At 40.4% G+C, this 72089-nt stretch overlaps 1 protein-coding gene across 2 annotated transcripts; it reads left to right on the top strand.

The window, feature by feature from the left end:
- The first annotated feature begins 28964 nt into the window (after window positions 1-28964).
- On the top strand, window positions 28965-71562 carry Bbs5 (Bardet-Biedl syndrome 5). 2 transcript variants are annotated; one of them, XM_042694206.1, is made up of 17 exons: window positions 28965-29091; window positions 29803-29885; window positions 33447-33512; window positions 36159-36208; window positions 36317-36444; window positions 37522-37657; window positions 43032-43127; window positions 47241-47303; window positions 50254-50388; window positions 52264-52347; window positions 53567-53590; window positions 57445-58566; window positions 63091-63248; window positions 63350-63457; window positions 65743-65928; window positions 67471-67617; window positions 70366-71562. In XM_042694206.1, the coding sequence occupies exons 1-17, from the start codon at window positions 29033-29035 to the stop codon at window positions 70475-70477; spliced, it is 2757 nt and encodes a 918-aa protein (XP_042550140.1). In that variant the 5' UTR covers window positions 28965-29032; the 3' UTR covers window positions 70478-71562. The 2 variants fall into 2 exon arrangements, with proteins under 2 accessions (XP_042550140.1, XP_042550141.1); XM_042694207.1 differs by lacking the exons at window positions 57445-58566; window positions 63091-63248; window positions 63350-63457; ... (1 more) ...; window positions 67471-67617; window positions 70366-71562 and adding an exon at window positions 53741-54153.
- Window positions 71563-72089: the final 527 nt, after the last annotated feature.

The raw sequence follows: 72089 nt of genomic DNA, 5'->3' as shown, positions 1-72089 counted from the left end.
CTCTGGGCCTGGGCGCTATCCCGCAGCTTTTCAGCTCAAGGCAAGTGCTCTACCACTTGAGCCACAGCGCCACTTCCGGTTTTCTGGTGGCTTATTGGAGATAAGAGTCTTACAGAGTTTCCTGCCTGGGCTGACTTTGAACCATGATCCTCAAAGCTCAGCCTCCTGAGTAGCTAGGATTACAGCCACCAACGCCTGGCCATCAACCATGTTCTTGATTAACACAAATGCTATGCAACATTGACAGAAAACTGGAAGAAACAAAAATGGCTCCTGGCTGAAAGAAATGACTTCTGAATCTTGTAACACATGGAAAGTTTACATGTACAGGATAGCTAAAAGGTTAAAATCAAACAAGTTAAAAGACATAGTGAAAGAGCTTCCAAAAGTAGCTACACAGAGACTTAAAACCAACAGCTCAGGGTTCCACCCCAAAGAGAAAGGAATGCTCAAGATTCATCAGTTACTTCTTATTTTGGACAGTAGAGAACTGAACAAGCGAAAGAATACAAAATAAAGAAGGAAAAATCTGGGGGGGAAGTAGCAAAGGGAAATGGGGAGGAAGGGCACTCTTCAGGAAAGATAGGAAAACTTACAAAGAATTAACTTAAGAAGAGGAGGAGAAGTAGGAGGAGGAGGAAGAGGAGGAGGAGGAGGAAATTTTATGAAAAGAAGAAAAGAGAAGACAAGAAAAAATGAAAAAAGGAAGAGGTGCTATGGAAACAAGTATTCTAAGAATAAGAAAGAGTTCTGAAATCAAGATGCATGGCTCACTTGACAGAATATTTACCTAGCCACTGCAAGGACCTCAGTTCAAACCCCAGTGTCACATAAATACATATATACATACATACATACATGCACGCATGCATACATACACACATACATATCTTCTGGAAATGAAAGACTATACAATCAATGAGGCATGGTGGTTCATACATATAGTCCCAGCTATTTTGAGAAGCTGAGGTGGAAGAATCACTTGACACCAGCCCAGAAATTGGAGGCCAGTCTGGACTCTGTCAGATAAGCAGAACCAAACAAAGAAAATAAACACTTATTCAAATTTTTAATTAAATTGAAGAATGTGGTACATACAGTCTTCCCAGAGAGTGGGGGGGGGGGGGTAGAAAAAAAGAGAAAAGATGAAAAACAGATTAAAAATCATAGTATTCTGTTTATGGAACATGTCATACTAGAGTACCAAGAAAGGGAAAAATAGATTAAATAAAAGGCAAAAAGTGATCCTCTAAGATATAATTCAAGAAAAGTAGTGGGGCCAAAGGACACAACGCAGCTGGGAGGGTAGCTCAGTGATAGAGCATGTGGCTGACATGTGTGAGGTCCTGAGTCTGACCCCCAGCACCACAAAAAAATGTGGGAAAAACAGAAGACACAACTCTGTAGATTGAAAAGACTTCCCAAGTGGACAGAACAATTAATGTATAAAATCCCAAACAAAAAGCTGGGTGCCGGTGGATCACACCTGTAATCCTAGCTACTCAGGAGGCTGAGATATGAGGATGGAGGTTCAAAGCCAGCCCAGGCAGGAAAGGCCATGAGCCTCTTATCTCCAATAAAAACCACCAGAAAACCAGAAGTGGCTCTGTAGCTCAAGTGGTAGCGCGATAGCCTTGAGCTAAAGAATGCAGGGACAGCGCTCAGGGCCCAGAGTTCAAGCCCCACGACTGACAAAAAAAAAAAAACAATCCCAAACAACATCATACATCCCGCTGACTATTGAACATAACCAAAAATTCTCTAGGACTTCAGAAAAGAGAATCCAAGATCACATACAAATAAGATAAAAATGACCTTAAATGTTTCAATAATGACTCCAAATAAAGGAAGGAAAGGGTCATAACTCTTAAAACTTCTTTTTTGTCAGTCGTGGGGCCTGAACTCTGGGTGGGCACTGTCCCTCAGCTCTTCAGCTCAAGGCTAGCACTCTACCACTTGAGCCACAGTGCCACTTCTGGCTTTTTCTGCTTATGTGGTGCTCAGGAATCAAACCCAGGGCTTCATGCATGCAAGGCAAGCACTCTACCACTGAGCAACATTCAGAGCCCTCTTAAAACTTTTTTTTAAAGACAGCTGTCTTTAACAAATGATGCTGGAAAATTTAGTTATCTTTGTGCAGAAAACTGAAGCTAGATACTCACATATCACCCTACGCCAGAATCAACTCTAAATGGATCAAAGACCTCATTGTAAGATCAGATACCCTGAAACTATTACAGGGAAGAGTAGGGTAAACCCCAGGACTTCTAGGTATGGGTAGAAACTTCCTAAATAAAGATTCAGAATCACAACAAATCAAAGAAACACTGGATAAATGAGATTGTATCAAACTGAAGAGCTTCTGCATGTCAAAGGACATGGTTAGCAAGATAAATAGAAATCCCACAGAATAGGAGATCTTTACTGGCTTTGCATCAGACAAGGGCCTCAAAGCTAAAATATACTTAGAGCTCAAAAAAATTAAACCCCCAAAAAGTAAACCCTCAAAAACTCAACAACCCAATCAATAAATGGGCTAAAGACTTAAAGAGAGACTTCTCAGAGGAAAAAGTAAGAATGGACAATAGACACAAGAATAAGTGTTCTGGCCATAAAAGAAATGCAAATCAAAACAACATTGAGATTCTACTTCACTCCAGTTAGAATGGCCATTATTAGGAAAACTAACAATAAGTAAATATTGGCAAGCATATGGCCAAAAGGGAACTCTATTGCACTGTTGGTGGGAATGTAAACGTGCTCTGGAAAGCAGTGTGGAAGTTCCTTAAAAGACTAAAAATAGAGCCCCCCTATGACCCAGTAATCCCACTCCTGAGCTTTTATCCAATGGACCACAAACCAGGCCACACTGAAATCACCAGCACAAGCATGTTCATTGCAATATTATTTACCATGGCCCAGATATGGAATCAATCCAGATGTCCTTGAGTGGATGAATGGATCAAGAATATATGGAATTTGGGCTGGGAAGGTGGCTCAGTGGTAGAGCACTTGCCTTGCATGCATGAGGTCCTGGGTTCGATTCCTCAGCACCACATAAGCAAAAAGAAAAAAGCCAGAAGTGGCGCTGGGGCTCAAGTGGTAGAGCACTAGCCTTGAGCTGAAGAGCTGAGGGACAGCGCCCAGGCCCAGAGTTCAGGCCCCACGACCAGACCCTCCCCAAAAAAAAAAAAAAAGAAAATATGGAATTTTATTCATCCATCAGAAAGAATAATATTGTACCATTTGTAAGGAAATGGAAAGACTTTGGGGAAAATTATATTAAATGAAGTAAGCCAGAGCCAAAGAAACAGCCTGCATGGTTTCCCTCATTGTGGTAACTAGAATATGCCTATAAATCTACAAATAAACACACTGAATGATTGTATGTATATATGTAAGTATATGTATATATACATATACATATATGTGCATACACACTGGGACATGATCAATTATATAGGACCCTGGACCTTCACACACTGAGACCAAAGGAAGCTATGCATCGGAGTGGTTGACAAAGGCTCAATAGCTACGTGCCTATAATCATATAAAACAATATTCTATGAAATGAACTCCAAGAAAAGGAAACGAGAAACATTTTTAGTTGACATTGTTACTGTTTTTGCTTTCTTTTCCTTTTGCCTTGTTTAGTTTGTATTTGGGAGGGTAAGGGAGAGCACAGAAAAGGTGAAACAAGGATGAACAAATACAAAGGTGTACACACTAGACTCTGTGGAAAATGAACCGCACATCTGTGGGTAGTGACAGGAGGGAAAAACTGGAAGAGACTGAGAGAAGGGGCGACATGGTTCAAAAAGAATGGTACTCATTATGCATTACCTGATCCAGGTAACTATAAACTCCTCTGTATATCAACTCTACAATAACAATCTTTTAAAAAGACAGCTGAATATGGTAGTGCATGTCTATAATCCCAAGAAGGATTTAGGTAGTTGAGGTAGGAGGATTATAAATCCAAGGCCAGTTTGGTCTAAACAAAGTTATAGAGTCTGACTCAAAAATCCAGAAATAAAAATAAATAAAAATTATACATATTTACATATTATACAATATGAAGACAATGTTGAAACAACTCAGCATTTTGTACCCCATTAAGCTTTAGAGTAGACTTCAAGTGTCTTACAAATGCACAAATAAACTTCCTTCCTTTGCAAGCCAGTATGCATCCACAGATGAATCAAGAAAGGAGAACCACAAAAACCAGACTGATGAACTGCATTCAAAAATAGTTACAAGATGAGTGATAACCCAGAGAGCAGCTAATTCAGCTTGAGCTCACTGGGTACAAGAAAGTTCCCAGAAAAAAAAATGAATGAAGTTAATTGATGATCTGGCATGCTCTGAATTTGGGAAACTAGTGAAAATTGTTTGACAAATCTCCCAGAAAAAGTCCAGGGTAAAATAGAGGAAAGCAATTAAGTGAAATAAATGTTTCAATCACCAACTCCAGGAAAAAGAAGCACAAGAACAGCTGAAATAAAGAAATTAAATTATAAAACAATATTTGGCTCAAGAGTGAACAAAATTAAAATAGTATGATGTACAGGAAACCAAACATTGTTCTATGATCATGATGGAAAGTTGTTGCCTTCCTAATATTCCTTGTCTGCCTTCCCCCACCTACCTCCACCTAGATTTTACTCCTGAATTCACAATGTTCTGCCCACAGTTCACTTCAGGGAGAGTAATACAACCTCAGTACACACACACACACACACACACACACACACACACACACACACACACACACACACAAAACAGCTTGCTTGTACCCTGGAGGAATTTGACTTGTTGATTCCTTATTCTATCACTTCTGTAGAGCAAGAGGAAGGGTGGATGGGTGATTAGGTCCATGAAATAAAGGGCAAATGAACAAACTAATTTAGCCTGTGACAAGATTTGCCTCCTGCATATGTTTCTGTTGGCCAAGGAGCTCATCAGCTAAACTTCCATAGCTGCCCACTCCACCTGTTCTTTGTCTTGGGTCATGGGCAGAAAATTTTTCTTTTAACAATTAGTGGAGCTGGATGGTGGCTCGTGCCTGTAATCTTAGCTACTCAGGAGGCTGAGATCTGAGGATTGCAGTTAGAAGCCAGCCCAGGCAGTAAAGTCAGTGAGACGCTTAATTCCAGTGAATCCAGAAAATCAGAAGTAGAGCTGTGTCTCAAAGTGTTAGAGCACAAAAGCTCAGGGACAGTGCCCAGGCCCTGAATTTAAGCCCCACAACCAACATTAAAAAAAAAAATGACTGGAGAAAATACTTGCTCCTGTGTGCCTGTGTGCGTGTGTGCGTGTGTGCCTGTGTGTGTGTGTGTGTGTGTGTGTGTGTGTGTGTGTGTGTCCTGTGGCTTGAACTTAGGGACTGGGCACTGTCTCTACACTTTTTGCTCAAGGCTATACTTCTACCACTTGAGCCACACCACCACTTTCAACTTTTTGGGTAGTTAATTGGAGACAAGAGTCTCATAGACTCTTCTCCAGGCTGGCTTCAAACCACAGTCCTCAGATCTCAGCCTCCCGAGTAGCTAGGATTACAAGCATAAGCCACCAGCGCCCAGCAGCTGCTCTCTTTTTAATAAAGACTGTCCATTTTCTCTCTCAGAACTCATTGTGAGTATGAGCTGGCAGACAAGATTTTAAAAAAATTCCTGCACCTCTGTCTGACACTTTAAAAGTGAGAAATCAAATGTGCTCCAGGCAAGCCTTTGCTTTGATGTGCCCCTTGGTGACCCACATGGAAGACACACATGGTTGTGGGTTTCCATTGTTTGAATGAATGTGACCATTCTTACCCAATGGGATTGTGGTTTTGATCTATTGAAAGAACCCCGCAAACAGCCAGGGTTCAGCATAAAGGGTGAAAGGTGACCAATAAATATGCCAGTGCATTAATACAATTAGGTTTATAAAAAAGGCTCTGGAGCAAAATGGAACATCGGTGATTCACAAAAGCAGCTGACATGTTCTGTGTTTTAGAGATGGATTTATGGCTAATTAACTGTCGAAAACTATTCTAACTTCTGAACATAGGAAAACATGGGCTGAGACAAAGGGTGATTGATTTCAGTGGGAAAGTCCTATATTGTGAAATGAGAGAGAGAAGGAAGAGAGAGAAGGCAATTATTGGGAAGTATTGTGTTTGCACAGCTTAGATGTGGAATCAGGAGTTTGTAAAAGATATGCTTTAGTTACTGCTGCAGTTGTAGTTTTTATTGCTAATGTCTGGGTTGTTTTAAAGTATATGTGGTAAACTAGTTCTGTCATGGAAGGGCAGCGGGAACACAAGAATTCTCAGAACCTTTGAAGGTTACTAGCTCTGGAAGCCAAAGGGCAGCAATATTAATCAGCAATCATTGTACAGAGATTTACATGCAATTGTTACAAGAAAGAGAAAGGAATTTCCAAAATTCAATGAATTTGTTTCTTCCACAATCTGAGTTTCCCTATGATTGAAGGGGCAAACAAAATACTGTATAATAAGAACAAGCACTGTCATATTTTGAAAATGTGAGATTTCTCTTCAATTCTTTATGTATTCTGAAATAAATTAATTCTGCCAATAGCTACATGTATAGCCACTTTCATAGATTTGAAAGACATCAGCATATTGGCTCATGCATGTAATCCTAGCTACTCCAGAGGCTGAGATCTGAGGATCCCAGTTCAAAGCCAACCAAGACAGAAAAAAATCCAAGAGATTATTATTTTCAATTAACCAGCAAAAAGCCAGAATTTTAGGTATGGCTCAAGTGGGAGAGCATCAGCCATGAGCAAAAAACTCTTCACCTAACCTGTAACTATAACCCCTCTCTGCATCACGTTGATAATAAAAATAAAAAAATAATTAAGCCAGGCATGATGCCTCATGCCTATAATCCTAGGAGGCTGAGATCTGAGGATCACAGTTCAAAGCCAGTCCAGGCAGAAAAGGCCGTGAGACTCTTATCTCTAAAAAACCACTCAGAAAACTAGAAATGGCGCTGTGGCTCAAGTGGTAGAGCGCTAGCCTTGAGCTGAAGAGCTGAGGGACAGAGCCCAGGCCCAGAGTTCAAGCCCCATGACAGACAAAAAAAAAAAAAAAATGAGGAGAGTGAAGCTTGGCACACACACACACACACACACACACACACATGCACGCACGCACATGCACACACGCACATGTACACACACACACCATGCCACATCTTTCAGAATCCAGTGACAGGCATGAGCCACTTTGCTGAATCTAGGTTAGGTGATGGTGGAAAGAATTGGACAAAAAAAAAAAAGAATTGGACATATTTAGCCAGGAGAAGCAAGATTAAATGATGAATTACCTATTAATATATAAAACTTGCAAATAGTTTGCTGAGCCCTTTCCAGTATATTACTCCTGAAGAAACATCTGAGTGCCTTAGAGTTCAACCTCAAATCACTAAAGAAAAGCTCTGTAACCTTTCCATTGGGAATAAATAAAATGACCTACCTAGATAAGCAGTGAACTTCTCATCATTACAAACCATTGGCAGTGTTGGAGCAGATTTTACATCACCATACATCAAGCTTATTGCCAGAGAGATTACTTCACTAAGCCGAAGACTGATTTACTTAACCTCTAAGGTCTTGTCTAACTGTACCTCCTGTATTCTGTATTATAGATGAGGCTGTAAATCACTCACCCTGCGTGCACCTCTGACTCCCTGCAACCCATTATACTGTATGTTACATTCAGAAAGCTCACAAAAATCTCCATCCATTTCTCCTACTAGTGACTTCCAAAACAGACTTCCGGGCTGCATTAATGATACCCCACTAGCAACTGGGAAGAAGATGTGCAGAATTGAGAAAAAAATCTAAAAATAGTGCAGAATGGACAAAGATCATATAATGCATAAAGAGAATGATTCTATAATTTTTTAAATCTCACTCCTCATATTTTGCTCCCCAGTTTCCTCCATGTGAATTAGCTAACTTTCCCAAGTAGTCACTCGGGAAACCAGCCAAACTCAAAAACCTAAATATCGTATGTTCTTACTACATGTGGAAGCTAAACCTAGAAGACTACTTTGAAGGAGAAGGGGAAGGGAGAAGTGAAAAAGAAAGGTTATAGATGAATAATTTTGAAGCCGGGCGCTTGTGGCTCACGCCTGTAATCCTAGCTACTCAGGAGGCTGAGATCTGAGGATCGCGGTTCAAAGCCAGCCCGGGCAGGAGAGACCGTGAGACTCCTATCTCCAATAAACCACCAGAAAACCGGAAGTGGCGCTGTAGCTCAAGTGGTAGAGCGCTCGCCTTGGGCTGAAGAGCTGAAGGACAGCGCCCAGGCCCAGAGTTCAAGCCCCACCACCGACCAAAAAAAAAAAAAAAGATGAACAATTTTGAAATACACTGCAATTATATATGAAAGCAGCGTGATGATCCTCAATGAGAATAAATATTGATAAATAGGAGATGGGGAAAGAAATAGATTCTGTAAGAGGTAGTTTCTAGCATAGAGGAAGGTTAGCAAGGTTAACCTTCAAAACAGATTGTTTGCAGGGCTTGGTGGCTCATACCTATAACCCTGGCTACTCAAGAGGCTGAGATCTGAGGATCACAATTAGAAGCCAGCCTGGGCAGGATAGTCCATAAGACTGTTTTCTCTAAGTAAGCATTAAAAAAAAACAAAAACCTGAAAGTGGAGCTGTGGCTCAAGTGGTTGAGTATCAGCCTCGAGCAAAAGAAGTTTAGGGATAGCACCCAGGCCCTGAGTTCAAGCCCCAGGACTGGCAAAAAGAAAAAAGAAATCAAAGAAAACAGAAGGGTGAAACCTGTTGAAATTGTTAAGGGGAGGGAGAGTGATAGAATGAAGTTGGAATACCTTGTAAACATGTATGAACATGTAACAATGAAACACACACCTGTATCACTAATATAAGCTAGTTACAACTGATGTATGTATTTTGTGCTAGTTGTGGGGTTGAACACACGGTCTGGGCACTGTCCTCAGCTTTTTTGCTGAAGGCTGGCACTATACCACTTGAGTCACAGCTCCACTTCTATTCTTTTTGGTGGTTAAAGAGTCTCACAGACTTTCTTTCCTAGGCTGGCTTTGAACCATGATCCTTGGATCTCAGCCTCCAGAGTAGCTAGGTATTAGCCACTGGCACCCAACTAAAAAATCTTTTTTATCCAATAAATTTAATTTTTTTTAAATAGCCACTCTGCTACCAATAGAGAAGCACAAGTGACTAGTGACGGTCACAGTGGGCAGTATCAGGGCAGACCCCAGGCTAGGCAGACAGCAAGCCAAGCAGGATTGGGCCAGAGCTCTCTATGCCCAGGAGCTTTGTCTGGCAGGATCAGTCAAAGCAATGATGAGTACTGGGATATGTGATGTTAGAAGGGCAGCATGTAAAGCAGTAGACAACATATCTAGCAGAAATTGTGCAGCACCCAGTGATTCCAAGAGAAGAGAGTCACCTGCTCAAGTCCAAAGTTTTGGGGCTTTGGTTCTCTGTTCTGTTTTGTTATTGTTAGTGGGGCTTGAACTCTGGGCCTGGGCTCTGTCCCTGAACTCTTTTTTGCTCAAGGCTAGTGTTCTACCATTTTGAGCCACAACTCCACTTCTGATTTTTCTGGTGGTTAATTGGAGATAAGAATCTCATGGAGGGCTGGGAAGGTGGCTCAGTGGTAGAGCGCTTGCCTTGCATGCATGAGGCCCTGAGTTCGATTCCTCAGCACCACATAAGCAAAAAGAAAAGAGCCGGAAGTGGCACTGTGGCTCAAGTGGTAGAGCGCTAGCCTTGAGCTGAAGAGCTGAGGGACAGCACCCAGGCCCAGAGTTCAGGCCCCACGACCGGACCCAAAAAAAAAGAATCTCATGGACTTTTCTGCCTGGGGTGGCTTTGAACTGAGATCCTCGATCTCAGCTTCCTGAGTGGCTAGAATTATAGGTATGAGTCACCAGCACCCAGCTAAGTCTAAGAGTTTTTGTTGTTTGTTTTTTGTTGTTTTGTTTTGTTTTACCAGTCATGGAGCCTGAACTCTGGGCCTGGGCGCTGTCCCTCAGCTCTTCAGCTCAAAGCTAGCACTCTACTTAAACCACAGCGCCACTTCTGGCTTTTTCTGCTAATGTGCTGCTGAGGAATTGAACCCAGGGCCTCATGCATGCAAGGCAAGCACTCTACCACTGAGCTACCTTCCCAGCCCCTGTTTGTTTTTTGCCAGTCCTGGGGCTTGAACTCTGGGTCTGGGCACTGTCCCTGAGCTTCTTTTGCTCAAGGCTAGCACTCTACCACTTAAGCCACAGTGCTATTTCAGGCTTTTCCTCCTGGATGGAATGCTGATTGATCTCATTTGATTGACATCACACAAGACTCTGCTTAGGGTAGAGTTTTTGTACAGATAATACAGCTCCCTTGCCCAAGTCCACTGCTGGCTTTAAAAGTCTGACAGATCCCAGTGGTCTATTTCAGGAGGCATTCATTGGAAAGGAGGATAGTAGGTTTATGAGGTGCTAGTGAAGTTTCTCGATATAGGTGTGTTAGTTTGAAAAATCAGGAGTTCGTGTGATTCTTTTTGTTTTGTTTTGTTTTGTTTTGGGGTCTGGTCGTGGAGCCTGAACTCTGGGCCTGGGCGCTGTCCCTCAGCTCTTCAGCTCAAGGCTAGGCTCTACCACTTGAGCCACAGCGCCACTTCTAGCTTTTTTTTTTTCTTTTTGCTTATGTGGTGCTGAGGAATCGAACCCAGGGCCTCATGCATGCAAGGCGAGCGCTCTACCACTGAGCCACCTTCCCAGCCCCTCGTGTGATTCTTATAATTTTCTGAATTGATGTTCCAGGTCAGGAAAGATGAGCTAGTTGTATCAGATACAGAGGCGAAGAGTGGGGCAGAGGCTACTTGATGCCATTTGAGCTACTGGGAGCCAGCAATGTTGTCACTAGGCCTTAGCCCACTGATGGCGTGTTCTTGCCATCTCTCCCTTCCTCTCTTTCTCTCTCTTTCTCTTTTTTCTCTTTCTCATATCCCTTTGAAAGAACACAGAGAGGAACATATTTGTCTTTTATCCCCAACTGGGACCCCATGTGGCTCAGCACTTGATTACTGTCATTCCTATAGAACAGGATTTAATACTCCATCCCTCAGTGCTAGGGGCCTTGTGCATTGGAGTGGGAGAAACAGGTTAACATCAGTAAACTAAACTGTGTGTGTGTGTGTGTGTGTGTGTGTGTGTGTAGCAAAAAAGGAAAGAAATACATCAATGCATTAACAGCTGCTTCTGTGGTTTTTTTGCCACTGGTTTTCTCATTTCCCTTTATATTTTACATATGATTGTGCATTCTTTTCAGAAAAAAATACTCTCACTAAAAATGTTCTACTCATAAAGTATGCTATAAATTTTTTTGTCATTTGTGGGGCTTGAACTCGGGGCAGGGGTGCTGTCTCTGAGCCTTTTTGTGCTCAAGGCTCTACCATTTGAGCTCAGTGCCATTTCCAGTTTAATTGGAAATAAGAGTTTCATAGGGGGTTTCCTGCTCTGTCTGTCTCCTAACTGCAATCCTCAGATCTCAGCCCCTGAGTAGCTAGGATTACAGGCCAGAGCCACCAATGTCCTGCTACACTACTTTTTTTTCTTTTTTCTTTTTTTTTTTTTTTGGTCATGGGGCTTGACTCTGGTCCTGGGTGCTATCCCCAAGCTCTTCCGCTCAAGGAGAGCACTGGACTACTTGAGCCACAGCGCCACCTCCAGTTTTCTGGTGGTTAATTGGAGATAAGAGGCTCATGTATTTTTCTTCCCAGGCTGGCTTTGAACCATAATCCTCAGATCTCAGCCTCCTGAGTAGCTAGGATTACAGGCCTGAGCCACTGTCGCCAGGCCTACACTATCTTTTCTTTTGTTTTCTTTTCTTTTCTTTTCTTTTCTATTTTTTGCCGGTCGTGGGGCCTGAACTCTGGGCCTGAGTGCTGTCCTTCAGCGCTGTCCCTAGTGCTCTACCACTTGAGCCACTTCAGCTTTTTCTGCTTATGTGGTGCTGAGAAATCGAACCCAGAGCCTCATGCATGCAAGGCAAGCACTCTACCACTAAGCCACCTTCCCAGCCCCTATGCTATCATTCTTTTCTTTTTTTTTGACCGTTGTGGGGCTTGAACTCTGGGCCTGGGCACTGTCCCTCAGCTCTTCAGCTCAAGGCTAGCACTCTATACTTGAGCCACAGTGCCACTTCCAGCCTTTTCTGTTTATATGGTGCTGAGGAATGGTACCCAGGCCCTCAGGCATGAGAGGCAAGGACTCTATTGCTGAGTCACCTTCCCAGCCCCAAGATGAGTTTGAAGATGGTTCTCCTTCGGTCTGGGGCTTGTCTTCTCATTCTTTTAACAGCAGGTTTTCTAGAACAGTAGTTTTTTTTTTAATTTAATAAAGTTTAGCTTACCAACTTCTTTCTTTCAGACTATTCTGTTCCTGATGCTCCTAAAAACTCATTACCACCTATTGAATCTCTGATATTATCCTGTTTATATAAGAGAAATAATTCTCTGATGTTAGTTATCTCCGATTTGAAAATGAGGAAATCAAGACCCAAAGATTACCTTGGCTAGGCTCAAACAGGCAACAAGTACTGTTAGGGATCTGGAATTGATCTACATTCCAGTGTTCTATCTAATACATAATGTTGCATTGCTTACTAACCTTATTATTCTAGCATTTGTTTTCTTATTCTTTATTTCTTTTTATTTATTTTTAGCTAGTTACTAGAAGTTGAACTCCAGTCTTGTGCTTGCTAGCATAGGTATTCTACTACTTGAGCTCTGCCCCCAGGCCTTTGCTGTAATTATTTTTCTGATAGAGTTTTGAATTTTTGCTACAGCAGACCTAGACTACAATCCTATGTCCAGTTCCCATACAATGACAAGTGTGTGCCATTATGCCTGTCTTATTTGTTGAGATGAGGTTTCACTAACCTTTTACCTCCAGAGTAGTCTGGCTTCTTTTGTCCTGTAAAGATGTTATTATAACCTACATGCACCTGGCTTTCTAAAAGAAGTGGCACCTGGGGTGGGAGGAAATAAGGGGTGGAGGAGGAGGAAATAAAGCTTATAATTTAGCCCAAAGTCTATCACAATTATACTGTCTGAAACATGCTGTCAGAGGACAATGTCAAGATTTGGGGGACTTTTAGACCCCATGAGGAATATGTCATGAAAGCAAGGGCCAGCCAATCATCAGTGGCTCTCACCTGTAATTCTAGCTGCAATCGGTGAATCAAACTCCAAACCAGCCTGGGCAAGAAAGTCCATGAGACTTTTTTTTTATTTTTTTGTTGGTCATGGGGCCTGAACTCTGGGCCTGCTGTCCCTCAGCTCAGCTCAAGGCTAGAGCTCTACCACTGAGCCACTTCTAGCTTTTTCTGCTTATGTGGTGCTAAGGAATCCAACCCAGGGCCTCATGCATGCAAGGCAAGCACTCTACCACTTAAGCCACCTTCCCAGCTCCTTGAGACTCTTGTCTCTGATTACCCACCAAAAAGCCTGAAGTGGAGCTTTGTCTCAAGTGGTACAATGCTAGCCTTGAGAAAAAAAAGCTCAGGGACAGCTCCTAAGCCCTGAGTTCAAGCCTTAGGACTGGCACAAAAAAAAGATGTAAGCTGGGCACTGGTGGCTCACGCCTGTAATCCTAGCTATTCAGGAGGCTGAGATCTGAGAATCGCGGTTCAAAGCCAGCGCGGGCAGGAAAGGCCATGAGACTCTTATCTCCAATAAACCATTAGAAAACCACAAGTGGCGCTGTGGCTCAAGCGGTAGAGCACTCGCCTTGAGCTGAAGAGCTGAGGGACAGCACCCAAGCCCAGAGTTCAAGCCCCACGACCGACAAAAAAAAAAAGGTGCAAGGACCTATTTCCCTAACAATACACTTACACACAACATTTTACATACTACTGTTAGACTGCCCTGCAACATGAATGTATACAAAATTTGTTCAGCATCTGATCATCTGATAAAAAGTAAGATAATACAAGAAAAATATCTATGAAAGCAGCAGCATAGCTCCTGCCCACAGTAAGCACTTAATAAATTCTCTGAATTTGATATAAAGTCTAATTAATGAGGTCAATGGTGATTTTTACCTGCAAGTAGGGAAATCCACACACTCTGAACAATAACGTCTATTCTAAGGATTTGCCACACGATGTCACTATTGTTCCAGGAGAAAATGAGCAGATCACTTCCAATCTTCTCTTTCCTTTTATTCCCCCCCCCCCCCCCATTTGTTTTAAGTCAATTTTAAACAAACTAAGTACATTGGTGAAGAAGGGTGTAGGGAAGGGCATTATGCCTTTATCCTTAGAGGATTGGTAGGTTTTTTTCAATAAACATATTATTATCATAATTCAAAGTCAGGCACAGTGGTAGATACTTGTATTCCCAGGAGCTAAGGCAAGAGGATCACGTCAGCCCAGAATTTCCAAGGTAGCCTGGGTAGCATAGTAAGGGCCTACCTCAAAAACAATAAAATAATTGAACAGCTGGGCATCAGTGGCTCATGCCTATAATCCTAGCTACTCAGAAGCCTGAGATCTGAGAATTGTGGTTCAAAGCAAACCTGGGCAGGAAAGTTTGTGAGAGTCTTCTCTCCAACTTAACCATCAAAAGTGGCACTGTGGCTCAAAGCAGTAGAGTGCTAGCCTTGAGCTGAAAAAGCTGAAGGACTACAGCTAGGCCCTGAGTTCAAGCCCCATGATCAACAAAAAAAAAGCAATATGATTAATTATATATAAATGTTTTATGAAAAATATCGTATCAATATGCTTCAGAATTGTTCTTGATATTAAAAAAGAAAACTTATAAAGCACTCTGGGTATAGAGACTTATTCTAACCCAGAAGATATTTGGGAGTCTCAACCATTCATTTCTCCATTAATATCTGCACTATGCAAATCACATTCCACTTGGAGATCTGGGACCAATCTGGTCCCAGTCCCAATAACTCTGGGAATTAGGTCTGAACTTACAGATAGCAAGAGCATAGAATTTGACTCAGATCCCTCCAGAGAACCTGGTCCCTCAAACAGCCTCTTGTAGTTACTCAGTGTGAAAATTGCTGCCTGCACCACTCATCAGCCTCATCATGACTTCTTTCTCTGTCCTAAAGGAAGAGAAAAGAGAAAAACCAACACCAATCATAGAAACAGTGAATGTGTAACAGTGTTTTTAACAAATAACACACATGCCATAAAATGTTTTTCTTTCTTGTTTTTACTTTCCTTTTTACTATTGTGGATCAAATCCAGGGCTCCCAATCCTAACAGCATTTTTGAGAGCACCCATTTCTTCCTACCATCAGCAGCAAAAATATTACCAAACTTGTTCATTCATGTCACCTTAATAGGTTTAAAATGTCAAGTAAAATGTATCTGATTCTATTTTTTAATGTGCACTTAATTTCAAATAAGACTAAATAGCTTTTTCATAAAAATTCACACTTAAAAGTAGATAAGTCAGAAGTTTGGAGCATATTCAAAGTTATACAATCATCACCACTTTCTAACTACTGAATATTTTCATTATCCTCAAAAAAATATATATCCAATAGTAACCATAACCTACTCCTACCTTTCTGTTAGTTTCTGATATCCACCAATCTACTTTCTGTAATTGTGCATTTATTAATTTGAGTTTCATATAAATGGAATCATGCATTTTAACAATTTAATGGCAAAGGAATAATTCTGTCATCTCTACTCCAACTACCATGGCTTGATTCGACAGGTTTCTGCTCCCAGAAAAGGACTTCAGAAATAGTTGTTTAACAACCTTATACTACAGATCATACAGATCATGTTACCATACTCTGTCTCTGTCCGTCTCTGTTTCTCTCGTTGCAAGACCAGGAGTCAAACTGGCTACCTGATGCTTTGATTATTGCCCTGTGCTCTAAAAATTTAGGTGCACCTCCAACTGCATCATGAGCTCTCTTGGGAGTTTAAGGTTTTGGGTGATTTTTGTTTGTTTTTTTGGTCAGTCGTGGGGTTTGTACTCTGGGCCTGAGGGCTATCCCTCAGCTCTTCAGCTCAAGGCTCTACCACTTGAGCCACAGTGCCACTTCTGGTTTTCTGGTGGTTAATTGGAGATAAGAGTTTCACAGCCTTTCCTGCCTGGGCTGGCTTTGAACCATGATCCTTAGATCTCAGCCTCCTGAGTAGCTAGGATTACAGGCTGAGCCCGGCCAGATACAGTCTTTTTTTTTTTTTTTTTGTCAGTCATGGGTCTTGAACAAGGCTAGCGCTTTACTACTTGAGCCACAGCATGACTTCCTTTGACCTTTTTTATTTTAACTTGGCTAAAACAATAATACATCTGAAGTGAAGTGAAGTTCATTTTACTCAGAACGAATTTGTCTAGAATTAACATTCTTGTGAAATTGTTACTTTTTAAGTATGCTCTGGAAAATTGTAGACTCTGTCTAGGTACAGTACTTGTATCTGATATCTTATAATTTAAAAGTAGGAGACAAAAAAAAAATAAACTGCAAGTCTGCCTTAATTAATCATTAAATAAACACTTAAGTCTTCTGCCCAAGTACATAACATAGAGTGAGCAGATAAGTAACCCATTGCAGGTGGAGAATACTTTGTAGAGAGGAACAGTGCCAGCCATAGGACTACCTGACAACTACAAATCCTGCAATGTTAGTACTATTAAAACCAGTAAATGGGGCTGGGAAGGTGGCTCAGTGGTAGAGCGCTTGCCTTGCATGCCTGAGGCCCTGAGTTCGATTCCTCAGCACCACATAAGCAAAAAGAAAAAAGCCGGAAGTGGCGTTATGGTTCAAGTGGTAGAGCGCTAGCCTTGAGCTGAAGCGCTGAGGGACAGCGCCCAGGCCCAGAGTTCAGGCCCCACGACTGGACCCAAAATAAATAAATAAATAAATAAATAAAACCAGTAAATGACACTCAATGGGATTCTGTAACTTAACCAAGGATATCAAATCCCTTGTATATGAGTGTTAAGTAACAGTTCAAAGCACAGATGAAAAGCTAAGTTTTCTGAGTTCAAATCTTGAATTCAGTGGTTTACTGTGTGAGTTTATATTCTTGCTTTTGTTTTTGTTTTTAATGCTTCTGTGTTTGGATGAGCATTAGTGGCTCATGCCTGTAATCCTAGCTATTCAGGAGTCTGAGATCTAAGGGTAGAAGTTCAAAGCCAGCCTGAGCAGAAAAGTCTATGAGACTTATATATCCAGCTAACCAACAAAGAACCAGAAGTGGAACTGTGGCTCAAGTAGTAGAGCACCAGCCTTGACTAAAAGAGCTAAGGGACATTGCCCAGAATTGAAACCCATTACCAGCACAAAAAATAAAACATAATACCTTTGTGCTTAAGACTATCTCTATCAAGAAGGGATGCTAATAATATCTACCTTAAAGAGTAGTTGTGAGGTTTAAGTAAGTTAGTTCCTAAAGTATTTAGAACAGTGCTTGCATATGGAAAGTCTTATGTAAGCTTTGACTATTACTATTATTAGAATTCAAAATTGCCTGCCTTTAAAGCCCTTGACCTTGATGAAAAAACCATGCCTCTCCATGCTCACCTTATTCTTGCAAGCTGAATGTTGGGGTTGGGGAGGGCCCAAGCTGAACCAAGAATGCTGTGAAATGCCACCTGTTAAATCTGGTACAGTCAGGACACTGGTGGTGACCACCCAGTTCACAGCCAAACAATGGCTACTTCTCTCCTTCAGCCACCATGCCCAGACACCACAGCTTGGACATCATTGCATCGCTGCTCAGGAAAGTAGTCATAAGAGCAGCTGCCCCCTGCAATGGTCATTGTTACATCCCTGTCGAAATAGATTGAGAAGCTTCTCTGCAATTTCTCAGACAAGGGAAGCGAAGCCAGGCCAATGGAGGGACAGCAAGGACTAATGACTAAAAAGAAATTGTCCTGTCATATCTCAAAGCCACAGGGAACAATCAGGCTGATTAATGGCAACAATGAAAAATGATGCTGGGTTGGTCCACAATGGTGTGGTGTGTGTGTGTGTGTGTGTGTGTGTGTGTGTGTGTGTGTGTGTGTGTGTGTGTGTGTGTGTGTGTGTGCGTGTGCTGGTACTGGGGTTTGAACTCCGAGCCTAGGAATTGTCCTTTAGCTTTTCACTTAGGCTGGTACTCTGCAACTTAAGCTACCCCTCCACTCCTAGCTTTTTGGTGGTTAATTGAAGATAAGAGTTTCACAAATTTTCCTGTCTGGGCTGTTTCAAACCACAATGTCATATGTCAGCCTTCTGAGTAGCTAGGATTATGGTGTGAGCCACCAGCACCTGGTACCCACAATGTCATTAAGAGGACTAAGCAAATCTTTTAGTTCTTATAATTCTTTTTTTTGTCAGTTGTGGGGCTTGAACTCTGGGCCTGGGCGCTGTCCCTCAGCTCTTCAGCTCAGGGCAAGTGCTCTACCACTTGAGCCACAGCACCACTTCCAGTTTTCTGGTAGTTTATTGGAGAGAAGAGTCTCACAGACTTTTCCTGCCCAGGCTGGCTTTGTAGCACGATCCTCAGATCTCAGCCTCCTGAGTGGCTAGTGTTTATAGGTGTGAGCTACCGGCGCCCAGCTAGTTCTTATAATTCTTTCTGAGAGAAGGAACACCAGAGATGAAAGACATCTATTCCCCAAAATATAAAGGAAGCAAACTTAAATCTGAAATTTTCTTTTTTTTTTTGCCGGTCATGAGGACTGAACTCTGGGCCTGGGCGCTGTCCCTCAGCTCTTCAGCTCAAGGCTAGCGCTCTACCACTTGAGCCACAGCACTACTTACAGCTTTTTCTGCTTATGTAGTGCTAAGGAATCGAACCCAGGGCCTCATGCATGCAAGGCAAGCACTCTACCACTGAGTCACCTTCCCAGCCCCAACTCTAAAATTTTCTTACTCAGGTATATTAACTCTGTATTTGTATAATAGTCTGCTTAACCTCTCTAGAATTGCTTTCAGAGAGAATTAATAATCAGTGGAATAAACAAATCCCTGCTGTGTGTGACCTTGGAGCTGCTGTATTGGGGTTAATCATGTAAGCAGAAGCTCATTAACTCCATACCTATGATTGGGAGTACCTGCCATGGTGATTCTGAACTTGAAATCTCTTTTGTTTTCTCTAAACATCTAGGGAGTCTCTTTATTGCAAACATCCTCAACCTTGGCTAACTATTCCAATCCCATAGAAAATAACTTGTACCTTGCTTTGCCTGAAGTCCGATGCCATTGGTCTGAATGCAGCCAATGAACCAAGAATTGCAAAGGCTCCTGGGTTATAAAGAGCAACATTTGAGAGTTGGTGCTTGCTTGACATCCCATGAGTCCCTGGGCTTCCTTGGTTTCAGCTGTTCTGCAGGACGGCTGCTGGTATTCTGAGATCTCCTCTGAGGTTCCTCCACTACTATGTGAATTTAAACTTCTAGGTGGCCTATGGCCCACTTATCACTTTAGACCATCCCAACCTGGAAAGGTCTCCCATATGAGCATGGATTAATTATCTTTCCCATCACCTCTTTTGGACACTCAGTGTTATAACAAATTATTATAGGCTAGACTGACTAACCAGTAAAGATGTATTTCACACAGTTCTGAAGGCCAGGAAGGAGAAGATCAAATTCTGTTGTCTGAAAGGGATCCATTTCAGCCATCTTTTTCTTATATCATCACAGAAAGAAAAGACTCTAGGCTTTTCAGGTCCCTACAAAGGTACTCACTTCATCCTGTGACCCAATCACCTCTCAAAGCCCCAACTCTATCATTACATAGGGAGTTGAGATTTCAGCACATGACTTAGGAAGAGAACACAAATTTTCAGTCCATCACATCAAGAATCAGAGATGAGCTGAACATAGATTTGAATATCGACTCAGAAAAGAGACGGTTCTGTCCCATTCACAATAGCCTGAAACAAAACCAAATCGTAAAATACATTTAACTAAGAAATTGACCCTTAAATATGTATTTTAATGTTTTTTTTCTTTCATGCATGTGTTTCTAACGCATTTATAAGATTATTTCTTTGTTGCTTTGTATGTCCCTCCCCCACAGTGTAACCCCCGCTTTCGCTATATTTGATGTCAGTATAACTTGTGGAGGAGACGGGGACAAACAAGTCGTTTAAGGATTCAGGTGGACCTGTTGCAACAATGAGAAGTACAAAATGTCATGTCAAAAACGAGCTTTACAATGTCGGTGTGGGGGGGGAGGGGGGGAAGGATTGGGTGGGGGGGAGGGGGGAGGCTGGGAAGGGAGGTGAAGGGTAAACAAAGGAGGAGGCTGCAATGCTTGGTAAGAAATGTATGCATTATCCTGCCCATATAATTGTAACCCCTCTGTACAGTATGTTCTCAAATAAAATAAAATAAAATTTAAAAAAAAAAAAAAAAAAAAGAAATTGAAAGGCCAGGCAATGGTGGCTCATGCCTGGAATCCTAGCTCATCAGGAAGCCACTCTTATCTACAATTAACCACACACACACACTCACACACACACAGAGCAATGCGCACACGTGCACATGTGTGCACACATGTACCAGATGTGGAGGTGTGGCTCAAATGGTAGAGCACTAGCCTTGAGCAAAAGAAGTTAAAAGTCAACACTCAGGCACTAAGTTCAAGCCCCACGACCTGAAAGAAAAGAAAAGATACTTAGACAAATACAGACACACAACCCAATAGGATGGAGGACCCACAAATAACCCCACACAGCCACAGCCACCTGATTTTTTTGTTTTTGTTTTGTTTTGTTTTGTTTTGATCATGGGGTTTGAACTTTGGGCCTGGGCAGTGTCCCTTAACTCTTCAGCTCAAGGCAAGCACTCTACCACTTGAGCCACAGCACCACTTCTGGTTTTCTGGTGGTTAATTGGAAAAAGAGTCTCACAGCCTTTCCTGCCTGGGCTGGCTTTGAACTGTGATCCTAAAACCTCAGCCTCTTGAGTAGCTAGGATTACAGGCGTGAGTCACTGGTGCCTGACTGGGCAACAATTTTGTAAATAAAACTCGTATAGCTAGCTAGGATTACAGGCGTGAGCCACTGGTGCCTGACTGGGCAACAATTTTGTAAATAAAACTCGTATAGCTTCGGGGGAGGGGGAAGATGGAAGAATTTGACAAGTGGGATTAAATAAAATTAAAAGGTTTCTAGTGCAGAGTGCCAGTAGTTTATGCATATAATCCTAACTACTCAGAAGGCTGAGATCTGAGGATCACGATTTGAAGCCAGCCCAAGCAGGAAAGTCTATGATATTTTTTTTTGGGGGGGGGTCCGGTCGTGGGGCTTGAACTCTGGGCCTGGGCGCTGTCCCTCAGCTCTTCAGCTCAAGGCTAGTAGTGCTCTACCACTTGAGCCACACTCGCCACTTCCGGCTCTTTTCTTTTTGCTTATGTGGTGCTAAGGAATCGAACCCAGGGCCTCATGCATGCAAGGCAAGCTCTCTACCACTGAGCTACCTTCCCAGCCCAAGTCCATGATATTTTTATCTCAAATTAACTACCCAAAAGCTGGAAGAGGAGCTGTGGCTCCAGTGGTAGAGTGCTAGTCTTGAGTTAAACAAAACAAAACAAAAAACAAAAGAAAGAAAAGAAAAGCTCAGGGCAGCACCCAGGCCCTGAGTTATCTCTAAGACTGGCAAGACAAAAAAAAGTTTCCGCGCATCAAAGAAAACAACTCAGGCAGTCTGGGAATGTGGCTTAGTGGTAAAGTGCTTGCCTAGCATGCATAAAGCCCTGGGTTTGATTCCTCAGTACCATATACACAGAAAAAGCCAAAAGTGGCACTGTGGCTCAAGTGGTAGAGTGCTAGCCTTGAGCAAAAGAAGCTCAAGGACAGTGCCCAGACCCTGAGCTCAAGCCACAGGACTGGCACCAGAAGGAGGAGGAGGAGGAGGAGGAGGAGGGGGGGAGGAGGGGGAGGAGGGGGAGGAGGGGGAGGAGGGGGAGGAGGGGGAGGGGGAGGGGAAGGGGGAGGAGGAAGAGGAAGGGGAGGGGGAGGGGGAGGGGGAGGGGGAGAGGGAGAAGAAAGAAAACACAAGTAAAGACACAACCTACAGAATGGGAGACAATCTTTGCCAGATAGTCATTTGACAGAAGATTCATAGCCAGAATATATTTAAAAGCTCAAAATAAGTTAAATAATCAAAAGAACAAATGCAATTGATAAGTGAATTAACTGAATACGGTTCTCAAAAGAAGCACAAATGGACATTAGCTATATATAAATTCATTTAAAATATTCAATATACTTACCCATTATGAAACTGCAAAGCAAAATTACATTGAAATTTCACCCCACTCCAGTCAGAATGACTATAATCAAGAAAACAAAAATTACAAATACTGGTGAGGATGTGGGTAGCAGGGAGAACCTTTATACACTGTTGACTATATATCTTTAAATATTTTTGCTCTTATTTTAAAAAGGTATAAAAAGAATGAGGTTGCCAGACACTAGTGGCTCATGCCTGTAGTCCCAGCTACTTAGGAAGCTGAGATCTGAGGATCATGGTTCAAAGCCAGCCCAGGCAGAGGTCACCGTGAGATCTTTTTTTTCTTTTTTGTCTTTTTATTTTTTGTCAGTTATCGGCTTGAACTCAGAGGCTGGGCGCTGTCCTTGAGCCTCTTTGTGCTCAAGGCTAGTACTCTACCACTTGAACTATACCATCACTCTGGTTTTTCTGGTGGTTTATTGGAGATAAGAGTATAAGAGTCTCACTGACTTTCCTGCTCCAGCTATCTCCCAACCGCTATCCTCAGAGCTTGGCCTCCTGAGTAGCTAGGATTACAGGTATGAGCCACTGGCTCCTGGCAAAAGTTTCAGGGTTTTTGTTGTTATTGTTGTTTGGTCGGTTGTAGGGCTTGAACTCCAGGCCTGGGTGCTGTCTCTGAGCTTTTCACTCAAGGCCAGAACTCTGCCATTTTGAGCCATAGCACCACTTCCTGTGAAACTTTTTTTTTGGGGGGGTGGTCCAGTCGTGGGGCCTGAACTCTGGGCCTGGGCGCTGTCCCTCAGCTCTTCAGCTCAAGGCTAGCGCTCTACCACTTGAGCCACAGCGCCACTTCCGGCTGTTTTCTTTTTGCTTATGTGGTGCTGAGGAATCGAACACAAGGCCTCAGGCATGCAAGGCAAGCACTCTACCACTGAGCCACCTTCCCAGCCCCCCTGTGAAACTCTTATCAAACCCCATGACCAACAAAAAAAGGAAAGAAAAAGAAAGAAAAGAAGGAAGGAAGGAAGGGAAAGAAAGAAAGAAAGAAAGAAAGAAAGAAAGAAAGAAAGAAAGAAAGAAAGAAAGAAAGAAAGAAAGAAAGAAAGAAAGAAAGAAAGAAAGAAAGAAAGAAAGAGAAAGAAAGAAAGAAAGAGAAAGTAAGGAAGGAACGAAGGAAGGAACGAAAAGAAAAGGAAAAGAATGAGGTATGGGCTGGAGGTGAGGCTCATGTGGTAGAATGCCTGCATAATAACTGGAAGGTCCTGAGTACAAATTCAAGTTCATACACATACACACAAATTTTATAAAGAAAAAAGTAGAACAGATCAATTTACTAGGTACTAATGGCCATGCCTATAACCCTAGCCATTCCAGAAGCTGAGACCTAGAAGACCACAGTTCAAAGCCAGCCCAGGCAGAAAAATCAGTGAGAGCATAATCTCCAATTAACTAATAAGGTGCTAGACTAGAGGTATAGCTTAAGTGGTGCAAGCAAGCTGAGCAACAGCACAAGTTTGCGATTTCAAGCTTTGTTACCAATACACACACATACAAAAAGAATTCGTTCAGAATTATAGATTACTCTGTCTTCATAGACCCTTACTTTGTTCCTGTCCTGAACCATGGAAATTTACTCCACTTTATGATTTTATGTGGCAAAAGACTCCATGCAAGGCCTCTGTGTTGACAATTGAATTTATTTATTCATTCATTTATTTTATTTATTTATTTTTTTGGTCAGTCATGGGGCTTAAACTCTGTGCCTGGACACTATCCCTGTGCTCTTCAGCTCAAGGAAATGCACTCTACTACTTCAGCCACAGTGCCACTTCTGGTTTTCTGGTGTTTATTGGAGATAAGAGTCTCACAGACTTTCCTGTCCCAGCTGGTTTTGAACCACGATCCTCAGATCTCAGCCTCCTGAGTAGCTAGGATTACAGGTGTGAGCCACTGGCGCCCAGCTGAATTTTTTTTTTTTTTTTTTAGTTGTACTGAGGGCCTTGAACTTGCTAGACAGGTGCTTTACTGCTTGAGCCATGCTGCTGGTCCAACTTAAAATTTCTTGAGATGAATAGGGTTGACATCATAATCCTCCAGAAACTTTCAAATCAAAGTCTACTGTACACGCCATTCAAAGGACCTCCTGCCATGTTGTTGAGATTGCCTTACCTACTTCAGCCCCCCTCAAGGCTACTTGGCTCTCTCCTGCTAGTCACAATGTGAGTGTTCTAAAGTTAACTTGTGAGTGTGTGTGTGTGTATATTTGTGTGTGTGTGTGTGTGAGTGCCAGTATAGAGGCTTGAACTCAGACCTCACATTCTCTCACTTGCCTTTTTTACTCAAGGTTGGTGTTCTACCACTTGAACTACAGCTCCACCCCCAACTTTGTGGTGGTTAAGGAAATAAAGTGTCTCAAATTTGTCTTCCTTGGCTTGCTTCTAACAGAGATCCTCAAATAGAAAGGATTATAGGAGTGAGCTACCAGTGTCCAGCTGTCTTAAAAGTTTAACAGCTTTCTAAAAAGCAGTTTTCAAATTTCAGGCTTTTGTGAATACAGATCATATTACAGCTTACAAAAGGGATTTGCTTAAGCTTTGTTATAACCAGCAGAAATCCCAAGAAATAGACATTTTTATTCTTTCTTCAACATTCCTAATATTTAAAACTTAACCTGATGGTTAATGTACTGGAAACAGTTCTAACATCATCAGATAGTTTGTTTTTTTCTAGTTGCATGAAAGAACAGTAATGCATTCCATTCATAATGCTTATGTTTTATACTGTAAGGAGCTGCATTTTTATCAGTCCATTGAACATTAAAGCTCAAATGGAGTGTACAAATCTTATTGCAAGACAAAATAATAATCTTCTAAATGTGTTGCTATGTAGTGTTAATATCACTCTATTAATATAACAGGGACCATAATAAATCTTTTCTGGAGATACAAGTTAAAATTATTGTAGTTTAGCCAGGGGAGGGGTTGGAAAAAGGATGGCAGACAGATGAAAGAGGAAAGATGAGCTAATAACACTCATAGTCAATGTCCATATGTAAAAATGGAACCACATAACTTGAAGGTATGGATGGGGGAGGAGAAAGAGGAGATGGAGAGAAATGGAGGAGAGATGGAGGAGAACAAAGGAAGAGGTGACAAAAAAGATGAAGGAAAACAAAGGAAGGAGTGACAAAAAAGAAGCATTTTATGCTGGATTCCAGTGGCTCACACCTATAATCCTAACTACTCAAGAGGCTGAGAGTGCTAACCTTGAGCAAAAGATTTCAGAGATTGCACCTAGGACCTAAGTTCAAGCCCCAGGACTGGCATGTGTGCGCGCACAAACACACACACACACACACACACACACACAGATGCATTTTTACTTATTAACTGATTGAAGGCTGGGAATGTGGCTTAGTGGTAGAGTGGTAGAGTGCTTTCCTGGCATGCATGAAGGCCTAGGTTCAATCCCTCAGCACCACATAAACAGAAAAAGCTAGAAGTGGTGCTATAGTTCAAGTGCTAGCCTTGAGCAAAAGAAGCTCAGAGACAGTGCCAAGGCCCCGGGACTGGAAAAAGAAAAATAAAAAAAGAAAGAAAGAAAAGACTGATTTGTTGAAATTGAAACCTAAGGATAGAAAAATGTTTTGCAAAATGATTAGTAATAAGATATACATAATTCCAGATATTTTCCTTGCTTTTACTATGTATTGAAGTTTGAACTCAGGTTTGAGCTCTCATTTGGCTTTTTCTACCATTTGAGGCACAACCCCACTTTAAGATTTTTGCTGGTTAATTAGGACTTCACCTGGAATGATTTCAAAATACAATCCTCAGATCTTAGCCTCCTAAGTAGTTAGGAATATAGGCATGAGCCACCAGCACCTAGCTCCTTGTTTTTTGTTTTCTTTTTTTTTGGTTGGTCATGGGGCTTGAACTCTGGGTTTGGGTGCTGTCCCTGAGCTCTTCAGCTCAAGGCGAGTGCTCTACCGCTTGAGCCACAGCTCCACTTCCTGTTTTTTGTTTTCGATAGAGGATACATTGGAGCAGTGCTGTAACCTGCCTGAAATTAACACCACCGTCTGTGCAGAATATATAAATGACTGTACTTAGTTTTGGTAGGTTGGCCACTATAGAAATACTTTCATTTTATAAGTGAAATTGAACTTAAAGCCTGCCCATTTTCCTAATGGAGGCTAGGTTAGTACTATTGAAGTAGGTTATGCCCTTAAGCCTGAAGCCTGGCGGAAGTAACGCCATTTTGTCCCCCAAAGGAAAAAAAGCACCTGACCCCCAGAGCTGTTGTTCAGTGGATTCTGTGGAAAAACTGCAAGTTGTTTGCTCAGCGAGGTTTTATGAAAACCCCCAAAATTGTTCCATTCCAGTATTCTGGGAAATAAGTCTAAATTGACTAATAATGCTTCTGTATGTGCTTCACAAAACAAAATACCTTACTTGCTTATCAAAAAGGTGTGTTCATTCCCCTTGAAAAGACTGTCTCTGACCTGTCTCAGGGCTGCATGATTTGGGAAGCCTATATCTCAGTCTTTGCCACTAATATTTGCAATAAAGAGGTCTATAATTTGGTTTATTAATTCTGGCATCCTTTGTTTTCTTCCTGATTGGATTACAACAGTATAAATATAAATCTAGGCATATAACCTGAGAGGCTGAGAGTTTTAGATGGGGAGGATCCAGGCAGAGAAAAACAAAAAGAAAAGTACATTCTCTGAGTTCCTAGTTGGGTACTTGGCCGTTGGTAAAATAGGGAGATGGAAGGCTGGAATGCTGGAGTAATCTGCCTTGATAATGACAAAGATAAGGATAATTATAAAGAATATTCAGGATGAGAATAATTATGAAGAACATTTATAAAACATTTTATTTTCTGCAATTAACCACAAAAAAGCTGAAGTAGAGCTGTGGCTCAAAAAAAAAAAAAGCCAGATTTTTATATTCACTTCCACATTCAATAATGCATCATGTAAGTCTTTGGAAACAGTGGAAACCACTGAACATTCCATCCACTGAATACACACAGGGATCCTCACTCTCAGTGAGTCCCTGGTTTAAAGATTTGTCATAAGCCCAGTGCCAGTGGCTCACGTCTTAGCTACTCAGGAGGCTGAGATCTGAGGATCACAGTTCAAAGCCAGCTGGGGCAGGAAAGGCTATAAGACTCTTATCTCCAATTAACCACCAAAAAAACAGAAGTGGTGGTGTGGCTCAAGTGGTAGAGCACTAACCTTGAGCTGAAGAGCTGAAGGGCAACACCCAGGCCCAGAGTTCAAGCCCCAGGACTGACAAAAAAAAAAAAAGAATTGGAGCTGGGAAGGTGGCTCAGTGGTAGAGTGCTTGCATTGAATGCATGAGGCCCTGGGTTCCATTCCTCAGTACTACATAAACAGAAAAGTCTGGAAGTGGTGTGGTGGCTCAAGTGGTAGAGTGCCATCCTTGAGATAAAAAGAGCTGAGAGGCAGCCTCCAGGCCCTGAGTTCCAGCCCCAGTACTGGAAAAAGAAAATAAAACAAAATGAAAAAGCCAGAATTTTATATTCACTTCCACATTCAATGATGCATCTTGTAGTCTTTGGAAACAGTGGAAACCACTGAGCATTCCATCCACTGAAGAACACAGGGACCCACAGACCACTGTCTGAGCCCTTGATTTAAAGAATTGTAATGAATGAAAGAAAGGAAGGCGCCTTGATTCATAGTAAGTGAACATGTTTATTGGGTGCCTACTGTGTGCATGATATTGTTCACTAGATACACCAAATGTCTGTGCCTAGTTTAGTTTGCTCAGTGCTGACAGGTGGACTGAGACCTCATTGACAAAGGATCGGCCATGCAGAATCTGGGAACACTGCAACCCACACAGGGAAGCCAGTCCTGCAAAGGCTCAAGGGTATCTGGCTGGAGTCCAGCCAGAAGGAGAAGGGCCTGGGGAAGAGAGACTGCCCAAGGTCCAGAGCCAGATTAGCGGATCAAGCAGGATCTGTTTTGTTTTGTTGTTCTGGGCTGATTCTGGGGCTCGAACTCAGGGCCTGGGCGCTGGCCCTGACTTTTTGTGTTTAAGGCTGGCATTCTACCACTTGGGCCACAGCTCCACTTCCAGCTTTTTGCTGGTTAGAACTTTCAAGAGAGAGTTGGCTTCGAAGCACAATCCTCAGATCACAGCCTCCTAACTAGCTAAGCCTACAGGCATGTAACCCCAGGCTCCAGGATGTTGTTTTTGTGTGTGTTTGTGTGTTGTTTTCTGCTGGTCCTGGGGCATGAACTCTAGGCCTGGACGCTGTCTGTGAGCTTCTTTTGCTTCAGACTAGTGCTCTAGCGCTAGAGCCACAACTCCACTTTGGCTTTTTCTGATAGTTTATTGGAGATAAGAGTCTCACAGACTTTCCTGCCCTGGCTGGCTTCTAACCTCAGATCTCAGCCAGATCTCTGAGTACCTATGATTCCAGGCAGGAGCCAATGGTGCCAGCTGGGCTGTTTTGTTTTGTTTTTAGTTTGGTTTCTTTTGTTGTTGTTGTTCTTTAAATAGAGCTTTAAGTCTAAGTTTCCTGAGGTGGTAGAAGAACAGCGGGAGGGGTGGAATGGCTAGAGGAGGTCAGTTTGGAGGCCAAGAGGCAGCCCGCACCTCCAGCCACAAATCCATTTAACGACTCGCTAACGTAGGAGAACGCGTGCGCGCTCCCCGCAGGAAGTTTGGGTCTGGTCGCCCGCCGTAGACGTCGTGTAGGGAGCCTGTTGCCGTGGAGTCAGGGAGACGCTCAAGGCCTCCTCCGCCGTGGAGGCCGCGGGGCCCGGGCCGTCATGTCGTTGCTGGACGTGCTCTGGGAGGACCGCGAGGTCCGCTTCGACTTATACTCGCAGTGAGTCTCCGAGCTTCCCCCGGGGCCCGGGGCCGGTGGCGGGCATGCTGGCGCGGGGGGAGAGGTTGACACGGGCTGTGGGCGGCGCGGGGCGCGGGCCGGCCGGGCCTCCGCGGGTTCGCGGCCGGGCCCCAGCTCCGTCCCGCCATCCCCGGCCCTGGCCCACCCTGAGGAGCCTTCAGGATGGTGGACCACCCGGCGCTGGAACGTTCTGACAACCGAGTGAACTGGGGCTCTGTGTGTGTGTGTGTCTGTCTGTGTGTGTTTGGGTGTGTGTGTGTGTGTGTGTGTGTGTGTGTGTGTGTGTGTGTGTGTGTGTGTGTGTGTGTGTGTGTGTGTGTGTGTGTGTGTGTGTGTGTGTTTAGCATGAGCTTGTGAGATAGGCCCCCTACCATTTGACAACCAAGTGAACTGGGGCTGGGATCTCCGTTTTTTTTTTGGGGGGGGGCTTGTGTGTGTGTGTGTGTGTGTGTGTGTGTGTGTGTGTGTGCAGCCCGGGGCATGAGCTTGTGAGATAGGCCCCCTACCATTTGAACCATGCCTCCCAACAACCTCGGAGTTCTTGATTCACTTTTTGCAAATGCCTGAGCACTCGTTACTGTATAATTTATACTGTGAGCTATTTGTATGCATAGGTCTCTTCTCATCCCTAAGTAGATCCTAAGCAGATGGAGTTCAGTTATAACATGAACACTTTTGTACTTGTTTTAGACAAATGAAAACAAGACCTGGAGAAGTCCTCATTGATTGTTTAGATTCTATTGAAGATACCAAAGGAAATAACGGGGATAGAGGTAAGCATATTTTAAAATGAATTTTATATTTACACATGTAGATTCTTATTAGCTGGAAAATATATGCAATCGCATCATATGCAGATGTAATTGTAATCACAGAAAATTTAAACCCACAAGATTTTCTTAGAATTGAGTAAAAGAGAGAGTAGCCTTTAAGCTTACAGCCAGAGAACAGGATCTTCCTCAACTTCAGCCCATCACTAAGTCCTGCTTTGACATCAAAACCTTTATCCAGTGAAACTGTTAAAACTCCAGGAGGAGCCCTGTTTTGCAAGTGTCATGGGATACCTCTGATCTAACACCCCAGAAAAGGATTTGGGAGGCAGAGGCCAGTTGCTTATGCGTGTAATCCTCACTACTCAGGGGGCTGGAATCTGAGCATGGCAGTTTGAAGTCAGTGCAACAGGAAAGTTGGTGGAACCCTTATCTCCAATTAACTACCAAAAAGCCAGAAGTAGAGCTGTGACTCAAGTGGCAGAGTGCTAGTCCTGAGCTCACAGGAGGATGAAGAGGGAAGAGGAGGAGAAGGAAGAGGAAGAGGAAGAAAATGAGCAGCAAAAGAACCTGCTGTCACTACCAGCTCTGGGTAGATCCTGTCAGGGCTAGAGCCTATCCTTAAATGAATGCTTAGATCATTTCTGAAGTGTTTTCTGGCATCATTCAGGCCAAGGTGAGGGTAAATTTTGGAGTTTGGACAGCAAACATAGTCTTGGTTTGTGCCTTTGAGGGTGGAACAACAATTCCACTGTCACAATAGCTAATCTTGCTGAAATTTGAATTGACTTGAAGAAATCAAGAAAAAATTTTGTTGTTCTTATACAGATTGGCAAGAATACTTACATACAGACCATTTTCCAGTACAGACAAAGACTGTGGGCAATAGATCATTTTTGACTTATCAAATAATAAGTGCGGAATACTTTGGAGGAGGGATGAAGGGAAATACTCCCCAGCCAAAAAACTGCATCACAGTGCGTGAAACCCTACTTTTAGTGAAAACAAAACAAAATATATTTGGATATGTATGGGCATGTGTGCACTCAGAAACCTCTGTTTAAATGAAACTACAGAAGTATCCACATTTTCTGGGTTAAAAGGAGGTAGAAAAGAAAAGAAGAATCTTGCTTTCCAAACATCTATCTACTTTCCTTTCCTAGCAGTTTAACAACTAAGTTAAGGCACTGTTGGGTCCGGAGCCCCTATTTTAGAACTATAAGTACACTAGAAGATTAGCATGTTTAATCCATTTTCAGCTCCAGTACCCTGCCCTGAAATGATCAGATTAGCTTTGTGCACTGAAACCGTGTGAGAATGAAACAAGGTCAGTGTTTGGAAGATTAGTGTTATGAAGATTAGAAGAACAGGGACAGCAAGTGTTTGGAACGTCAGAGGGAAAAATCTAGGCCTGAAACACTGGATTTGAAGCTATAGGAAGAGAGGGGGTCCTTTCAGAGAAAAAAAGGCAGCAGAGGAATCAAAGAGACTTCATCGAAGATACATCAAGAGAAAAAAAAAAGATTTGGTTGGCAGTTTTCTAGGGATACTCTAATAGAAAAACATTAAACATTAGTGGATAACCTCGGTTCATAGCCTAGTTGCACAGACAAAATATTGTCTTAAGAAAATGATAAACCAATTTATCCACAATTTGCATGTATGTTTGTGTGTCAGTACTAGGATTTGATCTTAGAGCCTTGAGTTCTCACTTTGCTTTCCACTCAAGGATGGTGCTCTACCACTTAAGCCATATCTCCACTTCTAGCTTTTTGCTAGTTAATTGGAAATGAATCTCATGATTGATCATCATATCTCAACCTCCTGAGTAGCTAGAATTACAGGTGTGAGCCACCAGCACCCAGTTATGAATAAAAAGTCATAAAAGTGAGTTGCAGAACATTAAACTATAAAGCTTGGCACCATAGTACATACCTATAGAACCAGCTACTTTGGGCTCATTTGGCCTAGACAACAAGATCCCATCTCAAAATAAAAAATTTTGTCCTTCCAGGTCCAGCACCTTGCTCTACTCCTTTCCCCTGGACCTGGAAAGATGGCTTGTTTTGCTTACATCAAAAGATTGTTCTTTGCCTCTGGCTTCTGTTTAGAAAATACCTATGGCAGAAGATCAAAGGGAGGCCTGAGAATCTTCCTGGGTTCTCTCTGACTGAGAGGCTGGCTATGTTTCCTCTCTACAATCAGTCTGTTCCCTACGGCTCTTGTTCCTTCCAGATTATGTAAACTGCTCTATGCTTTGAGTTTGGAAAGGTAGCAGGTCTGCTGACTCACCTGTAATTCTAACATTCCATCCATACTTGTAATAAGTCCTTCTGCAAATAATCTTCATTATCCTCCCTTGAGTGTCATATATTTTCTTCTTGAACCTCTAAAAGATGCACTGCATAGTCCTCTATGATGTAGGAACCGTACATACACTCCATCCATATTGGGTTACTTATTATTTGCCAAACAATATCTAATTTCCCAAATTTTCCTCTGAGATTGCCTTCCTTTTAATTTCCTTTTAATTTTTTCAGAACCTCATTTTTCTATCCCAGCTCACTCTGATACTCCTATAAGCCTACTTTATTTTATTCTTTATTTTTATTTTTTACTATCTTAAGTAGTTGTACAAAGGGGTTACCATTCAACATGTCAGTGTATGAGTACAATGCATCTTGATCAGTATCATCCCTTTCGTCATTCTTTGCCAAGTTCTTCTGACCCAGTAGGCTTTCAAGGAAGAAAGATTATGGTAAACTACTCATCACAAGAATCCTGTGGGAAGTGGAGCTATGGCTCAAGTGGTAAAGCACAAGCTGTGAGCATAGAAGCTCAGGGACTGTACCCAGGCCCTGAGTTTTCAAGCTCAAGGACTGGTGTACACACACACACACACACACACACACACACACACACACACACACACATACACACACCTATGGTTATAATTTGTTGGATAAATGTATTTAAAAAGTTCAGTGTGTTTTGTTATTTCAAGATCTCTTAAAATTATTGTAATGTGCAACTATATTGTAAATCTCTAAGACACATAATTTACCATTTACTCTTTTGCTCCCTTTTGATCATCTATACTATAGAGCAGACTGTATAGGGTCCACTATTCTACAGGACACACTTTGAGAAATGAAGCACATCTAACTTTGTACTTTTGTATGAGAGCATCAGAGTGATGCTAATACTGAAAAGTGCAAAGATTTCAGCCTTTTCTGTTAACTAAATTGTGTACCTAAGTATATGGTTAATTTAAATGAGGACTTGTAAGACAGCACTCATATGACAGGGACTAGTGTGTACATGTTATTTTAGTGAGTGCTTTTATAATTATACCATGTGTCCATATATAAGAACTAAGGGCATCTTCTAACAAAACAAACCAAGCTATTGGCTACAAATACCTGAATACTTTCTATAGCTGTCACTTGTTAGTACCTAGAACAGATGTACAGAAAAAACAAGTTTTGTATTCCCTTCATTTTGTGCTGCAGATATGAGTCCTTTCTTAAGCTAATCAATTTCTTATCATTTGTTTGCTTTTAGGTAGACTCTTAGTAACAAATTTAAGAATTATCTGGCATTCTTTGGCATTAATTCGAGTCAATCTTTGTAAGTATCCTCATTAGATAAAACTCTAAGGAAAATAGAATCTTTCATCAAGGAAGGTGGGTGGCAGATTTTAATATTAAAAAAGCTATACTATGGCTAGGTATTATGGCTTGTACTTTTTTTTTTTGGGTCCGGTCGTGGGTCCTGAACTCTGGGCCTGGGCACTGTCCCTCAGCTCTTCAGCTCAAGGCTAGTGCTCTACCACTTGAGCCACAGCGTATGGCTTATACTTGTAATCCTAGCTTCTTAGAAGGCTCAAATCTGAGAATTTAGGTTCAAAGCTGGCTCAGTCAAGAAAGTCCAAGAGCCGGGCGCTGGTGGCTCACGCCTGTAATCCTAGCTACTCAGGAGGCTGAGATCTGAGGATCGCGGTTCAAAGCCAGCCGGGACAGGAGAGACTGTGAGACTCTTATCTCCAATAAAACCACCAGAAAACCGGAAGTGGCGCTGTAGCTCAAGTGGTAGAGCACTCACCTTGAGCTGAAGAGCTGAGGGACAGTGCCCAGGCCCAGAGTTCAAGCCCCACGACCGACAAAAAAAAAAAAAAAAAAGAAAGTCCAAGAGACTCTTAATCTCCAAGTAACTACCAAAAAAAACAAAACAAAACCCAAACAAACAAACAAAAAAACCAACCAGAAATGGCTCTGTGGTTCAAGTGGTAGAGCACTAAGCACAAAAGCTCAGGGACAGGGCCCAGGCCCTGAATTCAAGCCCCAGGACCAGGACACACATAAGCACACATACACAAAGCTATACTATGAAATATATAGAAATCTGAAGTCTGACCTAACCACAGATTGCACCATAATACAAAAGAAATGTCCTGTTCTTATTTTTTGTTTCTGTTTCTTACACATATATGAGACTAGTGCTTTTGTATTGAATTTTTTTTTTTTTTTTTTGTCCATCGTGGGGCTTGAACTCTGGGCTTGGGCACTGTCCCTCAGCTCTTCAGCTCAAGGCGAGTGCTCTACCGCTTGAGCCACAACACCACTTCCTGTTTTCTAGTGGTTTATTGGAGATAAGAGTCTCACGGACTTTTCTGCTTGGGCTGGCTTTGAACCATGATCCTCAGATCTCAGCCTCCTCAGTAGCTAGGATTACAGGCGTCAGCCACTGGCACCCGGCTTTGTTTTTGTTTTTCTCTTAATAATTTTTTTTATTGTGAAAATACCGAACAGAGGGGTTACAATTATATGAGCAAGGTACTGAGTACACTTCTTTTTTTTTTTTTTTTTGGGTCCGGTCGTGGGGCCTGAACTCTGGGCCTGGGCGCTGTCCCTCAGCTCTTCAGCTCAAGGCTAGCGCTCTACCACTTGAGCACAGCGCCACTTCCAGCTTTTTTCTTTTTGCTTATGTGGTGCTGAGGAATCGAACCCAGAGCCTCATGCATGCAAGGCAAGGGTTCTACCACTGAGCCACCTTCCCAGCCCTTGAGTACACTTCTTATCAAGCATTGTTGCCTCCTCCTTTGTTTCCTCTTACCATCCCTGCCCTCCCATCCCCCCCCACACCCCTTGTTTTTGTTTTTGTTTATCTTTGTCAGCTTGATATAGAAGAAGAAAACCCAAAGAAAGTCCTAGTGAAAATAGTCTTCATTATTGTAAATTGGTATCACTTACTTTTTAATACTGTTTTAGATGATCCAGTTAGGCTTTTTCTTTCATTGAAGGGTGCTATATGAGTTTGAGAAATGCATACACCCTTTCTCTGATTTTATGAGTTTTTTTGTTGGTCCAAAGAGGCAGAATTGACTAGTTTAATTTAAATTTGTAATTCACAAAAATGTTAAAGTATTTCTTTTTTTTTCTTTTTCTTTCTTTCTTTCTTTCTTCCTTCCTTCCTTCCTTCCTTCCTTCCTTCCTTCCTTCCTTCCTTCCTTCCTTCCTTCCTTCCTTTCCTTCCTTCCTTCCTTCCTTCCTTCCTTCCTTCCTTCCTTCCTTTCCTTCCTTCCTTCCTTCCTTCCTTCCTTCCTTTCTTTCTTCCTTTCTTTCTTTCTTTTTGTGCCAATCCTGGGTCTTAAACTCAACACTTTGTGCTTTTGCTTGGCTGTTTTGCTCAAGGCTGGTACTCTAGCATTTGATCCATACCTCCATTTCCAGCTTTTTACTGTTTAATTAGAAATAAAAGTCTCTTGAATTTATTTGAGGAGACTAGCCTTGAACCTCAGTTCTCAGATTTCAGCCCCTTAAGTAGCTAGGATTATGGGTGTGAGCTACTATTGCCCAGCTGAAGTTGTTTTTTTGTGTATGTCTAATTTTTAAAGCTATTTAAAAATTCTATTTAAAAAAAGCTATTTAAAAGTTCTGTATTTGGGGGGGGTGGGTCGGTCAAGGGGCTTGAAATCTGAGCATGGGCACTGTGAACTCTGAGCATGGGCACTGTCCCTGAGTTCTTCAGCTCAATGCGAGCACTCTGCCACTTACCCACTTCCGCTTTTCTGGTGGTTAATAAGAAATAAAAGTCTCACCAACTTTCCTGCCTGAGCTGGCTTTGAACCATAATCCTCAGATCTCAGCCCCCTGAATAGCTTAGGATTACAGGCCTGAGCCACCAGCACCTGACGTATATATTTTTTACAATAGTATTTTTCTCAGCTTATTAGATCATGTTACTTACATTCATTGTTGCTTTTTTAAATTTTAGCTATCGGTTACAACTGCATATTGAATATTACAATAAGGACTGCTAACTCTGTAAGTCTGAGAAATCTTGGTGTTTGTTTTGTTACTTACTGTTTGCTTGCACTTTATGTGAGAAATTATTCTTCAAATCTGAACTTTTAAATAAATTTGTCCTTACAGAAATTACGAGGCCAAACTGAAGCTCTTTATATACTAACAAAATGTAACACTACTCGCTTTGAATTTATATTTACAAATTTGGTTCCTGGAAGTCCTAGACTTTTTACTTCTGTGATTGCAGTACGCAGGTATAGTAATAGTTTGTGGATTATTGTATATTTTTAAGTTGTATAATATAAAAGTTTAGAAGACAAAGTTTAGAAGTTATGATGATACCTTTTTCCAAAGCTTCACAGCAGATATCTTGAAGCTATTTAGGAGAACACATTTCATTATCATTTAATAAGCTCTCTGAAGGAATTTATGGAACATGTAAGACACCAGACATGTTAGTGCATACCAATAATCCCAGCACTCAAAAGACAGAGATCAGGAGGCCCATGGTTTGAGGTCAGCCAAGGGAAAGTTTGCAGCTCCTATCTTAACTCAGGAGGCATGGATCAGAATGTTGAAAACCATAACTGAAAAATACCTAAAGCAGCAAAGGAATAGGAGATGGCTTGATTGGTAAAGCACTTGTCTTGTAATACATGAGGCCTTGAGTTTAAATACCAAGACTTCCAAGAAAGAAAAAGAGGAGGGAAGGGAGGTAAGAAAGAAGGAGAGAGAGGGGCTGGGAAGGTGGCTCAGTGGTAGAGCGCTTGCCTTGCAACGCATGAGGCCCTGGGTTCGATTCCCCAGCACCATATAAGAAAAAGAAAAAAGCCGGAAGTGGCGCTGTGGCTCAAGTGGTAGAGCGCTAGCCTTGAGCTGAAAAGCTGAGGGACAGCGCCCAGGCCCAGAGTTCAGGCCCCACAACCAGATAAAAAAAAGTATAAGAAAGAAGGAGAGAGAGAGAAATCTAGGCTAAGATTACAAAAAAATGTAATTGTTTTAATTTGAATTTCATAAATATATCATTTTCTGGAAGTGGTGCTGTGGCTGAAAGTGATAGAGTACTAGTTTTAAGCAAAAGAGCTCAGGGACAGCGCCAAGCCCCCAAAATAATAATTATATCATTTTCTGCCTTATATGTTTCCCCTCAGGCTCTAGGGTTATAGATGTGCACTACCATAGCCAGTTGAAATTTTTTTTTAATTTGCCATAATAATTATGAAATGTATCTAACTTTATACACACACACATACACATTAGTAGATAAGTAAACATAACCTAAGAAAACCACATTCTCAGTTTGGATTAGTCTTTTGTTTGTTTTTTTATAGGGCATATGAAACTTCTAAGATGTATCGTGATTTCAAATTGAGAAGTGCATTAATTCAAAACAAGCAACTAAAGTTGTTACCACAGGAGCATGTTTATGATAAAATCAATGGTGTATGGAATTTATCCAGTGATCAGGTATTGTGCAAAAAACTAATGAACTTTTGGAAATGGTGTTTTGGCAGTCATTTTTTTCTACCATTATTAAGTTCTTACAGTGAGAATTATAGCTCTGGATAAATTAGTGTTATAGCTCTTGATATTAGGTAATATTCTGGTTTTTATGTTCTTTTCAGCAACCTCAATTCTGTATAGAATTGAGAGCTACAAATGGACCTTTGAGATCATCTAGTTCACTCTCCTTCACTTTCATACTTGAGAAACTCGAGCCTGCAAGTGTTCATGTAGTCTCACATGCATAGTTTGTCCCAAATCCTTAGTTCCCCTTATACTACACAGCCCTCAACTTCTTGGTAACTCAACATTAGTGGTGGAAGAACCAGAGAGTGAACAGTCACAGAGCCTTCTAATTTTATTTCGTCGTCTTCTAACCCCTAGGTTTTTTAGAATCTCACTATGTAATTGAACCAGGCCTCACACTTGAAATCATACTGCCTCTGTCCCCCAAATGCTGGGATTATAGTCATGTACCACCATACCACCATACCACCATGCTCAGATTTAATCTGGTCTTTAGAGAACTAGTCATATTATTTACTGACTTTTTTTTTTGGGGGGGGGTCCGGTTGTGGGACCTGAACTCTAGGCCTGGGCGCTGTCCCTCAGCTCTTCAGCTCAAAGCTAGCGTCCTACCACTTGAGCCAAAGCGCCACTTCTGGCTTTTTCTTTTCACTTATGTGGTGCTGAGGAATCGAACCCAGGGCCTCATGCATCCAAGGCAAGCACTCTACCACTGAGCCACCTTCCCAGCCCTACTATTTTTTCAGACAAGATCTTGCTATGTTCCAGGGTGGCCTTGAACTCAGAATTGTCCTGCCTCAGCTTCCCAGTGCTGGAATTGCAGGCATAGTCTGCTATGGCCAGCTCATTTGGTGACTCTTAAGTCTACCATTATAGTTTTTCATTTTCTCTTTAAATTATGATCAGTTGGAACATGTGAATAATTAGAAAAATTTCTCTCTTACTAGGAATAGCTTTTAGGCTTTGTGTGTGTTATGACCTAGATGAGACTGCTAACCCTCTATGGAAAACCTTTGGTATTTTGGAATATAGAACTTGGTTTTCTTAGTAGTCCTTGGGTTTGTGGTCAGGATTTTGTGCTTGCTAGGTAGGTGCTCTACCACTTTTTGCTTTACTTTTCAGATAGGGTCTTGAGCTTTTGCCTAGGCCCAGCTACAGACCACTTCTGCCAAATGCCTCCTGCATAGCTGGGATTACAGATTACAGATGTGTGTCAACCTCAACTGGCTTGTTAAGATGGGAATATCATGATTTTCAAATGAGATATAGATATAGATCCTTTATATTTATCCTTTTTTTTTTTGGGTCCGGTCGTGGGGCTTGAACTCTGGGCCTGGGTGCTGTCCCTCAGCTCTTCAGCTCAAGGCTAGCGCTCTACCACTTGAGCCACGGCGCCACCTCCGTCTTTTTTCTTTTTGCTTATGTGGTGCTGAGGAATCGAACCCAGGGCCTCAGGCATGCAAGGCAAGCACTCTACCACTGAGCCATCTTCCAAGCCCTACATTTATCCTTTTAATAAAAGGATATATATGAATATATAATATGTTACATATAACATATTAAGGACATAATACATAAGATATATATATATACTACATATAATATAGTATATATTTTATGGTTTTTTGTGGTTTTTGTGGGGGGGGTTGTTTATTGGTCCTAGGTCTTGAACTCTGGGCCTGGACGCTGTTCCTCAGCTCTTTAGCTCAAGGCTACCACTCTACCACTTGAGCCACAGCACCGCTTCCAGTTTTCTGGTAGTTAATTGGAGATAAGAGTCTCACAGACTTTCTTGCCTGGGCTGGCTTTGAACCTTGATCCTCAGATCTCAGCCTCCTAAGTAGCTAGGATTATAGGCGTGAGCCACCGGTGCCCAGCTACTATATTTTATGTATAATGTATATAAGATATATTTTTTTTGGGGGGGGGGGTCTGGTCTGGGGCCTGAACTGTGGGCCTGGGCACTGTCCCTCAGCTGTTCAGCTCAAGGCTAGCACTCTACCACTTGAGCCACAGCGCCACTTCCGACTTTTTTCTTTTTGCTTATGTGGTGCTGAGGAGTCGAACTCAGGGCCTCAGGCATGCAAGGTAAGCGCTCTACCACTGAGCCATCTTCCCAGCCCAAGATATATATTTATATGTTAAGGATATAATATATATTAAGGATATATATTACATGTATAATATATTAAAAACAAGGATGTTACCAGGTATGGTGGTACAAGCTTATAATCTTAGCTACTTGGGGGGCAGAGGTCTGGGGATCAATATTCAAAACCAGGTCCAAGAGTCCTGAGACTCCCATCTCAGCCAGTGGCTGGACAAGCTGCCATGTGCCTGTTATCCCAGCTATGGGGGAAGCATCATGGCTGGACACAGTGGTACATGCCTGTTATTCCCAGTGACACAGTATGAGGTTGAAGCGCAGGCATAAAGCAGGACCCTTCCTAGAAGATAACCAATGCAAAAGGTGCTAGAGCGCACACACAGCTCAACTGATAGAGCACCTGCCTTAGCAAACTTGAGGCCCTTAGTTCAACCCAAGTACTACCAAAAAAGAAAGAAATAGGATGCTATTATCAATTTAAATTTAAAAAATAATGAAATATGACCTTATATATTTTGAGAAATATTTGGGAGTTTTACAATTGTGTTAGCTAAATGAGAGGAAACAATGACCTAAAGAATTATTACTTACAAATGTAGACTTAGCGTTGATAAGCTGGACATGGACAGAGAACAATAGCTAACCTTTTTGTATAGTATTTATTTACATGATGAAAGGAAAATATATATGCACTGTACATGCTTCTGTTTATAATTGAGGAATAGGTCATCTTTTTCTGGTATTACTAAGGTTTGCACTCAGGTCCTTGTGCTTGCTAGGTAAGCACTTTACCCTGTTCTCTAAGTCCTGCTTGCTTTTTTGATAAAATAATAATTTATTACCAAAGCCAAGGGCAGTTTAGAGAAAGACCAACCACTTTAACAGGGACAGTGTGGGGCAGCTTGGAGTTTCTCAGTAGAGTGAGGATGGGATTTACTAGGTGTAGAGAAATCAGAGCCTTGTCCTGTGGCCTTTCCCAAATGGTTTAGCCACTGAACGCAAGTTACCCAGGTATGGGAAGGCCTGTGCATATGCATTTGCACTTCTCTGCCTTCCCACTGATTCTCTTTGTCTTTTCCAGTTTAACCTTGAAATAGGGACTGGGCTCCATAAGAATACAGGACCATTATCTTAAAACTATAGGGCCGGGCTGGGAAGGTGGCTTAATGGTAGAATGCATGCCTAACATGCATGAAGCGCTAGGTTCGATTCCTCAGTACCACATACACAGAAAAAGCCGGAAGTGGTGCTGTGGCTCAAGGTAGAGTGCTTGCCTTGAGCAAAAAAGCTCAGTGCTCAAGCCTTGAGTTCAAGCCCCATCACTGGAAAAAAAAAAAAAAAACACCTATAGGGCTGTTTTCGCCTTGGGGTTTTCCTTTTCCTGCTTATGCCTACCTATATACCTATGATAACATTCCCTTGGAAGAGTTCAGTATCCTGAACTTTTTCAGACATACAGATGGTGAAGTCAGTCTAGCTGATCTCAGCTGACAGAAGATGATGTGAGTTCTCAGGTTCTAGAGTCCTGTCTGTCAGGACACAGGAAAGTTGATTGGATCAGGCAAACATTGCTGAGAATGCAGCCTTTCTCTGTCAAACCAGCCAAACTATAGTAGTCACAAAACAACGTGCCATATGTTACCCAAGGTGAAAGATGCTGTGGGAAGATGTTTGTACTGTCTGAGGGTGATGATACTCTAGCCTGGAAGTAAGAAGTTGAGCAAATATGTAAAAAAATTAATACAAGTAATAATATTAGGAGCAGGGAGCAGGAGGTATGGTCAAAGGTATGCATTGGATGACCGTTTTCTCCTAATTGATTAGGTGTAGCCTTGTCAGGATAGGAAAGCTGTTTGTGCTCTAGGGTGGGATAGATTCACTTTGCCTCCTATCACAAGAAGTTTACCTGTCAGTCCTGTTATTCCAGCAATCTAAGGTGACTGAAATGACAGTGTGGAGACAGAAAGTCTGCAGGTCAGTGAACAGTTGCTGCTTTCTACCAAAAGCACTTAAGTATCTGTTACAAACCCCCTTACATTTAAACATTTCTCACTCTTGGGGGAACTAGGATGTTGAACAACCTAGTTTCATATATTCCCAGGCTGTGGATAAACTAGTATATAAATAGAGGATAATCTTCAAGGGCTAGAAAGAGAATGTTGTTTAATCCTGAAGATCACACCATTACAAAGCAGAATACAAGGAATACAAGAGGGAACTAAAGTCAGAAAATACAAATTTGCCTTCTGTCAGAGTGCTTGGAAGGGCTTTTGTGCCAAAAAACTGCACAAGAATCCTTTCTCCAGAGCTGAGAATGTGACTTAATAGTAGAGTGCTTGCCTAGCATGCATGAAGCCCTGGGTTTGATTCCTCAGCAACACATAAACAAAAACAGCCAGAAGTGGCGCTGTGGCTCAAGTGGTAGAGTGCTAGCCTTGAGCAAAAGAAGCTCAGGGACAGTGCCCAGGCCCTGAGTTCAAGCCCCAGGACTGTCAAAAAAAAAAAATCCTTTCGTCATAACTTCTCAGCTTTAGTTGAGAAGTTGGCACATGTGACTACATTTTTGCTGTTCTCTACAGATCAGACTGTCCTAGAATTTGGTATGTGGGTATGTAGGCTCATCTCAATCATGATCCTCCTGTTTCTACCTCTCAAGTACTGAATTACAAGCATGTACCACCACCATGCCCGGTAGACTCCATTTTTATTCTGACAGCATCCTCCAGTGTCTTCACATAGTTTCAGAGAGAATGGCCTCTTCCTTTGAGATATGGAGTCTCTTGGACTTTGTCTTCTGGGCTGATCTGGACCCATGATCCTGCAACCTTAGCCTTCTGAATAAGTAGGATGATAGGTGTATACACTACTGTTGGGTGCCCACTGTGCCCAGTGTTGGGTTGAGAAGAGGTCGTGCAAAGTCTTCTGCCTAGGTTGGCCTCAAACTTTGATCCTCCTGTTCTCAGCCTAGGATTATATGTGTAAGTTTTAACTATACTGACAGTTAAATGATAAATGATTCCACAGTCTAGACCCATAGTCATCTAATTATTTTGCTATCGTATCAGAAGCATTTATACTCCATAATACTCAGATCTTATATTAATCTAATGCTGTGATATCAGAATTATTCCATGTTCTAGAAAATAAAGATTAAGTATCCAAACAAATCATCATTGACTTACGATTCATTACTGTCTTTTGCAGGGAAATTTAGGAACATTTTTTATCACCAATGTGAGAATTGTGTGGCATGCAAATATGAATGACAGTTTTAATGTCAGCATCCCATATTTGCAAATTGTAAGTATATACATTTTGGTTACTTATTTAAATGTATAATAACTAATATAGTTAATAATTAGTCCATAGGACTGTTGGAATTAGACAAATTCTTTTTCTTTCCCATTTTTATGTGGCACTAAGTTATTAGCTAAGAGCATACTTTTTAAATGTTAATACTTTACCATTCCACTAGAAAAGATATAACTCTATTTATATTCAAGGAAAACAGCATCATTATTAACTTGCTACTAAAAAATAAATGCATTGGGTTTTAAATTTTTAAATAGTTAACTAAGTTTTCTTTATTAGATTCTGATCAAAGGTCTTTAGCCACTAAAGTTTTCTGCAACCTTTCTGTGGAGCAGGTAGGTTTGGACTTCTTTGGTTTGGACTTAGCATACTAACTCATATACTTGCTGTTGATTTTTCTTACCACTTTCTGCTCCAAACCCTTTTTAAGCCAGAATGAATCCACTGGTCTTATAAATGAACTGCTTTCATTCTATTCAATTAGACTGCAACACAAGCTGGATTCATACCACAGGTTTACTGAAGGAATCAAAGTGATTTTTAGTGCTAATACTTTTAGCTTAAGTTCAATTAAAGCTGCTAAAATTTAGAATAAGAACTCACTACATCTGAGACCAGTTTGTTTTGGAATAGATTTTTTTAAAAAAGATCATCTGGGCCGGGCACTGGTAGCTCACATCTGTAATCCTAGCTACTCAGAAGGCTGTGATATGAGGATTGTGGTTCAAAGCCAGCCTGGGAAGAAAAATCCATGAGACTCTTATCTCCAATTAGCCACTAGAAAACTGAGCTCTACTGAGAGTGGAGCTGTGGCTCAAAGTGGTGGAGCACTAGCCTTGAGCAAAAAGCTTAGGGAGAGCAACCAGGCCCTAAGTTCAAGCCTCATAACCAATTATAAAAGGGGGGGTTGGGAAGGTGGTAGAGCACTTGCCTTGCATGCCTGAGGCCCTGGGTTCGATTCCTCAGCACCACATAAGCAAAAAGAAAAAAGCCGGAGGTGGCGCTGTGGCTCAAGTGGTAGAGCGCTAGCCTTGAGCTGAAGAGCTGAGGGATAGCACCCAGGCCCAGAGTTCAGGCCCCATGACTGGACCTCCCCAAAACAAAACAAAACAAAAAAAAAAACCTAAGCAGTCTTATTAATACTTTTTGAATAGATGCAATATATGTGATATTTAGAAGATGCTTTCTTTTTCTAGTCCTGAGACTTGAACTCTGGGCCTGGGCACTGTTTCTGAGCCACTTTTGCCCAAAACTAGTGCCCTACCATTTGAGCCACTGCTCCACTTCTGGCTTTTTTTTTTTTTTGGCCATTTGTGGGGCTTGAACTTGGTACTGTCCCTCAGCTCTTCAGCCCAAGGCTAGCACTCTACCACTTGAACCACAGCACCACTTCCAGCTTTTTCTACTAATGAGGTACTGAAGAATCAAACCCAGGGCCCCATGCATGCCTAGCAAGCACTCTACCAACCCCCTACTTCTGGCTTTTTCTGTTATTAAAGAGTCTCAGACTTTCCTGCCCAGGCTGGCTTCAAACCTCAATCCTCAGATCTCAACCTCCTGTGTAGCTAAGATTATAGGCCTGAGCCAACAGCACCCAGCTGAAAATGCTATTTTTTTTTTTTGGTCGGTCATGGGGCTTGAACTCTGGGCCTGGGCGCTGTCCCTCAGCTCTTTAGCTCAAGGCGAGTGCTCTACCACTTGAGCTACAGCACCACTTCCGGTTTTCTGGTGGTTTATTGGAGATAGGAGTCTCACGGTCTCTCCTGCCCGGGTTGACTTTGAACCGCGATCCTCAGATCTCAGCCTCCTGAGTAGCTAGGATTACAGGCGTGCGCCACCAGCGCCCAGCTGAAAATGCTATTTTTTAAAAGAGAATTCTTGGGTGATATCCAAAAAGAAATGTACTCTTTTCCTAACTTATATAAACTGTAATCCCTCTGTACGTCACCTTTATAATAACTAAAAAGAAAAAAAAATTCTTAGCCAATGAGATTAATAATGCTTTGCAAAATATTCCCAAGCCTATTTTTTCCTAGCTAGTTTGATTTCTGAGTTACTTTAAAATATCTGATCATTTTTTATTCATTTGCCAGATACTAAACACCTTCTCTGGGCTAAGTGCCAGAAATAACAATCTTGAATCAATACACCATTCCTGCCACAAGAGTTTTCAATCTGGTGGAGGAAAACAATACATAAATAGTTAATCGTAGAGTTCAATAGGAAGAAAATTATTTCTGGCCACCCAAAGAAATTCGATTTGTTTTATTTTACTTGTCATGCTGAGGATCAAACTCAAGGCCTTGTGCATATTAGGCAAGCACTCCACCACTGAGCTATATCTCCAACCAGAAATACGGGAAAGTATAATCAGATTGCTTTTGTGTGTGCTAAAGCTCACTTAATCTAACCTCTGTCATGCTAAATAATTACTGATTAGTAAACAACAATGTGCTTTCTGTTCTTCAAATAAAGTATTTTTGCTGTGGCTATTTATTCAGAATAGAGGAGCCAAATATGGCCTGTGGAGTGAATTCAGCCTAACCGAAACAGCTTGCAATCTGATACTATCACAACTTGTCTCTGCAGTAGTCATTCCCTAACTTTGGCTCTACACCTCAGCCATGGTCCTGACTCGTGGTGTGTGTGTGTGTGTGTGTGTGTGTGTGTGTGTGTGTGTGTGTGTGTTGGCTCTACACCTCAGCCATGGTCCTGACTCGTGGTGTGTGTGTGTGTGTGTGTGTGTGTGTGTGTGTGTGCTCTACACCTCAGCCATGGTCCTGACTCGTGGTGTGTGTGTGTGTGTGTGTGTGTGTGTGTGTGTGTGTGTGTGTGCTCTACACCTCAGCCATGGTCCTGACTCGTGGTGTGTGTGTGTGTGTGTGTGTGCTCTACACCTCAGCCATGGTCCTGACTCGTGGTGTGTGTGTGTGTGTGTGTGTGTGTGCTCTACACCTCAGCCATGGTCCTGACTCGTGGGGTGTGTGTGTGTGTGTGTGTGTGTGTGTGTGTGTGTGTGTGTGTGCTCTACACCTCAGCCATGGTCCTGACTCGTGGTGTGTGTGTGTGTGTGTGTGTGTGTGTGTGCTCTACACCTCAGCCATGGTCCTGACTTGTGGTGTGTGTGTGTGTGTGTGTGTGTGTGTGTGTGTGTGCGCGTGCGTGCGCGCGCGCGCTTCTTGCTGCTTTTATCAGTCTGTATCTCCTAGTTACATTTTCTGTTGATGACAGCCAAGGATGCCAGTGTTCTATGGTTCTAACTAGGAACTCTGTATTCTTGGCGGAATGTAAAGTAGTTAGCTGAAAGGCCAGATTTTCATAGGAATTACCACTAAAATCTGTCTCTCTCCTCTTTTTCTCTGGAAGTGTGACATGCCATCAGCTGCCACAGAAGACCCTCTCCGGGCTTTTGGTCTGCTGGGATAATATTAGGTCCTCCATGGTTTTCCCTTTCTCCAACAAGTGGTTTTGGTCTCTTTCTAAAGCCCCTACTTGCCATTGCCACCTCCCTTCTCTCAGGCTACTGGAGCCACCACTTCCCATCCCCTGCTCCTGTTTAATCCTTAGAAGCTCTTGTTCATTGCGACTACTTGTTCCAGCCTTCCTGATGCCTTGTGATTGGTGTTCATAAGTTTTTTTTCTAAAAAGTAAATGGAGGGCTGAGATGTATCCAGTGGTAGGAGCACTTGACTAGTATATACCAGGCCCTGGGGTTCAATCCTTAGCACCCCAAAAGAATGAATAATTAAGTGGAAAGTGAAAATCAAGGGTCTTTTAGAACTTAGCCACCCTTGATGTAGGAAACAGCATGTGACTTTGAAACTAATCCTGCCTTGACACCACAAAAGACACTGGCTCATAGTAACTTAAAAAATTATTGGTGGTTGTGTAAAATATTCAGAAAAATTGCTAGTTCCCTGAAAATGAGAAATATTTTTGTGCATATTTCAGATGTCTTCATTTTCAGGATCAAGTTTAACTTGATCTCTGTGAAGTTTATCCTTTGAAAAGTAGTACCTGTATAAAAGTTTAAAACCTTATATTAAAGAGTTACCACTGTCAGATAATAAAACATGCATTTTCTTTTTATTTTTTTTTTAGCGTTCAATAAAGATTAGAGATTCAAAATTTGGCTTAGCTCTTGTCATTGAAAGTTCTAAGCAGGTAAGATATTTTACATTTTTATTAACCTAAGATAAATTTTTTAAACTGTGTGACAGTATTTTATTTTACAATCTAGGCTTTTAGTTTTATTACCTAGCAACAAGATTATTAACTATACTCTCAAGGTTTATGAAGTGTTTGAAGTCTTATGCTAATTGTCTCTGTAGGAGGAATCCTGTCCATGTTTCTTGTTTTGTTTTATTTTGAGAAAGTATCTTTCTGTATAGCCCAAGCCAGCCTCAAATTCACAAACCTCCTGCTTCAGCATCCTCAGTGCTGGGATTACAGGCCTGCACCACCAAGCCCAGCTCTGCCTTTGTTTTGTTTTTTTTCTTTGTTTTATTTATTTATTTATTTTTTGCTGGAGAGATACAATTATCACTTGTTATTAATCAAGTTATTATGTCAAATGCTGTTTCTATATTCTCTCAGTCTAAAACTCTACTGTTTTCCCCCATTTTACTGTCTAGAAACTGACACCTGGAGAAGTTAGGAGCCTGGTCTGTGGTCTCATAACTAGCAAGGGGTGAGACTAAAGTTTGATTCCAGATCTGGCTGATTCATAAGATTTTCTTAGAGGGGTTGGAGACATGGCTCAGGTAGCAGAGCGTCAGCCAATGAGCAAAAGCATCAGATACCTAGTTCAGGTCTTAGAACAAAAAAAGAAAAAGATTTTCTTTGAGAAAAACATACACACACGTGTTTAATACATTTTATATATTTTTTTTTTTTTTGGGGGGGGGGTCCGGTCATGGGGCCTGAACTCTGGGCCTGGGCGCTGTCCCTCAGCTCTTCAGCTCAAGACTAGCACTCTACCACTTGAGCCACAGCACCACTTCCGGCTTTTTTCTTTTTGCTTATGTGGTGCTGAGGAATCAAATCCAGGGCCTCACGCATGCAAAGCAAGCGCTCTACCACTGAGCCACCTTCCCAGCCCCTACATTTTATATTTTAACATACCGATTTTAAACTATAAACCCTCATTTTGCTGTTTTTACAGAAACACTTTTATTATTTTAGTAGTTGTACAACAGAGTTGCCATTTAACAAAGCAGTTTATGAATACAATACATCTTGTTCATTGTTACCCCTTCAAAGATTCTCACCCATCCCTCCCAACCCACACCTAGAAACAGTTTTTTATTTATGTGTGTGCAGGCCCTAGGGCTTGAATTAGGCCTGGGTGCTGTCTTTGAGCTTTTTTGCTCAGGGACAGCACTCTACAACTTGAGCAATAGCTTTACTTTTTTTTGGTAATTAATTAGAAATAATAGTCTCACAGGTCTTCATGCCCAGGCTGGCTTCAAACCACAATCCTCAAATCTCATCATCTTGAATAGCTAGGATTACAGGCATGAGCCATCATTCATAGCTTCCAGAAACACTTTTAAATAAAACATTTAAGATATTTGGGGGGAGGGGGGGAGGAGGCAGGCTGGGAAGGTGGCTCAGTGGTAGAATGCTTGCCTTGCATGCATGGGGACCCTGGATTTGACTCCTCAGCACCACATAAGCAGAAAAAGCCGGAAGTGGCCCTGTGGCTCAAGTCGTAGAACACTACCTTTGAGCTGAAGAGCTGAGGGACAGCACCCAGGCCCAGAGTTCAGGCCCCACGATGGACAAAAAAAAAAATTTCTTTTTTACAAACTGAATTGTAAAGCCCCTTCTAGATTTAAACATGAAAGTCTATTCACTCCTTTCCTATAGTCTACAGCTGCCTATTTACTATGCTCCAGCAACTATACCAAAGGCCCTGTATACATTGTCTATTTTAATACAACAACCAGATAATTGTTTGGTGGTGCACCTGAAAATGTAAGTTTCCCAGCATCAGACAGCTAATAAGTATGTATAGAATGAAACTTTGAACTAACCAGTTACAGTATGCTACTTACCTATGGTGTATAACTGAATTATATCAGTCTTTTTAATACTTTTCCTAGTGGCTTATCATAGTTTCTAAATTCTTGAAGGAGCTAGCTAGCCTTTAAGGATTTGAATAGACCATTTTTCTTTTTCTTTCTTCCTTTCTTTCTTTTCTTTCTTTCTTTCTTTTCTTCCCTCCCTTCCTTCCTTCCTTCCTTCCTTCCTTCCTTCCTTTCTTCCTTCCTTTCTTTCTTGTGCTGGGAGTTGAACTTAGGAATTTGAGCTCTCACTTAGCTTCCTTGTTTATGGCTGGTGCTCTAACCATTGAGCCACAGCTCAATTTAGGTATTTTGCTGATTAATTGGAGATGGTTTTCCAGGCTGGCTTTGAACCTCAACCTTACAAGTCTCTGCCTTCTGAGACAGGAATTACAGGAATGAGCCAGCAGTGCCTGTCTCATTTCTTTCTTTTAATGTATAGTCTTTACCTTTTCTAGAACTAGCACAAGCCTGCACTGGTGGCTCACACCTATAATCCTAGCTATTCAGGAGGCTGAGATCTGAGGATCACGGTTCATAGCCAGCCCAGGCAGGAAAAGTACTCTTCTCCAATTAACCACTCAAAAACCAGAATTGGCACTGTAGCTCAAATGGTAGAATGCTAGCCTTAAGCAAAAAGAGCTAAGGGACAGTGCCCAGGCCCTGAGTTCAAGCCCTACAACTGACCAAAAAAAAAAAAAAAAACTCAAGAAAAATCTATAGTACATTTATTTTAATTTTGAGAAACCTCTTATATTTACAAATGAGGTTATATGATATCTGAACGTATTTCAGAATAATACTGAAGGTGTGGGTTTTATGTAAGGGAGAGCTAGAGATGTTTGAAGCTGTGTGATGATTATCTGAAGGCTTTTTTGTATTATTTTGTATTGTATTGTGTTCTATTTTTATATGTGCTTAAAATTTTTCATAGTGATGAGTGTAATTTTTTAATCAACTTATCTGGTGTACTCTAAAATAAGAACAATTACAGCTGTAGTTTATCGTTTGTCAGACTTAGTCTTCTCTCTTGTTGTCTATTGTAGAGTGGAGGATATGTTCTTGGCTTTAAAATAGATCCCGTGGAAAAACTACAGGAATCAGTTAAGGAAATCAATTCACTTCACAAAGTCTATTCTGCCAGTCCCATATTTGGAGTGAATTATGAAATGGAAGAAAAGGTAATCTGAACTGTGGAGTTTGCTGGATTGTTTTTATGCTCCCTATGAAATGCAGATATAAAGGCTTTGTGTACACTTTGCTTTAAACTAGATACACAGACTTTGTTCAAGTGAGCCTGGCCTGGGCTAGACTGTGTTAACTGTTGATAGTTACTGTTCTCCTAATTGGTTGTATCATCTTTCATTCTTCCATACCTAAGTGAGCTTTTTTGCATAGGTTGAACCAGATGGTTTGTTAGTATTTGACCTCTTTATGTATAAAAATTACAATTTTAGTTCAACCTAATAGTTATTTGTAATTGTGTTTTATTTTTCTAACCACTATCAGAAGAGTATAAATCCTTTGTGGGTAAGAAGAAGGATTTTATACCCTTGTTGGTACTAGTACACGTTCCCTACTACAGTAAAGTTACTCAAATATTTGAAAAATGAACAGATTAATATCAGTACTACATCTTATTCTGCCTTAGCCTTAAAATATCCTATGTAAATCTTTGTTATTTTACTTTTTTACAAATTTTATTTTATGAGTAATTTGAGGAAATTTGAAAAAATGCTATTATAAGCAAGTTTTTGAGTATGTGAAAGAAAAATAATTTAGGGTCTTTTTTAAAAGGATGGCTCTTAAGGCTGGGCACTGGTGGCTCACACCTTTAATCCTAGCTACTCAGGAGGCTGAGATCTGAGGATCACAGTTCATAGCCAATCCGGTTAGGAAAGTCCGTGAAACTCTTATGTCTACTAAACCATAAAAAAAAACAGAAATGGCACTGTAGCTCAAGTGGTAGAGCACTGAGCTGAAGAGCTGAGGGACAGTGCCCAGGTCCAGAGTTCAAGCCACACAATCAACAACAACAACAACAAAAAAATGGCTCTTAACTATATTAAATATGTGGAAAATTCCCATTCTAACTTTTTTCATGATCTAGACTTCAGATTTAGAAACTTAAGTGTATCATCTGATCGAATCACCACTAAGTAACCCCATGCTGCTGATCACATATATGGTATATATGTGCACACCAGAGGGAAACTAGGAGGAGGACACAGAACTAGAGGGAATCAGGGAAAAACATACAACAGCAGGACCCATCAGCTGCACTGGACATTGATCAAAACGGACTAAGCAACTCAATGGCAGCGATGGGAGGGAGGGAAGGAACGAGTGGAAAAGAGGGAACAGCTGACGCGATGCAAAAGGAAAGGAATGCACATATCACCTGATGTGGACGAAATTGTCGAAGCTCATAGCACTCATAAACTTTATAGACCACGATAGACGATTTGCCCCATGAAAGTTAGAATGCGTTTGTGACTTTAACTAAGCATCACTATCCCACAATACTGTGAAATTATGTAACCACTTAATCACAATAAAGAATTTTCAAAAAAAGAAAAAGAAAGAGAGAGAAAGGAAGGAAGGAAGGAAGGAAAGAAAGGAAAAGACTAGCAGTGAAGCACAGTGGACACTGGAGAAAGTAAACTATACAACTGGTGGGTGGAGATAGGAGGGATTGGACTGGGAGAGAGGGACTGGGAGAGTGTGAGGGAACAGGAGACACTGAATGAAAGGAAAGGCACTCATTACCTGACTCATGCAATTGTAATCCCTTGTATATCACCTCTATAATAATAAACTAATAGTAAGAAAATAAAATGAAACAATAGACAAAAATAAACTTAAGTGTAATGCATTTTATTATTCAAATTAGTTTTAATGAAAGAGTAATTATAATTGTAATGGTGGTTTTCTTAAGACTTAAGTAGTTATAGTTGTATCTTCTTGAACATATTTATAGTTCTCACAATACATTTCCTCAAATGATTTGTTTAAATAATATTGTCTCTGATAAATTCTGACATCTTGATTTTTAGCCACAGCCCCTTGAAGCTCTGACAGTGGAACAAATTCAAGATGATGTAGAAATAGACTCTGATGGTCACACAGATGCATTTGTGGTGAGTGTCAAAAAGAACTATTAAATTTCTCGTGATTTGTACATGAGTCATGTTTAGTTAAGTCATGGTATGACTGTATAGAACATTATAAAACTTGAGACTTTTGACATGAGGTTGAGGTAAATTTTTTTAAGTGAGGGAATTTGTTTTGTGATAATGCTTTTAAATTACCAAACTAAGAACCACACACTGGTGGCTAACACCTGTAATCCTATCTACTCAAGAGGCTGAGACTCGGAGGATCATGGTTCAAATTTAGCCGGGGCAATAAACTATGTGAGATGCCATCTCCAACCAAGCAACAAAACACTGGGCTAGAGACATGACTTAAAGTAGAGCTACCCATGAGCAAAACAAGCTGAGCAAGTGTGAAGCTCTGAGTTCAACTTCCAGTACTAGCACCCCTCAAAAAAATATCAAAAACTGTTATAGCTGGTTAAATACTTTAAAATCTATACATAATTAAGATAAATTTCCCTTAATCTGTAACTATATGGTTTTAGAAGAACACACATCTGAACAATAAATGTTTCTAAATTGGCATTTAATTTTCAACTACCACTATCTCTATGTATTTACTGGCACACTAAAGTACTGGTTTGTTTTGTTTTGTTCATTTCAAGTTAGGAATAAGTTATACATTAATGACAAAGTACATCTCAGGTTTTTGTGCAGTTCTAGGGCTTGATTTTTAGAGCCTTGAGCTTTCTGGGTAGGCCTTCTGCCACTTGAGGATTTTTTGCCTGTGTTACTTTTCAAGTAGGGTCTCTTATTTTTGCCCAGATTGGCCTGAACCACAATCCTGTTTATTCTTTCCCCTGTGACACTTGGAATGACAGATGCAGGCCACCATGCTTAACTTTTTATTGGTTGAGATGGAGATCTCACAAACTTTTGCCAGGACTGGCCTCAAACCATGATTTTTCTCAATCTTAGCCTCTCAAATAACTAGAATTACAGATGTGAGCCACTATGTTCATTCCTACAAAGCACATTTGTTTAGAGCTTAAAGACATCGTTTTTTCGTAGCTGTTAATACTGATCAATAAATTTTGATTTCTATCATTGTAGAGATAGTGAGAAAACCATTAAACTTCCAGTATCAAAATGTGAAATACATTTAGTTGCAGAATCACTGTACAATCCATTACCTGTTCCTTAGCTCCCTTACCTATTACATAGCAAACATGTGAAATATCAAATTTTTTTTGTCTTATAGGCTTATTTTGCCGATGGTAATAAGGTAAGCACATTTTGCTGATAGTACTATTTTTTTTTTTGCAATTTTCTATATTTCAGCATTTAGCATTCTTATGTGAAACCTATTTTTTGTTTTTTTCCTCTCCCTTGCCCACCCTCTCTATTCCTATCTCGTTCTCTTACCTCCCAAAAGCAACAAGATCGTGAACCTGTATTTTCAGAAGAACTGGGTCTGGCAATAGAGAAATTGAAGGATGGATTCACACTACAGGGACTTTGGGAAGTAATGAGTTGATCTTAAGTTGAGCTAGATTTCTATTTAAAGATTTCTTAAGAGTAAAGATTCTAGTCACCTGCTATAAGGCATGGAATGGTTTTTATGTTTACAGCTTTTATATTCAAGGCTTTCCAGAAAGAGTTTTTTACTGATTAAGGAAAATCTCACTTAGAAAACCACCGGTTCTTTTAAAAAATTATATTTAAAATTTCAATTGAAATGTATCTACTTTGCAAACGTTTATAATGTACTTAATACTTGTAAAATTTTAGTTTTCAGATATTAAATGACTGTATCATTGGGTTTAATAAAGAATTTATGCAGCATCATCTAATGTTTTGAAAGTATTATTTAAAAGAACATCATAATCAAAATACTCCTTTCTTAATTATAAAAATTTAGCTTAACTACATTATCTCATAGCTCCAAATGTAAGCTAACTCTATACAAATTGTAGTCTGTAAGCATCATTTTTAGAGAGTCATTTTGTCAAAACTAAATATTACAGCTAACTATGGTATACATCAAGCCTCTATTTGTTTTGAGTGCTAATGTGGAAGTGATTTCATTATAGTTTGGACAAGAATATACTTCCAAGGAAATTGCTTTGTTCTTTTGTTGATTTGTCTCCTTATTTGTATTATTGAAACGTCTAAAATTTTTCAGAAATAACACGTTATTTGATTAGGTAAAAATTTTCAATCTCTCTAGTGTTGTTCGTTAGTGTTAGTTGTTTTAGTGTTGTTCAGCTACCCCAGTTGCAAGAGCATTGTGGACAACCTTGTCAAATGATTCACATTAGCTACACAGGAGCCCTTTCTGTAGTAGGAAAGAATGAGGTGGTACAAATGTTTGAATATGCAACAATATATACAGTCGTAGACAGGTTTATGATATAACCTAATGCTCATCTCACTTTATTTAAAACCATCGAACAAAAGCTTTAAGTGGGTTTCTTCATTTAAAGGGAAATGGATTTCTTTTCTTTTTTGGGGGGGGGGGAGGCAAGTGAGGGCAGTCCTGGGGCTTGAACTCAGGGCCTGGGCTCTGTCTCTGAGCTTCTCTGTGCTCAAGTTTAGTATTCTACCACTTGAGCCACAGCGCTGCCTCTGGCCTTTTCTGTTTATGTGGAATTGAACCCAGGGCTCCATGAATACTAGGCAAGAACTCTACCACTAAACCACATTCCCAACCCCTGGAAAAAGATTTTTACACTTCCTTTTGGTGCTAGTCTGGGGCTGAAACTCAGGGCGTTGGTGCTATCCCTGGGCTTTTGTACTCAAGGCTAGTGCTTTACCTCTTGTTCTACTTCTGGCCTTTTGGTGGTAAATTGGAGATGAGAGTCTCATGGACTTTCCTTCCTGGGCTGGCTTTGAACTTTAGCCTCTTGAATTAGGATTACAAGTGTGAGCCACCAGTGCCCAGCTGTATCTTTGCATATTTAATGGATAGAGTTATAATGACCTACATTAGGACATCACAAATAAAATGTTGTCATAAAGATTGTTTAAACGCTACTTTTCAAGCAAAACAAACTAAAATTGCCCACTGGTAAGAATCCCAAGTGCCATATCATGGTACTTACATCTGACTCACTAATCTTTTCAAATGTTAGGTGTTGTGTGTGGAGAGAAATGAGTCATTTATTGTTTAAACACGGGAGCAGCTGTTATTTTTTTCTAGTGTGTTAAAACCTTTAATGACTTCTATAAATGGAAAAAGAATCAATGAGCTCTTCTTTCAGCTGTTGTTTTAGCAACTGACAGTACCTTGACATCACTGTGATGTAAAAGAAAAGAAAAAAGTTTTTACACATGGCTAGAGACCTTGATATTTAAAAATAGAGAATTCTCTGAACTGGGCATTCATTCATTCAACAAATGTTTATGGAGCATTTGTGAGGCTTATGGACTATGGCTGAACAGCAGCACAGACACACAGAGGTCTGGGAATGTGGCTTAGTAGTAGAGTGCTTGACTAGCATGCATGAATCCCTGGACTAGATTCCTCAGTACCACATAAACAGAAAAAGGCGGAAGTGGCATGGTGGCTCAAGTGGTAGAGTGCTATCCTTGAGCAGAAGAAACTCAAGAACAGTGCCAGACTCTGAGTTCAATCCCCAGGACTAGCCAAAAAAAAAAAAAAGAGAGTTTATATTCTTTGGGGCATATTTAAGAATACCAGTGTCTGCTGGTAAAGTGCTTCCTCAGCATGCACAAGCCCCTCAGTACCACAAAAACACGGAGTACCAGCCCCTGAAATTCTTTCTGTAGCCCTAGTGATTCTTCATCATGACATCTGCATTCCATAATTAAGGTGGTAATTCCTTATAATCGACTTAGATGATCATTCCAGTTATATGTGTATGTATGCTTTTTAAAATAATGCTTGTTTTCCCAATTGTATAGGTGGTCTAGTATTTATTCTGATTTTGTCAGTGTTTGAAAATGAACTATTTCATAAGGCTACATTTGTTCTACTTAATATTTAATGAAACAACTTTTAACAGTAAAAATTACAAAATACTGGGCTGGGAAGGTGGCTTAGTGGCAGAGTGCTTGCCTTGCATGCTGAGGCCCTGGGTTTGATTCCTCAGCATCACATATGCAGAAAAAGCTGGAAGTGGCGCTGTGGCTCAAGTGGTAGAGCGCTAGCCTTGAGCTGAAGAGCTGAGGGACAGTGACCAAGGCCAAAGTTCAGGCCCCATGACTGACCAAAAAAAAAAAAAAAATTACAAAATACCTTTTGTATAAAATACCATAGTGGGTCTTTAATTTTTTTAGTATTGACTTTATTTTTCATTTAATCTTGAAGAATTCTTTTTAAAATTTTTCCCTCACTTCCCTATTATTGTTAGCTATAACACATCCTTTGTACATCAAGGCAGAGTATGAATAAATACTTCCATAATTTAATTCAACACCATTAAGCTTTTTAAAAAACAAAAATCATTTAGAATACCTTAGAAAAATTATCATTTGTTTTTATGCATTTGTTATTTCAGATATGATGGATGTATCATCTCATATTTTATAAAACTATAATTATACACAAGAAACATCTTTTAAGTTTCCTACTTCTAAAAGAAATATCTAATTCCCATTATTTTGAATAGAAAATAAAAGTTAATGTGTGACCATTACTGGAAAGGTGATCTTACGAAAATTCAAGTAAACTCAACTCATATTCTTGACCTTTGCGTCATTAATTCAATGTGCCATATAACTAGCCACTAAGTCATTTTTAGAGGGGTGACTCATTTTTATGATTCATTTTTCTATTCAGTAAACATATTCTTGTGGTAGCCTTTATTAGCATATCTTCTAATGCTTTATATATTTTAAAGCTTTCTACTTCACTTAAATGTCTTGTTTCTTAGCTGTTCCTTGGTGATTAAAAGTTCCAGTTGTTACTTTCAATCTATGACAGCTGCCAGAACAACTCTTCTTTCCAAAGTAGCTCTCCTAAATTCCCGTTGTTAAGAGCTGGTATCTATATTTAGCTGGTGGGATTAAATTGCAGAGGCTTCAAGCTGGGCAAAGCACACTGATCTGCCTTTTTACAGCTAGACGTGTGTGCTGCAAGTAGCTGAGGCCCTCAGTGTCCCCTTCCTTACCCAGGTTGCTCACAAAATGGATTCCCAGCGGGAACTTGCAGAGGAACTACGGCTTTATCAATCCACCCTTCTTCAGGATGGTCTAAAAGATCTCCTGGATGAGAAAAAATTCATCGATTGCACCGTCAAAGCAGGTGACAAAAGTCTTCCTTGCCACAGATTGATTTTGTCAGCTTGTAGTCCTTACTTCCGTGAGTACTTTTTATCTGAAATTGAGGAGGAGAAAAAAAAGGAGATAGTACTAGATAATGTGGATCCGGCTATTCTTGATTTAATCATCAAATACCTGTACTCTGCTAGTATTGATCTCAATGATGAAAACGTGCAAGATATTTTTGCGTTGGCCAGCCGATTTCAGATCCCCTCAGTGTTCACTGTCTGTGTGTCCTATCTCCAGAAAAGACTTGCTCCTGGTAACTGTCTAGCCATCCTGAGATTAGGACTTCTTCTAGACTGCCCAAGACTCGCCATTTCTGCCCGGGAATTTGTGTCTGATCGCTTTGTGCAGATTTGTAAGGAAGAGGACTTTATGCAACTGTCTCCACAGGAACTGATCTCTGTCATTTCGAATGACAGTCTAAATGTAGAAAAGGAAGAAGTGGTATTTGAGGCAGTGATGAAATGGGTAAGAACAGACAAAGAAAACAGGGCTAAAAATCTTAGCGAAGTATTTGATTGCATCCGTTTTCGTCTTATGGCAGAAAAGTATTTCAAAGATCATGTTGAGAAAGATGACATAATTAAAAGCAACCCTGAACTCCAGAAAAAAATCAAAGTTCTAAAAGATGCTTTCACAGGTAAACTCCCAGAACCTAGCAAAAATGCAGAGAAGACTGAGACTGGTGAGGTGAATGGGGATATTGGTGATGAAGACTTACTTCCTGGTTACCTGAATGACATTCCCAGGCATGGAATGTTTGTCAAAGACCTCATACTCTTGGTTAACGACACAGCTGCAGTGGCTTATGATCCCACAGAAAATGAATGCTACCTTACTGCACTGGCTGAGCAGATCCCCAGAAATCATTCCAGCATTGTTACCCAACAAAATCAGGTGTATGTGGTAGGAGGACTATATGTAGATGAAGAAAATAAGGATCAACCTCTACAGTCATACTTTTTCCAGGTAAGGACAACTATTTCTATGTAAGTAGAGGTGTAAGAGAAGGCTGTTGCCATCCAGTTAGCTTTTAGTCATTTGTGAATTATTCAGGCCTCTTGCATTTTATTCTAATAGGTGTCCTATTGGACTCCATTGCATTTTTCTGCTTAGAGGGTGGACAGAAATATTCAACTGCTTGTTAAGCTTTAACAAAAAGTATAGTGTACAAGGATTCTTATTAATATTTAAGTCATTAACATCCTTTTACCCCAAATGTCATGTTTCAAGTTGATGGTGATTTTGTAATCATTCAAAGCTCAATATTTTAGTAAAAATAATTCATAATCGTATACATTGTTTCCTGAAAAATAAAGATCTTTCCTTCAATGAAAGTTACTTATTGTATAGATCATATTTTTCTATTTTTTTCTCTAGATTTTCTTTTTTCCTTTGAAGTTCTTAGAAGGTAGAATTTCATCTTTACTTATAGTTACCATCTATACTTATTGTATAGATCATATTTTTCTATTTTTTTCTCTAGATTTTCTTTTTTCCTTTGAAGTTCTTAGAAGGTAGAATTTCATCTTTACTTATAGTTACCATCTAAAACATAATTTTGTTGAAAATTAAAAAGGAGTTGTGTACATATTCCATATATTTTGAATTGTAGGAAAAAACCTTTATGAATGTCACTATATTAAGATGGTTTTGTTTATATTTTCATATTTACTTGTATCAGTGCTATAGTTAGACATCATTGTAACTTAGTAATCTGTTTTGTGTAACCATAAACATTTGTAGGAAAACAAGTTCATCTAAACTAGTAGACTCTTTGTAGTTTGTTTATAGGGAGTTAACTTCATATTATTAGTGCATTATAACTTATGAATTTATGAAGGAATCAGTAATTCAAACTTTATATCCAGCAACATCAGTGGCAATCCTTTATAACTACGACTAGCTCAAAGAGTTTGTTTAGGTCATAGCTAATCATGGCCTGGGGTTTACAGACACTTGGACTGGAAAGGACAAAGATAAGCAAGTGTAGAATGTCATACCATAGTCATAATATGCTCTCATAGTGTATGACATACACTCAAAAATCCTATATTTAAAAATGTCATCATAAATACAGTCATGTTTCTTCAATTTTAAATTCTCACTGGAAAATAAGTTTTTGGTATGGGCCAGAAATTTTCCTAAGCACTAATTTTAAATTTAGATTAACTTCAGAAAGGTTATATTCCATGAAAAACATATAAATACCTACAGGAAATAATAAGAAAAATGAAAACACAGACCACAGATAGGCAGACAGATAGATAACAGATCCTCAGAATAATGATAGCCATACAATAATTTCTCCAAACTTTTGGAGCCTTTAATCCACTTTATATTTAGCTTATTGAACATAGGGCCTGGTATATAGCTAACTGGTAGTGTGCAGTTAGCATGCACAAGGCCTTGGGTTTGACCCTCACTACCACATAAACAAGTAGAGTTAAACATATCTATAGCCCAGCCATTTAGTTTCAGGTGCTCAGTTTAATCTTTATCCTCTTCCATTCTATTACTACCCTTACAGACATGGCTGCTTATTTCTGTCTGGTTCAAGAAACCTGCTGAATGTTTATTAAAGCTCCTAAAGCAATTATACAAAGTTAGAAGGTAAACTCCCCGTCACTACCCATACCTTGCCACTTTTAAAAAGCACAAATGGTAGAACAAGATGCCAGGATTAAAACATCTGACCATAAAAGAGGGTGTGACTCACCAGAAAATATTTGTATGAGAATTTCAAGGTGTTTTTTTTGTTTGGTTATACATACTTAGAATTATTAATTTAGAAGTAATGTAGTATTTGGTTGTATACTGCAAGTAGATTAGAGAACTTTTTTACTTAATAAAAGAGCTTATTTTCCTTCTTCCATGGGAGAAATAGATTCAGTTTTGCAGATTTTGAATGATCTAGGTCCAAAGCCTAATTTTTATCAAGAAGAAAGTAGAACCAAGAGAGGTTTAAAAATATGAAAGCTTGTCTTTACTAAAAGATGTGCTGAATGGTTGGGAAGGTGGCTCAGTGGTAGAGTGCTTGCCTTGCATGCATGAGGCCCTGGGTTCGATTCTTCAGTACCACATCAGCAGAAAAAGCCAGAAGTGGCACTGTGGTTCAAGTGGTAGAACACTAGCCTTGAGCTGAAGAGCTGAGGGACAGTGCCCAAGCCCAGAGTTCAGGCCCCATGACCAACTAAAAAAAAAAAGATGTGCTGAAGAGAAACAAGTATTGGTAGCTTATCTGTTTGTGAAAGAGGCTTGTTCTGACACTGGTGGCTCACACGCACCATAATCCTAGCCACTTAGGATGCTGAGATCTGAGGATCCTAGTTGTAAGCTCATGTAGGCAAGAAAGTCCTTAATACTCTTATTAACCATCAAAAAGCTGGGAGTGGAACTGTGGCTTAAGTGTTAGAATGCTAGCCTTGAGCAAAAAGGCTCAAGGACAGGGCCCAATCCCTGAGCACTGCACCATTCCATCTACTATGCAAAGAGCAGAATAAGGGTAATATGGGAAGGGAAACCATATGGTACAGTATGAGAACATATACCTCAGGCACTTTTTTTCAAAAAAGAAAACATTAGGGACCATGATCTAGATGGTGACACTAGTGCATGGCAGGGATTAAAACTCATGCTGTGTTTTCTGGATTTAGTGTTTGTTTAATTGAGGATACAAGATCATATCTAGAGAAGCTTCCACATACACATTCCTGTCCAGCTTTTCTATTCAAAGCCATGCTTAGTATCCAATGAATCTCAGCTTTACATGTTTTTCTTCTGCTATCTAGAACAACAGCTGCAGCAGCACTTCCTCAGAAACCATTTCCATGTGCCTTACTATCCTAAAATGCAAAGTAGAAAAATCTTAAGACTGTAAATTGTTAAGTGCTGGATGCTGTCTATGTGAGAGCCACCTATTTAGAGCATGGATTCTAGCAGGGCCATAGCAGGCTTGCAGCAATTGTAACAAAACAAAGAAAGTTTCTTCTTAATATAAAAGAGAGAGAGAGAAAAAAAGAGAAGGATATTTTATATGACTTCTCCAAAAAACTAGGAAGCCAACATCAATACCTGTCTGTTCCCAAAATAATAAAGCAAGCAAAACTTAGCAAAACTTATCCTAAAAATGTCTGAAAGAATGAAAATGAGGATCAAGAAAATGTATACACAATGGAATTCTATGCTTCCACCAGAAAGAATGACATCAACCCAATCGTAAGGAAATGGAAAGACTTGGAAAAAAATCATATGAAGTGAAGTAAGCCAGACCCAAAGAAACATAGGCTCCATGGTTTCCCTCATTTGTAATAATTAGTATATGTCTAGGATAATCTTATCAGATGAGCAGAAAAGCTCAATAGCTCTGTACATATGACCACACAAAATGATGCTAATCAAAATGAACCCCAAGAAATGGAAACAGGTTTTTTGTTTTGTTTTTAATGTGTTTTTTTTGTGTGTGAAGTTATTTTTTATTCATCTCCCCTCCCCTTTGTTTTATCCCCTGTTGTCACTGCTTCTCATTTTGGTACCCTGTGTCTTGTATATACATTTATCTGATTTGAGGAAGAGAAGGGGAAAACAAAATGGTGAGACAAAGGACAAAGGGTGAACAAATGCAACAGTGATACTCATAAGACACTATGTTAGAAATGAACTTTACAACTTGGGTAGAAGAGTCAGGAGAGAGGGAAGATGGGAGAAAAGAAAGGGGGTAATACTATACAACAAGAAATGTACTCATTACCTTATTTATGTAATATAATCCCTCTGTACATCATCTTTGCAATTAAAATTTTAAAGACAAGAATGAAAAATGGGGGCGGCGAGGGGAGGCTGGGAAGGGATGTGAAGGGTAAACAAAGGAGGAGAGTACAATGCTTGATAGGAAATGTACTCATTATCTTGCCCATGTAATTGTAACCCCTCTGTACAGTATGTTCACAATAAAAAGAAAAGAAATAGAAAAAAAAGAATGACAAAACAAAATAAAAAATAAAAAAAGAATGAAAAATGGCATTGCCTAAGCTTCCCAGTTGTCTGGGGCCTGAGCGACAGGTCCAGCTGTCAGGCTAAGGCTTGAGGAGCATGTTAAAAATAGCTCTCGGGGGTCATTCACATACCTGACCCTCCCTGCTGTGGCCACCTGTCTTTTCCTAGTGTCTAAAGAATATTAACATGCCTCATTTCAAAGATGGACACGAGAAAAAACAAGAAACCTCACAGTTCTAACTAATCCCTGGAGCTTCTATTTTATTCTCATTCCATTTTTGAAGTCTTGAATGTTTTGGTACTTTATTTGGCAGGTAAAGTTGATTTTCTCATTCTTCCTGGTACTTTCAACCAAAAACATACTTTGAGATTGTTGATTTTACTTGTGAGATCTTTGACTCTCAATGTGTTTTAAACACATCATGTATAGCATAGTCATTGTTGTGGCCCTAACTTTTTTCTACTAAGTATCACAATTCTTCATGTATTTTTTTTCAGCTTGACAACATATCATCTGAGTGGGTTGGGCTTCCGCCTCTCCCATCAGCCAGGTGTCTCTTCGGTCTGGGAGAAGTAGATGACAAAATCTATGTAGTTGCAGGCAAAGATCTTCAAACAGAGGCTTCGCTGGATTCAGTATTGTGTTATGATCCTGTGTAAGTTGGTATGACATTCCTGTTCCCTAAGGAACAAATACCGAAAGCAAATTAGTATTTTCAAACTTACTGAAACCATAAATTCTGTCATCTCATTTCAGAGCTGCAAAATGGAATGAAGTAAAACATCTTCCTATCAAAGTTTACGGCCATAATGTTATTTCACATAATGGCATGATATATTGTCTTGGTGGAAAGACAGATGACAAGTAAGTGCCTGAAACATCCTTGTGATTTATGTCCAAGTGAGTTTTCAGTACACAGAAGGGTCTCTTCTTCTTTTCCTGTGTGCATGTACGCACATGCACACACACACACATACACACAGAAAAAAATGAAAGTTATTTTGTACAATTTAAATATACAAATAATTTTTAAAAGAAATTAAGCTTTTTCTCCTGAAACTCTGATTTCATTTGCTTAGACTGTTTAATTAATCCAGATGTTAACTTCCTCTCCACTCCTGGAAAAGAAACCTAAATAACAAATTGTAAGCATTCAGTGGCATGTGCTTATGGGCCCAGTTACTTTAGAAGCTAATAAAGGAGAATCATTTTAGCCCAGAGATTCAAAATTGGCCTGAGCAACATAGGAAGACCTCATCTCAAACAACAAGAACTATAAGAGCATAGCAGGAAAGAGTAAAATATGAAAATGTGTTAAGGGGCTGGGAAGGTGGCTCAGTGGTAAAGTGCTTGCTTCACATGCACGAGGCCCTGGGTTCGAGTCCTCAGCACCACATGAACAGAAAAAGTCAGAAGTGGCACTGTGGCTCAAGTGGTAGAGCGCTAGCCTTGAGCTGAAGAGCTAAGGGACAGTGCCCAGGCCCAGAGTTCAAGCCCCACGACTGGCAAAAAAAAAAAAAAAAGAAAAGAAAAAAAGTGTTAAAAGTAAAACAAACAAACAAAAAACTGTGTGTTAAAAGTAGAAAATTATCTAGTTAATATTAGTGGCTATTAGCCAGGCGTCAGCGGCTCACGCCTGTAATCCTAGCTACTCAAGAGGCTGAGATCTGAGGATCGCAGTTCAAAGCCAGCCTGGGCAGGAAAGTCTGTGAGACTCTTATCTCCAATAAACCACTAGAAAACCAGAAGTGGCGCTGTGGCTCAAGCGGTAGAGCCACTCACCTTGAGCTGAAGAGCTGAGGGAAAGCGCCTAAGCCCAGAGGTCAAGCCCCACAACTGACAAAAAAAAAAAAATATATATATATATTTAAGTGGCTACTAATTAAAATGATAAATATAGTATATAAAATGTCTAAAGCAATAATTTTCATGTACTCTATATTCTAAGGTAATATATTCTGAAATATTTTTATCTTTGCTGTTTGCATCAAATGAATATTTAAAAGAAAGTCTGGTGGTTCCCACATGTTATCCTAGCATTTGGAAGACTAAAACAGGAAGATTGAGAGTTTAGGACAATCTGGGCTTCATAGTGAGTTTAAGGCCAACTGAAGCTACATGTCAAGACCGTGTCTCAAAAACTAAAACAATAGAGACTTAAGCTGTGCCAAATCTTATTTGGCGTATTTTCCCTTGGTAAATGGAATAAAACTACTGATAAGTATATTCCTATTTGGGAATCGTTGGGCATCTTCCAAATTATTTAAATTGTTTCCTTCAAGCAACATTAGTAACTAGGAAATTGATATGTCAGTAAGAAGCATACAAGTTTTGTAAGAATACATTCATCTTAAGAACACGATTAACTAGACAACATTGCTTAACAAATGTCAAAGTCAAGAACTCCAAAATGAGTCATTATCTAAAAGTAAAGGCCCAGACTAGAGCTGTAGCTCAGTGGTAGAGTGCAAGTAAAAGCAAGAGTTGAACTGCATTAGTTACCAGCAGTGAATTTGAAGAATATAATTTTACATCATACACTTACCAAATTTTCCAGTGATACCTATAGTCAAATATTAGAGAAAATATTTCTACTGCAGATATCTGGTGGAGTTTTTTTTTAAATAAGATTAAGAAAAAAATTATCTCAAGAAATTTAGGTGGAGGGTTCCTTTCATTTTTTGATACTGGCATGGATACAAATGTTTCCAGTTAATAGGATTGGGAATCATCCTATCATGCAGTTATAGATTCATTTCAGGAACATACCTAGAATAAATTAGGTGAACCCGACCTTTTGGCTAGCATTTAGCTCATCTAAAGTGCCAGCTTTCTGAAAATGAAGTTTTATATTGTCTAAGAAGCAAAGCTAGGGGTTGAGAAGATGGTTTAGTGGTAGAGTGCTTGCCTTGCATGCATAAGGCCCTGAGTTTGATTCCTTAGCACCACATAAGCAGAAAAAGTCAGAAGTGGTGGTATGGTTCAAGTGATAGAGCACTAGCCTTGAGCTGAAGAGCTGAGGGACAGGACCCAGGCCCAGAGTTCAGAAGCAGCAGCAGCAGCAGCAGCAGCAAAGCCAAAATTATGAATGAAGTAGCTTTCAAAAAATAAAGTTCTAAAATAACATTTATTGTCTCCTGTGTTTACAGAAAATGTACAAATAGGATGTTCATCTACAACCCAAAAAAAGGAGACTGGAAAGATCTGGCTCCAATGAAGACCCCTCGTTCCATGTTTGGTGTGGCTGTCCACAAAGGCAAAATTGTAATTGCAGGAGGTGTCACTGAAGATGGCCTTTCAGCTTCAGTTGAAGCTTTTGACCTCAAAAGCAATAAGTGAGTTGCCTTGCTCTAGTACATGTGAATTGCTGTATTTTTTTTTTGTTTACATCTGGGTAGAAACTAAGCTCTCTGATTGAGCCCTGGGAAGGGGAAGGCAGGAAGAAGGTATAGATGAAAGAGGAAGCATGTTCCTCTGGGTTTCTTCTAGGGTAAAAACTCCTTTGTGGTGTGATACCTCTGTTTGTAATTTGGAATATGTAGCCATCAAGTTACTGTTGGCAGGCTCTGTTTGTTCTTATTATTAACTTGGTACATTTAGTCCTTCAAATGTAATACTTGTGAGTAATTGTACATGTGTAGATGGATAAATGTGTCTCTAAGAGTTATTTGACTTAGAATATGAAAAGATATAACAGATGAAAGATTTAAAAGACCTTCAAGATGAAAAGATCTAATCAGGTACCAGTGACTCACACCTGTAATCCTAGCTACTCAGGAGGCTGAGATCTGAGGTTTGAAGACAGCCTAACAAGCAAAGTCCATGAGACACACACACACACACACACACACACACACACACACACACACACACACGTCCGAAGTGGAGCTGTGGTTTACGTGGTACACACACACACACACACACGTCCGAAGTGGAGCTGTAGTTTAAGTGGTACACACACACACGCACACGTCTGAAGTGGAGCTGTGGTTTAAGTGGTACACACACACACACACACACACACACACACACACACACACACACACACACACACACACACACACGTCTGAAGTGGAGCTGTGGTTTAAGTGGTAGAGTGTTAGCCCAGAGCAAAAAATTCAAGGACAATATTCAGACCCTGAGTTCAAGACCCAGTACTGACATACACACAAGCAAAATAGCAGTTATAATAATAAGATAAAAAGATCTGTACTTGTCAGTAACTGGCATTTGTAAAACATGAATGCTTTATAAGTTTAATTCCTTTGTGCTCTGTAATTTTTTTTTTTTGGGGTCCGGTCATGGGCCTGAACTCTGGGCCTGGGTGCTGTCCCTCAGCTCTTCAGCTCAAGGCTAACACTCTACCACTTGAACCATAGTGCCACTTCCAGCTTTTTTTTTTTTCTGCTTATGTGGTGCTAAGGAATCGAACCCAGAGCCTCATGCATGCAAGGCAAGCGTTCTACCACTGAGCCATCTTCCCAGCCCCAGTCTGTAATTATCTTAATTTTCATTTTTAAGCATCTATTGCCTTGGTTAATGTAAAATATTACTTGAAAAGATACTGTTAGATAAAATTTTAAATTTTTTGAGTTACATATACAATTGAGTACATAATTTTTATAATCATAGTTCCATAATGAAGAAAAAATTTGAGCACTACACTGAGTAAATTTGAACTTATAATTGCCTGGGCTGGAAGTGTGGCTCATATGGTAAAACCACAGGAGGCCCTAAATTCAAGTCCCACAGCACCACATACACACATTAAAAAAAACACACGCACATTTAAATGATAATTTCCCATAACTGTTCAGTAAATACTTTTAGCATTCATTTAAGTTTTACATTAATTTTATTTTCAATAAAATATGCAGGTGGGAAGTAATGACTGAATTTCCTCAAGAAAGAAGCTCCATCAGTTTGGTCAGCCTGGCTGGATCCCTGTATGCCATTGGTGGTTTTGCTATGATTCAACTGGAAAATAAAGAGTTTGCACCCACTGAAGTCAATGACATTTGGAAGTAAGTTCTCTTATTCCAACTTTTGGGGCCCAATATTAAATCAGCTAACTGGTAACTGATGACCATTTTTGTAGTAAATAATAAACCAGACTTGGCCAATATTGCAAGCTACTTTTGATAGTAGACTAAACACTAACCTTGGAACAAGTAAGTATTCTTGATGTACCACTGCTAATTAGCTGTCAACCCGGGAAAGACCTTATTGGAGCCCCTTTCTTTTTCTGTAGATAAAGGAAGGATGGTTGAGCCTTTAAGCCCTATTTCAGCTCTCAAAGGGTAATATGTCAAGTATTCAGAACAACTAATTTATTTTTCACTAGAGTATAGTTTATTTCCTTAAAAAAAAACGGTTCTGGCTGGATGTCAGTATCTCACATCCATAATCCTAGATATTCAGGAGGCTGAGATCTGAGATCACAGTTCAAACCCAGATCAGGCAGGAAAATCTGTGACACTCTTATCTCCCATTAACCACCAAAAAGCCAGAAGTGGAGCTGTGGCTCAAGTGGTAGAGTGCTAGCTTTGAGCAGGGACAGTACCCACTGAATTAAAGCCCTAGGATCAGTTCTATGGTTTCACTTGGCCTGTTTGCTCCTGTCAGGTATGATACTGTGTGACCCATAACTCCAGAAAATACAGCTCTTAGGAAACATTTAACTTCCAGATTTTACCATTGATTTACTAAATCTATTTCAAATCTAGTTTATTCTAGTTGAGGACTCAATGAACAAAAAGAAAAAATGAAAGTAGCAATCCATTTTATCTTCCAGAGAGGTATATATAACATTTGCAAACTGTTATTCAATTGCACTATTCTAGTCAAAGCAGTAATTTTGAAAGAGCAGAAAACATATTTTACCTTAGTATCTTATGCAGTTAATATCCTGTGGACAGCTAGATATATCCAGGCTGTGTCAGGAGCAGAAGTTTGTGTTATAGATCTTTATAGTTTTAAGCAGGGTATGGTACCAAGAGGACATTACACATATCTGCCTGTGGTCCCTGCTGTTTTCAGGCCAAGCTCTATGCATACGTATCTAACTTATATGAGGTAGAACTCAGCTGCCCAAGGTGAGCCTAAGTGAGTTATGCTGCACACTTACCAGAAACTGCCATACTCATGCTTTCTGTTGTCTGCTTAAAGGCCAGAAGCAACTTGCAAGCCTCCACCTCCATTTACCTAGCTACTGTTAGTTTACCTGAGGCCTTGCTGCCCAGCATCACTAGCATCTCCTAGGTGCTGCTATAAAAGCGTATCTAGGCCACATGCCAGTGGCTCACACCTATAATCCTAGCTACTCAGGAAGCTGAGATCTGAGGATCCCAGTTCAAAGTCAGCGTGGGCAGGAAAGTTTATGAGACTATCTTCAATTAGCCACCAAAAAGCCAGAAGTGGTGCTGTGTTGCAAGTGGTAGAGTGCTATCCTTGAGCAAAACAGCTCAGGGACAGTGCCCAGGCAGAGTTCAAATCCTAGGACCAGCCAGCATGTGCGCGCGCGCACACACACACACATACACACACACACACACACACACACACACAGAGAGAGAGTAGAATCCCAGTTGGACATCGTGGTATATACCTATAATCCCAATATTGGGAAGTAGTTACAGGAGGATTTAGTTTGAAGCCAGTGTGAGCTACATAGCAAAGTCCAGCCTGAAATACCAGGTTACACAGCGTTTTTCTTTTTTTTTTTCTTTTTTTATTATTATTTTTATTTTTTATTGTGAAAATACTGTACAGAGGGGTTACAATTACAAGGGCAAGATAATGAGTACATTTCTTATCAAGCATTGTAGCCTCCTCCTCCTTTGTTTCCCCTTCCCATCCCACAGCATTTTTCAAAAATGAAAAATCCCAGGCCACACCTCATATCTACTAATCAGAATCTGCATTTTTGGCCAGATGCCAGTGGCTCACACCTAAAATCCTTGATCTCAAGAGGCTGAGATCTGAGGATCAAGGTACAAAGCCAGCATAGGTGGACTAATCTATGAAACTCTTATCACCAGTTAACCAGTAAAAAGCCAGAACAGAAGGCAAGGCTTAAATGATAGAGCACCAGTTATGAACAAAAAGCCACATGAGTGAAAGGTAGTGTTTAGGAGCCTCTCATAGAAGACCCTTCCATGTACCAGGCCAAGGACACATGTCAGACACATTTCCAGGGAATTCATGTTGTCTGTACGATTATGATATTGAATACTCAGAAAAGATAATCAGTTCTTACCTGAAATCAAGTGCAGAGCCTGAGAGAAGGTCTCCAAAACTATGGAGCAGCAGAACACATGTACATGGAGTGACCACTCTGCATCAGATGCCACACTAGGCACTAGTGTGAAGACAACTGAAATCCTAATTAAGGGTGTTACAGTCCTTGCTTTCTCCCAGTTCTTCCTCTTAAGGAAGTCTTACATTGACTCTTTGGAGACCAGCTGTCATCAGCCCAAAGGTGAATGATTAACTCTGGACATATGATCCCCAGAAAAGGCTGAACTGCTAGGCATCCAGATTCAACACTGAGGCCATAGTTCAGGTATGAGCTTGTTCAGAGAATGCATATTTTGAAAGGAATTATTCTAGCAGACAGGTGCTACCTCCTCCTCTAGGTAGGAGCCCATAGGATTTTTTTTCAAACATTCATATTTGTACATAGAACACAGAGACGCCTCTACAACTATTTATTCAAAAGCTGCTTACTGTTTTGTTTTTTGGTTGTTTCATTTTTTGTTTTCCTCCAACAGGTATGAAGATGATAAAAAAGAATGGGCTGGGATGTTGAAGGAAATTCGTTATGCTTCAGGAGCTAGTTGCCTGGCAACACGTTTAAATCTCTTCAAACTGTCTAAACTATAAATAAGATGACAAAATACAATAGCTTGAGGGGTGTTTTGTTTTGTTTTTTTGATAATGGAGTTTTAAGTTTTTAAAAACCTGTATAGAGATTCATGTAGAAATTCTTCCATGCTATTATCTAAGAGCTGTAGAGAGAATCAATATGTTTACCACTGGCTCTTCAATATAACTGAGTTTAGAACCTTTTTTTTTAAGAAAGTTAATGTTTATTTGAACAAATTATGTTAATCCATCTCACTCAAAATGTAAAGGAGTTTCCTCAATTTGAATTATTAATCCTTTGTATTGTTAAGGCACTTTTACAACTTTTCTATTATAAATGAAATGCTTAGATCTGCATTTTTAAAAGTGTCTCACATATCAAAAACCTTTCCTCATGCTTCAAGCTACAGGAACCCTGTGCATTAATGATATGCCATGAGATGGTTTGGAAATAATATTTAAGAAATGTAACAAATGAATCTCATGTGAAGGAGAAAGTCTCAAGTAAAAGTAGTCAAACCCAAGTGGCCTTTCTTTTTTCTCTGCTCTCTTCTTGCAACGCCAACATATTGTGATTTCCAAAGCAAACATTTTAAACTTTTTTTTTAAGCCAGTAAACTGTAGTCCTCAGGCTTTTGGTACAGATTCTGTGGTAGGGCTGAGGAACACCATGATGAAATACGTGATCCTTTAAGTTTCTTGGAAAAGGGTATAAACATTTAAATTTCTGCTATCCTTTTACAAATAGGTAGAAAACAGACTACCTATTTGCAGATTTCTGATAACAAGAAACCAGGTATGGTGGCCAAGTGCTTGTATTTCCAGCTGCTCAAGAGGCTGAGGCAGGAGGCCTGCTTGAAGGCATGTATTCAAGACCACTGTGGGCAACACTATCTCACCTTTGCCAACCTAACATAAAAAATTTGAAAAGTGACTATGATTCCATTTTCTGGGATGTAAGGTTCTTCAGTCATTGTTTCTTCTTAGTGTATGTATGTTGACTCCTTTGTCCGTAATCATCAAACTCAACTCTACATAAGTCATAAGCTAATCATCACATTATCCTAACCACACATCCATGTAAGGGTCACATGTAGCTCTCATGCTCATTTTTTTTTGGGTCCGGTAGTGGGGCCTGAACTCTGGGCCTGGGTGCTGTCCCTCAGCTCTTCAGCTCAAGGCTAGCGCTCTACCACTTGAGCCACAGCACCACTTCCGGCTTTTTTCTTTTTGCTTATGTGGTGCTGAGGAATCGAACCCAGGGCCTCGAGCATGCAAGGCAAGTGCTCTACCACTGAGCCACCTTCCCAGCCCTCATGCTCATTTTTTTAAATAAGTTTTTTATTGTGAAAATACTGTCCAGAGGGGTTGCCTGAGCAAGGTAATGAGTATACTTCTTATCCACTATTGTTGCTTCCTTGTTTTTCCCCACCATCCCTTCCTTACCACCTCCTCAACTACACCCACACCCACATCCACACCCCCAGCCTAAATTATAAAGTTGGTTTTTCGACATAGCATCTTGTACATTTCATTGTTGCAATGGGTCAACCTGTATCCCTATTTAAACAATTTGTTTTTTTCCCTTCCCCTCCCCAAATTATACCAATATCAAATACAGTGAAAACAG

This window comes from Dipodomys spectabilis, unplaced genomic scaffold (genome assembly GCF_019054845.1).
Source record: "Dipodomys spectabilis isolate Male_0828 unplaced genomic scaffold, ASM1905484v1 ptg000174l, whole genome shotgun sequence".
NCBI lineage: Eukaryota > Metazoa > Chordata > Mammalia > Rodentia > Heteromyidae > Dipodomys > Dipodomys spectabilis.
This window is presented reverse-complemented; position numbering and strand designations above follow the sequence as displayed.

Excerpts from the sequence above, each read along its gene's own strand:
- Bbs5 (XM_042694206.1), top strand. The coding sequence starts at position 29,033 with ATGTCGTTGCTGGACGTGCTCTGGGAGGACCGCGAGGTCCGCTTCGAC. Across the intron at positions 47,304-50,253 it reads TCATTGAAAGTTCTAAGCAG|AGTGGAGGATATGTTCTTGG; the intron begins GTAAGATATTTT and ends TGTCTATTGTAG. Across the intron at positions 63,458-65,742 it reads GGTGGAAAGACAGATGACAA|AAAATGTACAAATAGGATGT; the intron begins GTAAGTGCCTGA and ends CTGTGTTTACAG.